At 38.7% G+C, this 72,089-nt stretch overlaps 1 pseudogene; it reads right to left on the reverse strand.

Moving 5' to 3' along the window:
* Window positions 1-17,883: 17,883 nt before the first annotated feature.
* LOC138076326 (hsc70-interacting protein pseudogene) lies at window positions 17,884-43,879 on the reverse strand (annotated as a pseudogene).
* Between the last annotated feature and the right edge of the window lie 28,210 nt (window positions 43,880-72,089).

A 72,089-nucleotide genomic window follows, 5' to 3' on the forward strand; every position in this document is an offset into this window, starting at 1 on the left:
TGTTGAGCTTTAACCCAACTTTTTCACTCTCCTCTTTCACTTTCATCAAGATGCTTTTTAGTTCCTCTTCACTTTCTACCATAAGGGTGGTGTCATCTGCATATCTGAAGTTATTGATATTTCCCCCGGCAATCTTGATTTCAGCTTGTGCTTCTTCCAGTCCAGCGTTCCTCATGATGTACTCTGCATGTAAGTTAAATAAGCAGGGTGACAATAAACATCCTTGACGTACTCCTTTTCCTATTTGGAACCAGTCTGTTGTTCCATGTCCAGTTCCAACTGTTGCTTCCTGACCTGCATACAGATTTCTCAAGAGGCAAGTCAGGTGGTCTGGTATTCCCATCTCTCTCAGAATTTTCCACAGTTTCTTGTGATCCACACAGTCAAAGGCTTTGGCATAGTCAATAAAACAGAAATCGAGGTTTTTCTGGAACTCTCTTGCTTTTTCCATGATCTAGCAGATGTTGGCAATTTGATCTCTGGTTCCTCTGCCTTTTCTAAAACCAGCTTGAACATCAGGAAGTTCACGGTTCATGTATTGCTGAAGCCTGGCTTGGATAATTTTGGGCATTACTTTACTAGTGTGTGAGATGAGTGCAATTGTGCGGTAGTTTGAGGATTCTTTGGCATTCCCTTTCTTTGGGATTGGAATGAAAACTGACTTTTTCCAGTCCTGTGGCCACTGCTGAGTTTTCCAAATTTGCTGGCATATTAAGTGCATCACTTTCACAGCATCATCTTTTAGGATTTGAAATAGCTCAACTGGCATTCCATCACCTCCACTAGCTTTGTTCGTAGTGATGCTTCCTAAGGGCCACTTGACTTCACATTCCAGGATATCTGGCTCTAGATGAGTGATCACACCATCGTGATTATCTGGGTCATGAAGATCTCTTTTGTACAGTTCTTCTGTGTATTCTTGCCACCTCTTCTTAATATCTTCTGCTTCTGTTCGGTCCATATCATTTCTGTCCTTTATTGAGCCCATCTTTGCATGAAATGTTCCCTTGGCATCTCTAATTTTCTTAAAGAGATCTCTAGTCTTTCCCATTCTGTTCTTTTCCTCTATTTCTTTGCATTGATCGCTGAAGGCTTTTTTTAATCTCTTCTTGCTATTCTTTGGAACTCTGCATTCAGATGCTTTTATCTTTCCTTTTCTTCTTTACTTTTTGCCTCTTTTCTTTTCACAGCTACTTGTAAGCCCTCCCCAGACAGCCATGTTGCTTTTTTGGATTTCTTTTCCATGGGGATGGTCTTGATCCCTGTCTTGACACCCTTAATGCCAGAGATAGGGAATTTAGGCCCAGAAGCCTGTATAAACAAATATTATTACCTCTTTAATTTACCACCCAAGCCCCAGTTCTGTTTGGATTCTTCGCTAATTCATCACCATCCTGTCAATTGTTTATACGTTAAATGTGTTGTTGTTTTTTTTTTGTCAAAAAGTATAAAAGCTGCCTGCTTTAGCCACTTCTTAGGTTTCATAAATGCCTGAATTAAAATCTGGTTCTTTTTCTTCTATTAACCGTTTTTTTTGTCAATTTCATTGTTAGTCTGGCGGCAAGAACACAATATGGATAGAGGGGAAATTTCCCCCTCCCTAGCAGTTCCCAATTGTCCATCTAAAATCTAAATAACTTAGTAACAAAGAGACTTTATCTAATGTATTTCTCATAAAGTCCAGCATAATCACTCACATCTTTTTGTCACTTGTAAATTTGTATTGATTGCTTGACCTATAATTTTGGAATAACTATTAAGAGCGTGGAAAGACTGTTATTGAGACAAGCAAAATAAATTGATATGACATATCCCAACGTTAAGGGATTAATCAATTATACTTTAAATTTGATAGAAGGAATAATATCCCACTAATTACCAGAATTTAATGATCCATCATTGCCATCAATTTATTGCCGCTGCCACAAACTGGGAGATGCTGGATTGGATGTGGTTGGCTAGATACAGGCTTCTTACTGTGCCCATTTTGCCATGCTTGACAAGCACTATTTCTATTTAAAAGTCTAATTTAAGTTGTTTTCAAAATATTGTGATCATTTAAGGAACCTCAGTGCCTTAGGATAGTTTCTGCAATTTAGTTTTTTTGGTGGGGCCTACCTTAGATTGTTTTCAAAATATAAACAGATACACATCAATTAAGTGACATCTGGCACCAAATGACAAATGACTGCTGGGAGGGAGGAGTTAAAATGATTCATGGAAAGAAATGACCAATGACTGTACTGCTCCCTTTGAAAATGGACTTTCTGAATGACCATAATCATGTGAAAGGTATGTAAGGAAATGTGCAGAAGCTCATCTTTTCTGCTAAGTGCACGGAAGAAATACAGAAGTTCTACCCTCAAGTAGAAAAGGTAAACCAATGTTTTCCTTAATTAATGTGGACACAGATTTACAGTCTGTGGCTGTGGCAGAGAAGTTAAGAGACCCTTGGACACTCAAATACTGGGGATGGCTGAGAATAAATTTCTGGTGAGGTTTTTAAGCACAAACTGAGATGCGTGTTAAAAGAGAAATGTCTGAGGTCTTCCCCAACCCCCAACCCCTTTAAAGGAATTACTAAGAAATACACCCTAGGTTTTTATTTCTGAAAGAAATCTTTCTCTAAAAGAATTATGTTTCATTGACTAATATTCCTTATATTTATTTGCTTTAATAAAGGGTTATGTTTAATATCATAAGATATAGTCTAATCTCTTTTCTTAAATATAAATAGCTTTTTAAAAAAGCATAGATGTGGTGTGGTGACAAAAACTATGGGTTTAATATCATTGAGTGGTAAACAAGCCTAATTTTAAAAGCTGACTCTCCTAAACTCAAAGCACAGCATCGAAGCACGTTGTATACCTGAATACATAACTAATAATGAATTAGGCCAATCACTGATGTGGGAATGGAAGGAAAACTATGGATCTTATTTACTAAGCCTCAGGTCTTTAGAGGCAAATCTCACCTCACAGAGCAATACTGAATCTTTCAGTTCCTGGCCAGGGGTTCATCTACAGCAATATGTACTTTATTATTGGAAAAAAGAGCCTGTAAAGTAGTTTAAAAATGTCCCCTCTCTCCACCACATAACTATAGGAATACTCTAAAAATTTTGGGAAAAAGCACAAAATTTTAGGTAAAATCCTAATAGTGTATGTATGTTAGTTCATCAAGGAAGGTAACTGGTTGAATTGCTAGTTTTTTAAAAACTGCTGTGTTGAAATATAAATTACCTACCATCCAATTCACCCTTTTAAAATGTACAGTTCAGTTTTGCTTAGAAAATTCACAGTTGTGTAACCATTACCACAATCAACATGAGAAACTGTTAATAACCTCAAAAAGAAATTTCATAACTTTTAGCAATCCTTTTCCATTTCTTACCAACAGCCTCAGCTTTAGGCAACCACTCACCCTCTCTCTCTATGGACAAACTGTGGTCTTCATGAGTAGCTCATTTCATTAGCAAAATGTTTTCAAGGTTTATTCGTATTATAGCAGGTATCAGTATTTCATCATTCTTATTGCCAAATAATATTCCCATTATATGGATATATGGACCACATTTCATTTGTAAATTTACCAGTGTTAGATATTTGGATTTTTATACCATTTTTGATTATTATGAATAATGCTATGTCCATTTGTGTATGTTTTTGTGTGGAGACATGTTCTGTTAGGGCTTCCCAGCTGGCACAGTGGTAAAGAATCTGCCTGTAATGCAGGAGACCTGGGTTCTATCCCTGAGTCAGGAGGATCCTCTGGAAAAGGAAATGGCAACCTGCTCTAGTATTCTTGCCTGGGAAATTCCATGGACAGAGGAACCTGCAAGGCTACAGCCTATGGAGTTGCAAAGAGTTGGACATGACTTACTGAATAAACAACAACAACCTGTTCAATTAGGCTGCACCCCAAAGGCCTGCAAGCCTGATAGTTTTCCAGTCTTAAGACTGAACAAAGACCTTGAAGACAGCAGCAGAGAAATCAACAATTTATTGGACAGGGGACTTTACATGTCTGAACCAAAGGTTCTGGAGTAACACCCCACCATGGATCGCAGAAGTCAGGAAGAACACAGCAGCAACTTTCACCACTTAGGGGAGAAGGCTACCATTTATAAGGGGAGTTGATGTTAAGGTGGCTTATCAGTTATCACAGAAACCAGCAGCTGGGGCAGGGGACAGCTTGTGTGCAGTTACTAATTAAGGTCCATAATTAAGGGGATTGGATAGTCCTGTGAGTGAATCAGAGTTGGTCAAACATGGGATATACAGAGAGCCAGACAACAGTCATCTTGAATGGCCTACCCATACTTGTGGCAACAAGAAATGTTGTTCACAACCAGTCCATCCTAGAGGAAATCAGTCCTGAATATTCACTGGAAGAACTGATGCTGAAGCTGAAACTCCAATACTTTGGCCACCTGATGTGGAGAACTGACTCTGATGCTGGGAATGATTTGAAGGAAGGAGGAGAAGGGGACGACAAAGGATGAGATGGTTGGATGGCTGAGCGACTGAACTGAACTGAACCCACTTCTACAAGAATTGGGTCCTTGACCCAAGGACTGCAGTCCTTGACTGTGCCCTGAGCTATAATAGTCCTCAGGAAGTCACCAAATAAAACGGAAACTCATCACTTTCACATTGTGTACTTTTATTTCAGTTGATGTGTGCTTTCTTTTGTGGGGGAAGAGTGTACACCTAGGCGTGGAATTGTTAGATCATGTGGTGTGTGCATGTGTGCTCAGTACTTCAGTCGTGTCCACCTCTTTGTGACCCCATGGACTGTAGCTCACTGGGCTCCTCCGTCCATGTAATTCTCCAGGCAAGAATACTGGAGTCAGTTGCCCCCCTCCAGGGGATCTTCCCAACCCAGGGATTGAAACAGTTTTTTCTGTGTCTCCTACACTGGCAGGCGGATTCTTGACCACTGAGCCACCCAGGAAGCCCAGATCATATGGTAGCTGCCTGTTGAATCTTTGGAAGAACCATCAGACTCTTTGCCAAAGTGACTGCACCATTTTTTATTTCCGTCAGTCTTCTATGTGGGTTCTATCTCTGGATACTGATTTATCCCTCCAGGGCTCGCTGTGGTTGTTGATGTTTGTTTATACTTTTAGTTGCTTGGCTGGACATTTCAGTGAAATCTGTTTCCTTACAGCATGCAGTGTCAGAGAATGTAGCCTTTTGTAGTATACACAGGTACCCTGGGATGACAGTGGCTTTTGCTGATCTCTCTGTTTCCCTGATCTGTTAAACTCTCTGCCTCTGATGGTATCACACCCATTGCCAGCCTCCTCTAATTGCTGGCTGATTGTTCTATTGTTTTGGACAATGTCCTGGGGCATAAACCACTCCACAGTCCAATCCAATTGAAGTCCATTCTCTGCAGGATAGTCTTTGAAGCTTGCCTTTGAGGTTTGTTCTGACCTCAGAAGGGATCCTCTTAGCTGTCTGTCTCTTTCCTTGGTGCTCTTTGTTAAACGTCTCCTGGGTCTAAGGTTTAGCTGGTTGCTTATTTGAGGAGTTATGGGCCTCCTTTTAATTGCTTACCACTGAACCTCTGTACCACTGCTCCAGAGCTGAGGCCAAGGGCTTTAACCCATTTCTCAAGGGATGACATTCCCTTCTCACAAGTGGGCCATTGGGTATGCCATTAGCTTCTGGCCTTGGCTTGCCTCTTCACATGTGGAAACTTTATCTTATCTACAAGCCAATAGAGATGAACCAATCAGGAACCAGTATTTTTAATCTGATGCACAGAGAAGTCTGCTTCCACCATTTCAATGAGAGATGGGTGGAAGAAGGGATTATTGGACCACTCAGTCACACTTGCCTGGAATATGGCTTCTGTAGCACAGAGCTGGAGCATGAAATGCCCTGGCATCCTGCCCTGCCAGGGGAAGATGGTGTGACCCCAGGGGAAGAGATCCCTGGGTTCTTGGTTGAACCTGAGGTGGAGTTAAGGTCACAGTCATGGTGAGCTGGGGGGAGGAAAGTAGAGAGTTAAAATAACACAAACTTTGTGTTCTTACCAAGGCTGCATATATTTTAGGTGTTTCTCCATTTGCTTATGTCCTTAGGGCAATATCCAGAGACTTAATTTTTTTTTTTCAATGTCACTAATATTCACCGGTTATGGTTATTTCACCAGTGATAGGGTCAACAGAGCTCCTATTGTGCCATTTCAGAAACATCTGTACCTGTGCTTTCTTGAGATTGTGCCATCCATATAAATCCCAATTTTGTTAAGACAAAATGAAAATTCTAACAACTACAGTAGAACAAGGGGGGATCACCTACGAAAAACTCCAAATCAGTTTTAAGTCACAATTTTTGCAACAGAAAACTAGTTATAAGAAGATAATGAAATATTACTCAAGTATTAAAGGAAAATGGGGGTGGGGTGGGAAACACCCAGCTAATCATCTCACAGTGTCTGTCGGGAAGGAGCACAGGCTCAGCTTCGCTAGAAATGGTTCCTCTGGGATCTCACAGTCCGCTGTCTCAGTACCAGCCAAGCTGTAGGTTCATCAGAGCTTTGACTGGAGGAAGTCCTGCTTCTCAGCTCTCTGTGGTTGCTGTCAGTTTATCTCCTTGCAGTTGTGAAACTGAGGTCCCTGTTTTATTGCTTGCTATTGGCTGTTCTCAGCTACCAGAGGCTCCCCACTTCAATACAACGTGAGCTTCTTGATGGGCCATCTTACAATATGGCAGCCTTACGTTTAGGCCAACAGGAGAATTTCTCTCTCCAGTCTTCTAAGCCAGAATCTTATGTAATATTCATAGGGGTGACATTGCATCACATTTGCTATACAAACCAGCTTAATCAAAGGCTTGATATCTTATCATTTTTGCCATAATCTATCATTTAGAAGCTCTAGCAGGTTCCATCCCTGCTCCAAGGGAGGTAATTACATAAGGGCATGTCTCACTGGGGTCACCTTAGGATGTGTCCACTAAATTTCTATACTAGGAACATTTTGAAAGAATACTTAACACTTGCCAGTCTTCAAGGTTTTATTTAATTTTAGGAGAGTCAGTGGCGAGTACTAGTTGAACAGTCAGTTCACGGAGAAGAGCAGGATCAACATCTTCCTTCCAAGCCTCCCTGACGCAGAATCCAGGTAGTGCCCCGATCTTCCTGTATTTGTTCTGCAGGCTCTGATGAGAATCACAACATCAGACTACAACATAAATTGTTTATTTTCCATTTCTCCTTTACATTCTGTGGCTTCAGCCTCCGAGGAGTAGGGTTCATCCTTGCAAACTGTTAGTTCCAAACTCAATGTTGAAAGTGAGAACTTTGGGAGAGGAAAGGTGTGAAGAAGCAGGACTGGGTTAGCCAGGGGGAGGATTTTAGGAGACAAATGTATACATGAGATAAGAACAAGAACAGCAAGGGGACAAAAGGAAGGACTTTGTAATCTTGCTTTACAGTTCAGTAGCAAATCAAAAGAAAAAGGAATAAAATCAGCCCAGCTATTGACTCACACACCTTCTAAAATCTTCAGTTAATCAGCTAAATGAATTTTTTTTTAAAGTTTAGAAAGTGTGAGTAGCATTCAAGGCTAAGATATTAGTCAAGATGAACACAGTGAATTTCATTCTACAGTCAGCAGTGACTCTAACTAAAAACTAAGGTAGCCAGTGACTTATCAATGAGACACAGAAGGGCCATTTCTCTATACAGAGTTTTTTTGTTTGTTTGTTTTTAATTGCTCTGTCTCTCCTCATAGTTCTAGTACTTGGTAGACTGCAGGTATATGTTAGAGCAGAGGCTGTGGTTGGCTTTGATTGCCAGAGGCTGATTAATGATAGTCTTCCTAAGTAAGCAGAAGTTACCAATAAAATTGACTCTAACGGGTGCTTGGGGTGTCATTATTACACAGCTGCAGACAATAAGCCAAGAGAGAAACAGATGATGTACATCTTGAAATCAAGATAAGAGATGGTGCTTAGAGCTATAGTTTAGTAGAAATTGCAGTGTATTTATAGTATTTATTGTATTTGTGGTGCATCAGTTTAACTGGCAAGAGTACAGTATTGAGAGCCATGGATCTGATACTCAAACACACATTGGGCATAGTGTGTAGAATCTTCTATGCCAGTCACTGATGTGGGAGAGCCTTATAAATCAGAAAATCTGCACGTCTTTCATCTACTTAATCTCTATTGAATTTTTAATTTAAAGTATTATTATTATTTGATTTTAGGATGAATTCCCAGAACCTTACATAACCTGTAAGAAAGACTTCCCATTATTTTTTCTTTAGTCTCTTTTCAGCTCTTGCTTTCGATGCTCCAGCCTTCCTGGATATTGTTTTCCTTCAGTGTAGCTTGGGTGTTTTCATACACGCTGTTCCCTCCATTACCAATACGTTATTTCCCTATCCTTTACTGACCCTACTCACAGTTCATCTCTCAGGTTAAATGGCCCTTCCCTGAGGAGGCCTTTCCACATCCTCTCAGTAAAACTAGTCTCCATGATATATGCTCTTAGAACTCCTTATGTCTCCCATGGTCCACTTGTAACGCTGCTCAGAATGTATTCATTGTCTGGCTTTCCTGCTAGACTGAAAGGTCCCGGAGGACAAGTTGGGGCTGTGTCCTCAGCTGCTAGTAATGTTGGGCACCCAGCAGGCTGCTGTGTATCTACTGCTCAGGTCAAGTGATGAAGAACAGGATTTGGGGCCAGAAACAATCAGCCAAGGGCTGACTGCAGAGTGCCACCCTAGGCAGGCTACTTAATCTCTCTAAACTTATTTTCCTTCCCTGTGAAAAAGACTATCTTCTTTGCACGGTTTTCTGAGAATTAAAGTAAATGAAATCATGCATATCAATCTATAGGAACAGTATAAAAACTATGGTTGATGAAGCACAGATAACTTGGTTGTGGCTTTTCCATGGTATGCATCTCAGTATCTTCTTTTGTTGTTATTTTTTGATGAAAAATGTACATATCTCAGAGTGATGAGAAACATACTCCATAAGACACATAACTAATTTTTTAAATAATGTGGTTCGTGTCTGAGTTTGTTTTTTTCTCTAGGCTCTTTTTCTCTAGGCCATCACCCTTTATGTTGGGTAATTGCGGGTCATAAGATCTACAGCTCTTTCCTCCTGTGGTCATGTATGGATATCCCTGCCACGTCTCTTTAAACCTGGATCTCTCATGTTATCCTTGTGTCTTAGAAAGTTTCCTTGTCTGTTGCTTTATTTTCTTTCAAGAGATTCATAGTGTTAGGGATAACAGTAAAAGACAAAAAAGAAGGTCCAACAACCATAAAAATTAGCTTTTAATAAAGAGTGTCTAGAATAGTGCAGGAACTGAACGTGCAAGAGTAAAACAGGATCACTTCATGGAATCATTGAGACTCTTTATTTGTTTGGCCTACCATTTTTACCCAGGTAACCTACTTTTTAATAAAAACAGTGAGAGCCAAGGCAATGTACTAAACACTTGCCATGTGCTAATCTTTGCCATAATACTTTGGGATAAGGACTCTTAATATTTTCATTTTAGGAACAAGGTACAAGGTAGTAACATGACTTACTTAAGGTAAATTATGCCACTTATAGTATGATGGAGCTGGCACCCTTTACTACTTTGCTACTCAGCCCGGCATTTCTTATCTCATAATCAGGAAGTACATTTCTCAGGTTTTAGAGTGAATCATAGCCACCTGGAAGCACTGGAAAACAAACGAACAAAAAGAACATTTCCCTGAAACTAATATAAGAAACTCTGATTTGGTACCCTGGGTTAGGGCTTAGAAATTTATATTTTTAAGCCATATTTCTAATGAGTTAAGTGCAGGAGTTCCATGGGTCAGTTTGAGAAGCATGGATCTATATAACCTTAAATAAAACATTGAATCCTTGGAGTTCTTCTATAAGGTAAGACTGAAATTCCAAAGTGGTTTTCTAAGTGCAAAAATCATTTTTATATGCTGAAACATTTTTATCTTGATGTAATCAAAATCAATATTAATTAACCAGAGTAATACTACATTCAAAAGAAGAGGTTCCAAGTAAATAATTATCATAAGCATATATACTGGTGGGACAAGATTGTACTCAAATTCTAGGAATTGACATTCCTACTGTATAGTGGTCTGGGTTCCTCAGACAAATATGACCATCATTAATGGTCATTCTACACGGCTTTCTTTAGTTCCTCTTCTGGGTTGCCAGCAAGAAAGCATTTGCAAAAGAAAAAATAAAAGCCCCAACAAAATATCAACAGATAAAACCTGATAAAATGTATTTGATTAATTCAGGTAAAAGAAATCCAGGGCCTATGATATAAGCCTGTGACCTTATTATAATAATTCCCTCTGCTTCACTCTGAAAAATTAGGATGGGCCTGAAATGACTTGCTTATAGTTGATTGTGCCTTCCCCCAATACCCTGTTTCCTCTTTAACCTCTTTTACGTTTTTCTCACTAAAAATTACATCTCCAGTCAGACAGAAATATAGCACCTGTCCTGATTTCAAGCTTTCCTTTGCCAAGTTTCTCTTGGTGAATCCACGATCAGATTCTCCCGAGGCCAATCAGACTAATCAGTCTGCCCAGACTGACCCAATTAAGTTTAATTAGTTGTTTTTTTAGCTTTAAATTTCCTAGCCAGGTGGATTTTATGATTTTTATTAAACAATGCAGAAGAGCTGAATCTTTGGAATTAGTTGGCCTCTCAGGTACTTTTTGCTGATAATAAAACTCCAGGAAATCTTAGGTCTCCATAAGGAAGTCAAATGATACTAAAAACAATTTGACTCTGCTTCTCTCTGGCTCTAAATGGAAAGTGTTCCTGTCTCCATGTGGACAAACATTAATCTTATCTATGGTTCTTTGCCAAGATGTTACAGCAGTGGACTTTACATGGCCGTCTAAGTCTCACCACTCCCCAGATGGCATCTTTCTCAACTTTTTTATTAGTTGAAAATCAGCTGGATGAGTTTGAACATAGGCAGTAAAGGGGGTTTCAAGAAAGTAATGAAGGATTTAGAATGAAAGCAAAATTAAAGTAAGCCAAGAGGCAAGTTAGATGGAGAATAGGCCTCCTAAGACAGATGTGCCTTGGAGAAAATAAATAATAGTTAATAAAGGAGGAAAATTAGGATTTTGAAGGGGCTGTGAGCTAATAGTAAGCTGTTTGGGGATTAGTAATTTTATACAGATATTACCCATATTAGGTGCCAGAAATGCATTTTACTTTAATTTTCTCAGATGAATTCTTATAATATTGTGAGGTAATTATTATTAACTTCAAAATACCACCTCAAAGGTGGCTCAGTGGTAAAGAATACACCTGCCAATGCAGGAGATGTGGGTTTGATTCCTGAGTCAGGAAGATTCCCTAGAGGAGGAAGTGATAACCCACTCCAGTATTCTAGTCTGGGAAATCCCATGGACAGAGGAGCTTGGCAGGCCACAGTCTTTGGGGGTCACAAAAGAGTTCAACATGGTTTAGTGACTAAACAAGAACAAAATTGTTGATCATATACGCGTAAGTACTCATGTGAAACTGAAAAGTGTTAGTTGTTCAGGTGTGTCTGACTGTTAGTGACTCCATGGACTGTAGCCCACCAGGCTCCTCTGTGCATGGAATTCTACAGGCAAGACTACTGAAGTGGTTAGCCATTTCTTTCTCCAGGGCATCTTCCTGACCCAGGGATAGAACCCTGGTCTCCTGCACTGCAGGCAGATTCTTTACCATCTAAGCTACCAGGAAAGCCCTAGATATCCATCAAAGGATACCTGTGGTTCTCCCTTCCTCTCACACTCCTACGTCCCTCCCATCTTTCTTCTCAGCCTTCCACTCAGTTTTCCTAGCCCTCGTCCCCTTGTTGTGCCCTCACCTTTTCTTTCTCTCCCACCTCTCTTCTTTTTTTCCTTTGTCTCTCTCCTCCCTACTCTTTTCTTCCTGGTCTTCCTTTTCTCTATTCCTTGCTGTCTCCCTTTCTCATCCTTTAACCCAGCGTTTATCAAACTCTATTAGTTGGAATCACCTGGGGAGATTGTTAAAGCACTACTGCTGGTCTCTACCCCCAGAGTATCTAATTCAGTATATTTGCATTGGGACCTGAGAATGTGTATTTCCAGCAATTTCCAGGGGCTGCTGCTGCTTCTGGTCCAGGAACGATACATTAAAAGCCACTTCTTTAACTGACATGATGACCTGGTCTTTGCTTTCAAGTTAAATCAACAAAACTTTAGATCCATCTTAGGATTTATTTGTGAAATTGCCAGTACTGTCCTACGTGATCTCTGCTATCATTCTAGGTAATGAAAATTGGTGTTACAATTACTTAAAAATGAATATTTGATAGCTTTTCTGATGCAGTACTATAATATTAATACTATCCATCAGAATCACTTTCCAAATGGAAAGAACTGAAGCTCTCAAATTGGGGTAATCCCTGAGCTGTATGTAATGCTGCCTCAGTGAATTGTTGAAGCAAGAAAATTAGAAAAGCATAAAGGATTGCAACATTTTTCACCCAATTTAAAAAACTTCTAATTTTATGTCCAAGGTAATTGCTTTTTGAGTCTGTTTTTCTTGGCTTCTGCTGTCTTATGCACTATTAAACTATTGCCCCCTGATACATATTAAATATGATTAGGTTACCCTATCTTTGGGAAGAGATGCTAAAACTTAGAAGGGCCACTTTCCTAGCTGCTAGGCCAGAACTAGTTGTCAGGTGGCAGGACTACAATGGAGACAGAATAAGGGTTAAGGCTGGAGTTGGGGGATGCACAGAATGGTGACAGAATGATATTGCTGAAAATGTTTTCTAACCCTAAATTTGAAAATGAAGTGCTCAGTAGCATTTGGTTACTTCTTCCTCCTAGAAACATTCTCATATATTCCTTTCTGATACCTTTGAATCTCATTGGTAGTTCTTTCCTCTCTTTCCTTTGTTGAATCCTCATCTTGTAAAGGCCCCTGAATATTGAAACATCTTAGAGTTTTCAGATTCCTTCTGGTTATAGTCTGTGTTCTGAGTCGTCTTACATAGCCTCCTATCTTGAGATAATGTATATGTACTCAGTTCAGTTCAGTTCAGTTACTCAGTCGCGTCCGACTCTTTGCAACCCCATGAATCGCAGCACGCCTGGCCTCCCTGTCCATCATCAACTCCCGGAGTTCACTCAGACTCACGTCCATTGAGTCCATGATGCCATCCAGCCATCTCATCCTTTGTCGTCCCCTTCTCCTCCTGCCCCCAATCCCTCCCAGCATCAGAGTCTTTTCCAATGAGTCAACTCTTCGCATGAGGTGGCCAAAGTACTGGAGTTTCAGCTTTAGCATAATACTACTTCATTCTAAATTTATCTTCAATCCTAATTAATCCTCTTAGCCCAGCCTTCTATATGAATGTTTAATTTTCATCTCTATCATTCTGTGATCATAAATAATGTCCTTATTTTCTTCTAGAAACTGTTTCTCTTCCAATCTTTTTCATCCTGATACTCTGCATTTCTATTTCCTCAGTTGCTCAGGCCAAAACTATTGGTACCATTCTAGTTTCCTCTCTTGTCCATTTCTAACTCCTTGATAAAATCCTGTTAGCTCCATCTTTGAAATATTTCTTACCACTTTCACCCTTTTGCAAGCCACATTGTTCATCCCTTGGATTCCAGAAATATTCTCTTAGCTAATTTCTCTGTCTCATCTCATACCCCTCTACAATCTTTGTGAGCATCCAGAGTAAGCTTATAAAACAGAAATTTTATAATGTCACTCATTTGCTTAAAATGTTCCAATAATTCCACTTTCCAGGCTGGACCCTCTGTTAAACCTTTTACAATGACCATAAGGACTCTATTTCTTGGCTTTCTCATTTGACTTTACTTTGTCACCAACTCAGAACTGTGGCTTACTGCACATACCATGCTGCTGTTAATCTCTGTGTCCTCTATGGTGGGTTCCTCTGACTGGAGTATTTTCTCCCTATTTGCCTGACTCCTACCAACTCTTATAATTAGAGCGTCTCTCTTCTCTTAGATTTTCCCAGATATTATTTCTCATTCCTTCTTCCTTTGCTTGCATGCTTGGTTAGAGAATTGTTTTCCTTCCTTCCCCAAAGCTCTATGCATGTTTTTACTCATTTAATACAATAACAATCAACTGTCCATTTATATGTCCGTGTACTCTTCTAGGTTGTGAGTTTCTTAAGAGGTGACTTAGACAGTGAAAAATCCACTTGCAATGTGGGAGACATGGGTTCAATGCCTGGGTTGGAAGATCCACTGGAGGAAGACATGGCAACCCACTCCAGTATTCTTGTCTGGAGAGTCCCCATGGATGGAGGTGCCTGGAAGACTACAGTCCGTAGAGTCACAGAGTCCGACACAACTGAGCGACTAAGCACAGAATAGCACAAGGGCTGAGTATTAGTCACCCACATGTTTCCAGAGTCAAACTTGGTGCCCAGTGCATAGTAACAAATGCTCAGTGCTTGTTGAGAGAAGAAATTAATGAAAGATGAGGCTGAATATTAGTTTGGGAAAGAAAGTTGGGCAGATTTCCCAATCATAGTACCAAAGGAGAGAAGGATAATAGTGGATAGAACAGGTTTTATCACACACTATTATTAGGGTGGTCTGAAAAGTTACAGGAAATTTCACATGATGGATTCTCTTTTTTTTCCCCACTGTAACTTAGGTAGTAAAAACATCTACAAAAACCAAGAGGATTGAAAGTGTGTACGACACCTGAAACAATTAATCTTCTGGAATGGCCATTTTATAAAAAGTGACTTGTTAAGTCAGATTTCTTATAGGATTAAGTAACAGAAACTCAACTCAAGGACCTTAATTCTGTCAACTTCTCCCTCACCACCAAATGAGTACTGTAAGAAACTGGTAAATCTATGGGCACAGTTGGTATCATAAAGTTACATAATGTCAAATATTTTTCTGTCTCTTCTACTCCTTTTTTCTATCTTTGTTTTCCTCTGTGTTCCTTCCACATTCTCTTTTACTGTGGAAACGGTCTCCATGTAGTAGGAGACATTAAGAGGTTGCAACCATTGCTATACTTACATCATTCAGACTAGCAGCCCAAAGGAAAGACTTTTATATTGATTAAGTCTCTGTGAAGCCCCCAGATTGATCCAACTTAGAGTCTGTGCTTGTTGCTAAGCCAGCCGCCACTGTGTTGATCAGTTCAGTTGCTCAGTTTTGTACCACTCTTTGTGACCCCATGGACTGCAGCATGCCAGGCTTCCCTGTCCATCACCAAATCCTAGAGCTGAATCAAACTCATGTCCATTGAGTCAGTGATGCCAACCAACCATCTCAACCTCTGTCATTCCCTTCTCATCCCTCCTTCAATCTTTCCCAGAATCAAGGTCTTTTCTAGTGAGTCAGTTCTTCACATCAGGTGGCCAAAATATTGGAGCTTCAGCATTAGTCTTTCCAAGGAATATTCAGGACTGGTTTCCTTGGATCTCCTTGTAGTCCAAGGGACTCTCAAGAGTCTTCTCCAACACCACAGTTCAAAAGCATCAATTCTTCGGCCCTCAGCTTTCTTCACAGTCCAACTCTCACATCCATACATGACTACAGGAAAAACCATAGCCTTGACTAGATGGTCCTTTGTTGGCAAAATAATGTGTCTGCTTTTTAATATGCAGTCTAGGTTGATCAAAGCTTTTCTTCCAAGGAGCAAGTGTCTTTTAATTTCATGGCTGCAGTCACCATCTACAGTGATTTTGGAGCTCAAAAAAATAAAGTCTCTCTCTGTTTCCATTGTTTACCCATTTATTTGTCATGAAGTGATTGGACTAGATGTCATATCTTAGTTTTTGAATGTTAAATTTTAAGCCAACTTTTTCACTCTGTTCTTTTACTTTCATCAAGAGGCTCTTTAGTTCTTCGTCACTTTCTGCCATAAGGGTGGCATCATCTGCATATCTGGAGGTTATTGATATTTCTCCCGGCAATCTTGATTCCAGCTTGTGCTTCATCCAGTCTGGCATTTCTCATGATACACTCCACATATAAGTTAAATATGCAGGGTGACAATATGCAGCCTTGATGTACTGCCTTCCCAATTTGGAACCAGTCTGTTGTTCCATGCCCAGTTTTAACCATTGCTTCTTGACCTGCATACAGATCTCTTGGGGGGCAGATCAGGTGGTCTGGTATTCCCATCTCTTGAAGAATTTTCCACAGCTTGTTGTGATCCACACAGTCAAAGGCTTTGGTGTAGTCAATAAAGCAGAAGGAGATGTTCTTCTGGAACTCTCTCGCTTTTTCAATGATCCAATGGATGCTAGCAATTTGATCTCTGGTTCCTCTGCCTTTTCTAAATCCAACTTTAACATCTGGAAGTTCACAGTTCATGTACTGTTGAAGCCTGGCTTGGAGAATTCTAAGCACTGTGGGGATAGGGAACACTATAAAGGGCCAGTCTGAATCATGTGTTCACATACAATGATGGGGTGGTTGTTATTTGCTTAGTATCTCTGTTACTTATAGGTAATCCTAACAACAACAACACTGACTTAAACAAGATAGAAATACATTAAGATTTCTGCTTCATAGAATTTTTAGAGGCTCAGGTTTATTCTCTCATGATGCTTTTTTTCTACCCATGTGGAAATATGAAACATTTATTTTAGGTATCAGACAAGGACAGAGCTAAGTAATTCAGTTTTACTGCAGCATTATAAAAGCCATCCCTTCACCACAGTGTAAGATTTAACTGCGTGTGCACAAAGGGACATGTGATACGAAATGTATTAAGATGGCTGCTGTCCTGCCAAGGACTTCCAGTCCCTACCCGGGTCTTACTGCAATATTGGTGGTGCCAAGAGTTTATAGAAGCAAATCATTTAAAATAGTAATAACAAAGCAATTAAAAAGACAAATCAAAATGCCTCAGTAACCATATGTCCAATTCAAATTTTATCTATTTAAATGTTGTATTTGCCTCCCACTAACAAATCTTTCAGTTCAGTTCAGTCGCTCAGTCGTGTCCGACTCTTTGCGACCCCATGAATCGCAGCACGCCAGGCCTCCCTGTCCATCACCAACTCCCAGAGTTCACTCAGAGTCGCGTCCATCGAGTCAGTGATGCCATCCAGCCATCTCATCCTCGGTTGTCCCCTTCTCCTCCTGCCCTCAATCCCTCCCAGCATCAAAGTCTTTTCCAATGAGTCAACTCTTCGCATGAGGTGGCCAAAGTACTGGAGTTTCAGCTTTAGCATCATTCCTTTCAAAGAAATCCCAGGGTTGATCTTCAGAATGGACTGGTTGGATCTCCTTGCAGTCCAAGGGACTCTCAAGAATCTTCTCCAACACCACAGTTCAAAAGCATCAATTCTTTGGCGCTCAGCCTTCTTCACAGTCCAACTCTCACATCCATACATGACTACTGGAAAAACCATAGGCTTGACTAGACGGACCTTAGTCGGCAAAGTAATATCTCTGCTTTTGAATATGCTATCTAGGTTGGTCATAACTTTCCTTCCAAGGAGTAAGCGTCTTTTAATTTCATGGCTGCAGTCACCATCTGCAGTGGTTTTGGAGCCCCCCAAAATAAAGTCTGACACTGTTTCCACTGTTTCCCCATTTATTTCCCATGAATTTATTTCACTCACACTTGGAACAGTAAATCTTCCACACTAATGAATCTTCCTTGCCTAATTAATTCAAAGGAAAAAATCAAAATGATTAGTAAAGAAAAATGTAGGGGTTAATACATCTTTTTAATTTTAAGTATTTGTAAGGTTTTAAAATTGCTTAAAGTTTTTAATTTCTAGTAGGAAAACATTATCTGAATGAATACCCTAATGGCAAACCACTATAAAATGTGTTCAGCTGAATTTGGGGGAAAGGGGTAGGGATTATCTTCAAAGCACCCCAGCTTTCTTCATGAGAAGATCAGAGATACATTGGTTTGTATTATTGCAACATCCATTAGGTGATCTAAGTTGCTTTTCCTCCATCAGGGGCTTTATGTCAGAAGGGCATTGTGCTTGACCTCCAAATTTGGCTGACAATTCATAAACTTTGGGTTGCTCTGTTATTTTGACATATTTGCCAGGTTCTGGACCGCATCTTGGAAGGCCACCATAACTTCTGAATCCTTTATGGCTGCAAGGACATTTGGATCACTAAGAATTTCATTGAGCCTAGCCATTCCTAGCATTCCAGGCATTCCCATTCCCATTCCAGGCATTCCTCCAGGAAAATTACCAGGCATTCCCCCAGGAAAGCCACCTGGAAAAGAGCCAGACTGAGATCCTGATTGTCTTCTGGCTTCTTCCTCCCTCTGGGCTCTCTCATGTTCTTCCCAACCCCTCTTAACCCTTTCTATTCTTTCTTTGATCTCTTGCTCTTCACGTTTTTGCTTATACTTTTTCTGTTTTTCAGCAATTTTCTGGACACTTCGTTGAACTTCCTTCAGCATTGCACTAGCATCTTTCTCATAATCCAGCTTAAAGGCAAGGGCAAGATCATGGGCAACTTCCACCCAGTAGCCCAGAAGTCTGTGTGCTTTCCCTCCCCACTTGTATATGGCTGAGCTGAATCAGGATTTATTTCAATAGCGCTGTCAGTCTCGGATGGCAGCATTTGGCTTCTGTAACTTGATGAAGACACTGGCTCTCTTGGCATACAGAATAGCTAAACGAGGATTTAGCTTGATGGCATCTGTGAACATGTCAATGGCTTTCTGTAGTTCACCATCATTTAGGGCATTAATGACAGCCACATATTTATCATTTGCCTGATCCATCATCTCCTCAGTTATCTCTACATTTTCTTCTCCCATTTCTTGAGGTGCATCAGTGTCTGGTTCAATCATACCTTCATTGTCAATTTCTAGATCACTTTCCTCACTTGGTTCCTCTGTCTTTATGTTTTCCTCCAGCTTCTTACCATCTGTTTTCTCTTCTTTGGTATTTTCTTCCGATTTAGATTTAGGAGCAGCAGGTGCTATTTTACTCCCCATGCTCTCCACCCACTCCCTCAGGAAGCACATTTCCTTGGTGTACAGGACGCTCTGGTCCTGCATACACATTTCCACGAAGGCTGGAAGCTCGCTCACTTTGCAGGGGGCCACAGCAGCAGCAGCAGCATAGTCTAGAAGCGGCGGGAGGCAGCAGGCGAGGAAGAGGCTTCAGTCTGATTTCAGGCCCGGGCACTATTTCAGTATGACCTCGTAAAGGGGCTCTCATGATGCTCTTGAACTACGGTGTTGGAGAAGACCCTTGAGAGTCCTTTGGACTGCAAGGAGATATAACCAGTCAATCCTAAAGGAAATCAGTCCTGAATATTCACTGGAAGGATTGATGCTGAAGCTCAGATACTTTGGCCCCCTGATGTGAAGATCTGATCACTGGAAAAAACCCTGATGCTGGGAAAGGTTGAAGGAGGGAGGAGAAGGGAATGGCAGAGGATGAGATGGTTGGAGGGCATCACTGACTCAACGGGCATGAGTTTGAGCAAGCTCTGGGAGATGGTGAAGGACAGGGAAGCCTGGCGTGCTGCAGTCCATGGGGTCTCAAAGAGTCGGACATGACTGAGCAACTGAACAACAACAACATGAAAGGCTTCATTCTCAAAATTACCTCATAGTCCAACGTTGATGTTCCAGCTTCGACCTTCAAATTCATCTTCCATCTAGCAGGAAAGAAGTGTCATGGAAAAAAAGATAAAGAGAATTTGCTAAAGTCTTTCAAGAGGGTTTGAGAAAAGCACTTGAGAAAGTGCTTTTTCTCATTTGCCGAAACTTAGATACATGACCTTTACAAAGAAGACTGAGAATCATAGTCTATTCCAGTTGACTGTTGCTTTGCTGTATTACTACAGAGGTAAAGGGAAACATTATCTTGGAAGACAATTAACTGTTCCTGCTACTGTATCATACAGCATTGCTGGTTCTACCACCTCCTGGGAAGAAAACAGCTACCTACTAAATGCAGGTAAAGGCCTAACTGCTAAGTCACTTCAGTCGTGTCCGACTCTGTGCAACGCCATAGATGGCAGCCCACCAGGCTCCCCCATCCCTGGGATTCTCCAGGCAAGAACACTGGAGTGGGTTGCCATTTCCTTCTCCAATGCATGAAAGTGAAAAGGGAAAGTGAAGTCACTCAGTCATGTCTAACCCTCAGCGATCCCATGGACCGCAGCTTTCCAGGCTCCTCTGTCCATGGGATTTTCCAGGCAAGAGTACTGAAGTGGGGTGCCATTGCCTTCTCCATAAAGGCCTAAAGAAAGCTAGAAAAGTTTCTTCAATGATTTCTGTCATATTACTAGCCTTTCATTTTATAATTTCATAGTGAATCTCATCATTTTTCTATTATAAAGTCTAAGCACTTACCACCTAACTCACAGTGGTCTATATAAGAAAAGTTTGTAAATGAGACCTGTGTCCCTAATGGTTAGAAATTCAAGATAAAAGATTAGTGTAAGATTGTCTCATTTCTTGAGCTGGTAACTACTTTTTCCTAGATAGCACCCTAATGCTAGGTTCTCGGGCAATCATTAACTTATTCACATATAAAGATACATGAATCTTTCTTTGAATGATTAATAGGTACTTTTATCTTCAACAAAGATTAAGAACAAATTCGATATTTCTTAAACAAGGTGAATGGTAAAATGAATATTGCTCGTATTGACTAAAACCTGGTTTAGACTTTAGTAGTTGTAGTGGATTTTGTCATTTTACAATGAACCAATGTTCATTCATTCAGTCATAGAATCCAAAGTCTCGGAGAGAGGAATTACTTGTCTTCTCATGGTATACAGTTTAACATAATTGACTCAGGTTGTCTTAACCCTTCTAACCATGGGACTAAGCTAGATTCATGGGACTTTTCTCCCTGGAATTTGAGGGACATAAAGACAGAAAACACTTGGGGTTCATCCTTTTGAGACACTGCAGAGAACTACCTGCTCTCTAAACCAATGTTTTTTTCTGGTTCCTGCCGATTTCTAAGTGTGATTTTTTTTCTAGCGTTTTATTTGATTTCTGAAATCTTCTGATACACTTTCAACTGTTTCTACATTTTACTTATTGTAGCCAGTGTATTTTTTGTTGTTGTTGTTTGTACGCAAACAATGATATATACACAGTGACGGAAATGACTGGGTTACATAGCTATGTTTGACCTCTTTACCCAACTCTAGAGAAGAAACTTCATGCCAAATTTATAAACCTAGCCTGAGGGGGAAAAAGCTCCATATCTTAGTCTCTTCTATTGTAACTTTCTCCTACTGCTAACTATAAAATACTCTAGATGTTAAACAGGGGAAGAGTATGTCACTCCAAGTTCATTATGGTTATCTGTAAGTGAAATTTTATCTCTTTTGTTAATCTCCATAAATTGATTTTGTTTGGAGTTTCACTACCAGTTCTATCTCAGATTATTTTTTTTTAATTTTGGTATTAATCATGATATGGAGAGAATAGTATCTGTTGGCATGATAGAAGTATGATGAGAACTGTTTAATGAGCCTCCATTTCCTTGGGATCAAATAATTCAGTACATGAAGCAAGATGATCAATTTACTCCACACAACCTAATTAAATTTAATTAGTACTTTTGTTTTTCATTTTTCTCATTCATGTATATTTTTGAATTGTTAAATACTGGTTTTCTATTGGATACATCGCTATTACACAAATTACTGAAGAGTGGAAAAAAAGGTAAAATAAGTCTTTGAGTGGTCATTATGACATAAGAAACATTTGGTCTTTGATTTTCTGAGCTGCAATATATTATGCATATTTATTTATATAAACTGAGTCACTTTGCTCTACACCTGAAATTAACACAACATTGTAAATCAGTTATACTTCAATGAACAAACAAAAATCAAGTAATTTTGACATGAGGACTATGGAAGCTCAGAACTGCAGAAAGTTTGGAAGCAGGTCAATAAAACTGTGATCTTTATTCTTATTGAAATTTACAGTCTCATTAAAGAGTAGAAACTAAGTGTTGCAGGGCATTGACCACACTCTCATTTTACTTGAAATAAAACATAGTTTAGTCAAGTTGAGCCAGATATTTTTGCTTGGCCTTCCACCTTCCCCACTTTCTGACACAATTTTCTGTGTTGTTTTAGTTTTTTGTTTAATTTTACCCCAATTGAATTTGTTGCCTTGAAAATCTATTCATTTTATCCTTTCTCCACACCTCAGGTAGTAGACATGTTCTCCTTGGAAATTTTAGAGGGATCTGTGGACTTCAAAATGCATGTTGGCATCAAGAGAATATATGAAAATATTTTAAAACATAACTCAAAGGAATCAAATTTGACAAGTTTATTTAGATTGTATCTCTCAATATATTATATATGATCATTCATAATAACCTTTTCATGGTTTGTTCTAATCATTTTAATAGCACCCTTTCCATGATAAGCAATGAGGTCATTGGTATAAAAGATAAGAGAAGTTAAAAAGCAAGTCAATGATTGAAAATTTGTCCTCATGTTAGAGCTATTTGTCTTGAGGTCTTTCCCAGGCATCTTATCCTCCCTTGATAAGCCCATCAAATACTTAGGCATACGAACCAGCCAGGACTTGGCAGTCTGATATTAATGAAGGTATCCCTGCCAAGGTGCTGCTCAGACGCATACTGTCCTTCTCAGTTTCCAGAAGCAACTGACAGCGACCCATCCTATGGGGAGTACTGTGAGTTTGTCACAATTTAATCTTGTTTATGTTGGTTTCAAGTTCTCCCAGTTTTAGTTTTTGTGCTTTTGAATCTCTCAGCTACCATAACTGCTCTTACTGTTTCCAATTTAGTCAGACATTTTTCTTCTTAAGTTTTCAGGCCTTCACTGAAAGTCACTGAGAAGAAATATGGTAGAGCACAAGGGAAAACACCTACAGAATCTGCTTGAAGATTTAGAACTCACTCTCCCAGTTGGCACTAGAAGCTGTTAAAAGGAAAACTGTTCACTTGGCATGACTTTTTCCAGTGAACCCATGATGGCCATTAGTAACTTCACTTTCTTTTCTATGTACTCATCATCCATTTGTTTAATAACTTATTCTAAACACTGGCCAGGGAACAATGCTAATGTAAACCATTGGCATGTACAGAATTTAATATTCTCTTCTTTCTGAAAAGCAAGGTATTTAACAGTGTTTGATGTTATAATACCTCTTTTAAAAGTTTTCATAATTTGAAGATTCAAAAAATGATGAATCTCATCTATAAGTTCTTTCTGTCTCCTGGATTTTATTTTTCTAAAAAGAAGCTAATTATCTTCTTATCCATATTATGCTTAATTTCAGTTATCAGTTAATAATATACCTACTTTTTCCATTTCGAGTTTTTTTATTTTTAAAAGATAAAAACACAGTAAAATTTTAATACGTTTACTTTCTTTCTCATATGTGTTCTATACTATTTTTATAAGCAGTTTTAAAACCCAGGAAGTTTTTCAGTGCTAAGGGTTATTATCCACTTATACAGAAGAATCTTACATGAATATTTCACAAGGAAACCTTTGATTTTAGAGTAATTTAGGTCACTATACACCAGTGAAATGAAAAGGGAGCAGAATATGTGAAATATTTACTCCTTACTTACTAAATTATTTAATCTATTATATTTTTAATATAAACCAGTGAAATTTGAGGGACAGTTGCTTACCTCTGTGTCACCACAGTTTTGTCTTTTCTGATGCCATGTCTGATATCTGCTTATAAACTTGTAAAATAGTTTTCTCTTCCCTTCAAATTTCAATTTAAATACATTTTGATTAGTTGGCAGATATCCTACCTAACAATTCTCCCCAGTTTTCTTTGACAGTCTTCCTGTCCCTTGCTAAAATTATTTATTCTGATGTAAAATTGATAAGAATTATAGGATTATTCATATTAAAAATAAATACCAGGATGTTGGATTCTGTTTTACCTTTCTCAAGTATACACAGACACACATACACATGTTCCATGAAACAAGCCCTCTTCTTGGGTTAGCTAACTAAATGGATAGTCACTACTATTTCCGTTTTAGTACCCTTCTATCTACTACTGGCCTTATGCTGCTGCTGCTGCTGTTACTAAGTTGCTTCAGTCGTGTCTGACTCTGTGTGACCCCATAGATGGCAGCCCACTAAGTGCCTCCATCCCTGGGACTCTCCAGGCAAGAAAACTGGAGTGGGTTGCCGTTTCCTTCTCCACCGGCCTTATGGGTAGGGTATTATATAAGTAATTATTAATCCTTTAAGAACCACTTGAGAATTTGCTGGAAGCTCTCAGATACTCAGAGTAATGAACATAGGTTCATTGATATAATCTGTGTGTGGTGGGGGAGTGGGAGGTAGTGAAATTTGATTTTTGACTTCTAAATAGTGTTTGTGGAGACCAGATGAAGTACCTTTGCATTAAAGACCAATCCTAGTTGCTACTGGAGGTATTTTTCGCTCTTCTGAGATGAACACACAGGCTGTGTGCTGGTAAGCGTTAACACAGTCTTTGCTCTGTCTGGGCAGAACAGCAGCCTTTACTATTAGTCATGGTCATTAGGACCAATAATAGTGGTTAATAACAACTGGTGTGTACATAGTCATCTTTCTTTTCCTCAAAAAGACTTCACTTATGGGTATGAAACAGATTCTTGCCTGTTGGGACCTAAGCAATCCATCTTTATATTCAATAGAGAGTATGATTCTGTTGCTTTTTTATTAATGTTTCTGCCAAACTATGTGTGTGTGCTCAGTCATGTCTGACTTTCTGCAGTCCCATGGACTGTATCCTGCCAAGCTCTTCTTCCCGCCAGGCTCCTCTGTCCAAGGAATTTTCCTAGGCAAGAATACTGGAGTGAGTTGCCATTTCCTACCCCAGGGAATCTTCCCAATCTAGGGAATCGAACCCGCATCTCTTGCATCTCCTGCATTGCCAGGCAGGTGCTTTAACTATGAATCTTTGATAAACAAAGATCCAGATTTTCTTATATTCTTCACTCTATTTTATGAGGGTTCATATTCTGTTTTTCTGTTTCTACTTCTGAGATTCCTCCCATTCCTGCTCCCCTCATCTTTCCCTGAATATTTACTTTGTGCACTTGAAGATCTGTTCATCTGCTCCAATAAACTAAAGTAGAGAGAAGGTGTTCTCAAGATGCCATCTCACTTCCTCTAAGAAGATCAGCAGGCATGTGAGGACAGATGCTTCTGTGTGTGTCCAGTGGGTCTGCAGACAGCTCTTCCCAGTAGGTCTGTGGAAGAGTTTCCATTGCTCTTATTTGCAGTCACAGTACTTTGTGACTTTCTCTGGGAAAATTCTTCATAAGCATCTCAACAGATTACCTATTTGCCCGGCCTTTTGACATCTGGACCACTTGACCCTGTGTTGATTTACTCCCCTTCCTGTTAGTTTCTGTTGATTCATTAATCATTTGCAACTGACACTTGCAAGAACTAGATGTCCCTTCTTTCCTTCAGCAAACCCAAAGAGGCCCTTGACTTCTTTTGTATTAGTGTCAAACCAGACGTCGAATGATTTATTTTGGTTTGGGAAAAGATAAGCTTTGTTTCTCAGCTTTGAGCATGATAAAGAAACACTTCTCAACCTGGTCAGTGAGAGTGATGGTTCTCTCACTGAATTTGAAACCTTATTCTGGAAGTACCCATTTAAAGGGAAGGGTTTCATCCTCAATCTCTTATCAGATGTAGTGGGTAAAACAAGAGGCTTTGAAAACAACTGCTGTGTGTGTGTGTTTTTTAAGCCCTTAATCCCTCTCTTGGACCTCTAAGACATCAGTTAGACAAAGAATAGTCAAATTTAAAATTTACTAGTTTTCCTTAACTCTGATATTAAATGCTAATTTTTGTACCCCAGAAAGTAAGGACAGATGATTGTGTGTATATTAGCAGGTTTGCAGATAATTCTTCAAATCCAATGGACACAGGAAGGTGATAGTAAAAAAAAAATCTCATAAAGATGAATCAATAGAAGTGTGACATTTGAAACTGGAATATTTTTTAATATTTGGAAAATAACAGTCTTCTTAATATTTATCTCCCTTTATTGATTATCTCTCTAAAAGTGACTTTGGCCAAAGAGAATATGGAATTTGAGATAGTGATGAGATTTCCACTTAGAAGTGCTTCTCACTTTAGAACTGCCCATTGGATTATTTCACTTTATTTCTGGGCTTCAGAGATCCATAGCTTTTGATATATGTATGCCAGATATGAAAAACAAATTTGCTGAGAAAGAAATTACAATTGATTACAATAATGTTTGCAGGCTCAGTATGTAGTTTTCCTTATTGATTTCAGTTCATGTAAAATTAATTTATTCAGAATTATTGTTGCAATTACTAATAATTGTCAGCATAATTATAAGACCTTTCATTCCATCAATCCAAGCATTCTACTCATTTCCCCTATCAATTAAATACATGAGCATTTAAATAATTAGTGTAAATTCAGAGGATCACAAACAAAAGTAGCAACAAGCAAAATTAGTGTTACCTTTTGTTAAAAAAATCATTGTCTGAAGACTCTTCAAATTGATAACATCTAGAAAATTATTTGGATGTGTGCTTTTTGGAAATGATAAAGTTTATACAGTCTTTGAATTATATTAATAACATTAAAAAGTGTAGAAGACAAGATAAAGCTTTTATAAAATTTTCATTATTATAGCAATGAATGCTAAATTGCAAATTTCCAATGAACTTGGATAAATGAGAACCTTTTTTTTCCTCCTCCTCCTTTTTAATGAAATCCGTTTTATTTCTTTTTCTTTGTATTTTGAGAATCTGGGAAGAACTGAAACCAAACTACTGAATATCCTAACAAGAATCCAATCCAGACTCAGATACTATTACAGATCTTCTAATGAGGCAATCTGCTGGGAAGCAGCCCCATTTCTTAGTCTTAGCAGACCTGTCTTGTCTTGCAGTGTGCATGTGTCCTAGCTGAATCACTGAGCTTAATGGGGGTGATATCACACATGAACGTTTTGATGAAGTTGTTTTATCAGGAATCACCTAGTTAATAGGTCCATAAAAAAAAAAATCTTCTGTATGCCCAGTGCTGTGGGCAAATAAGGCTCCTGATTTCCTTATCTACCCTTCTGAAATCCCAAATCTCAGAAAACTAAAAGTTTTCCTTTCAGTCATTTGGCTGCAAAATCTGCTTCAACTGAGCTGAGGTAACATAATTGTTTTTTGAAAAACTTTGCTCAATTTGAATGATTATACATTTCACCACAGAATATTAATGTGTTTGATTAAGGGGTACTGCCTCACACCTCACTGGAGGTGTCATACACGAGGGCTTCACTGTGTATTATCTTTCTAAGGTCTGAGTAATTCTGAATTCTGAAATTTGGCCTGAAAATTCTAGTTAGGGGAACATAGGCCTGTTCTACCACCATTGTAAATCATTTGGAAAGTGTTTGATAATCAGTTTTCAGTACTTTTTTTTTTTTTAATCATATATTGACTTCATATCATACTAGACTACTTGTTTAGGAGAAAAAGTTTCTAAGAGTAAAATATATTAAAAAAATATCCAGCTTTTGACTATATCTGTGGTTCCCACCGAGTTTTTATATATATGTATTGCATCATTTTTAACATATATAAACAAATATGTGTATCATAAGACAATTTTCAGTCCAAAGATTAGCATATTATTCATATCTCTGTATAAACACTGATGCACTATCTACTTCTGTAGATTAGAGTTCTCTTTTATCTGTCTTTTGATTCTTTCAAGCAGCCTGATGTTTTTGACATTCATCCATATTGTTGCAAATAAAACAACCTATTTTTAAATTATATTTTATATGCATAGACCCTTGAAAGTTCCAGTGATCAGTATTACTTTTATTCATTAATTTTTTACTGTATTGTTTTAATTGGGGAATTCAATTCATCCAATTCATTTTTTCTGTTTTAATTCGTGAGTTTCTGCTTGTAAATTTTCATCTGATAACTGCTTTCAGTGTTGTTGTGAAGTTATGATGATGCATAGAAGTTCTCAAAAGTGATGCTGAATCTTATCATTTTAGTTGTATTGGCTTTCATGCAAGAGTTGTTTGATATGTTCTTTCAAATTTCTATATAGAAAGGCTCTTAATATTGTTAATTTTTATTTTATTTTGTTTTGTAATATTTCTAGTTTATAGAAGTCAGTAGTGTTTTCTTCATGACAATATTTGGGATTATAATAAAATATGTGTAATTTTATGACTATTTCCTGTATTAAAAATTTTTTCTCTGCTAAGGTATAAAGTTTATACATACACACATAGTCTACATTATTAATGTTGTTTAAGTATTCTATACTCAGGCTTATTTTTGTGCACTTTGTTCTTGTATTAAAAGTAATATGTTCAAATCTTACTAGTGTATGTTTCCTTGTGTCTTCAATAGTTTCTATTTTTTAAAGTTGTTTTTATGCTATTTGATGTATAGTCACAACTTTTCCAACTTAATTGTGAATTGTGACTTTAGATGATAACACTTAAAATTTTGTTTTGAGTTGTACTTTGATATGAAGATTTTAACCTATTTGAAAAAAATGATATTTTTGCATTTAAGAAAGTTATATGTTTTCCCTAGCAATTGCCTTTATAATTATATATTTTATGCCCTGTTTCTCTGTTTTAAATTTAACCTTTTAATCTCTTTTTAGTCAGATTTAAAAATATATTTTGGCATCTATTTGTTGCTTATACAGCAATCATATTTTGGATGTAATAACTCTGGAAATCAGATTCTTCCCCCTTTTCACAAGGTTTGTTTATGTTTCTTGCTGTGGGCTACATATGTTTACTTGTTTAGTGGTTTTTCTAAACTATTTTTGTAAAGTATGTAGTTTTTGGCACATATGAGCTCTAAAGTCTGTTTTTCTGTTATTTTAGCTTGTGTTCAGCTAGTGTTTTCACAGATTTCCTTGAAGTTCAGGAGGAATCTTCTCCAGTTTTTGCAAAGCACCTTTCCTTCAGTGCTTGGTGATCATTCATGACTCTGACTTAGCCTTAACTTCCTGCTCACCCTGAGCATCAGCAATAGCTGAAGGTGAAAGCTTAGAGTCTTCTCAAGTCTTTTCTGAGTGTGTATCTTTCCCTGCACACGTACATGCTTTTCTAAATTTCTCAGTAAACACGTGTGCTTTTGAATGCTCTCATTTCTGAATGGAAGTCTTTCCTTAGAACTCTCTCCCCATTTTTTCCTCCTAGGCTTTCCACTTGTCTATCTTTTGCCTCAATTATTAATTTCCTTTATAATGTTTTTAGGAATGGCTTCCCTGGTGGCTCAGAGGTTAAAGCGTCTGCTGGGAATGCGGGACACCCAGGTTCGATCCCTGGGTCGGGAAGATCCCCTGGAAAAGAAAATGGCATCCCACTCCAGTACTCTTACCTGGAGAATCCCATGGAGGGAGGAGCCTGGTAGGCTACAGTCCATGGGGTCGCAAAGAGTCGGACACGACTGAGCGACTTTACTTTCACTTTCTGCACACCAGCTTTTCTTCCCTAAGTTTATTTTGATTTAAACAAAACAAAAATAAATGCCGTGGGCTAGCTCCTCCTGTAGCTTAGAACATACAAACACAATTCCCTGAAAGTAAGTTTTGCTCTGTTTTCTCCAGAATCCAGAAACAAGATCCTCCACTGAGAACATGGGCTGATTTTAAGACCACAACCGAACAGTGAAAGTAGGTAGGGCAAGAGTGGGTAAAAATGCTGCAATGTTTTCTTACAGTTGTTAAGTTGTATTTTTCTTGAGTAAGGGTTTGCTTGGTTTCTAAAAAGCAGAGACATTACTTTGCCAACAAAGGTCCATCTAGTCAAGGCTATGGTTTTTCCAGTAGTCATGTATGGATGTGAGTTGGACTGTGAAGAAAGCTGAGCGCTGAAGAATTGATGCTTTTGAACTGTGGTGTTGGAGAAGACTCTTGAGAGTCCCTTGGACTGCAAGGAGATCCAACCAGTCCATTCTGAAGGAGATCAGCCCTGGAATTTCTTTGGAAGGAACGATGCTGAAGCTGAAACTCCAGTACTTTGGCCACCTCATGTGAAGAGTTGACTCACTGGAAAAGACTTTGATGCTGGGAGGGATTGAGGGCAAGAGAACAAGGGGACGACAGAGGATGAGATGGCTGGATGGCATCACCGACTTGATGGACATGAGTTTGAGTGAACTCCAAGAGGTGATGATGGATAGGGAGGTCTGGTGTGCTGTGATTCATGGGGTCGCAAAGAGTCGGACACACTGAGTGACTGAAATGAACTGAACTGAACTGAAAATCTTTAACTTTTTCCAGAGTTCTTTCAAAGCTAATGATTATAGTTACACTTAATTTTTAAAATAATTTTGTGTCTGGATGGGCCTCTGGAGCTACATACTTTGACATTTTTACTGTCACTCTTTATGTGATTTTTTTTTCTTTTTGTCATTGCTCTGATGTAATAGGCTCTTCAGTTTTGTTTGGATTTTTTCTTCTTCTGTGGGACTATATTTTATCTCAAACCCCTTTTCTCTCTTTTGGACCATTTTTCCACATGTCACTAACTCCCTGAAAACATTGTGGCAGGAGCCCAAGAAATAGTTCTGATGGGAATTGGCATTTATTTTTCCATTTTTAGGTAATCTGAAATTTACTATGTCCTGTCTTCTAGTTTTGCTGAAATCATAGAATTTGTATGTTTTTATTTGTTCTTTTTGTTGATCTGTATAATTTTGATGGGATGCATGAAGAGATATGGATATGCAGCCACCATTCTCTTGGCTACCTGGAAGTCCTTTTACCATATATTTTATTGAAAATGATCATGAAGGTGATGGCATCATTATTATTCAAACTGGCTTATCATTGATTGTTATTATATTAACAGTTATGAGTATATCTTAGGGGTCAAATTTTATATTTAATATTTAACATTGAAAGTGTGAAGATACTGTGGCATGATCATATTCTAAGAAGTTTGTGTTCTAGGGAAGAGACAAATAGTAATTTTCATATAATGTGATAATTGCTCTTATCACTCTCCATATTGTAGTTAAAGGGGTAATGTATGTGTATGTCTTATCCTCATATTCTTAAGAGATATCTTCCATGGCAAATGGGAAACTCAAGAGCTCTTTTATATAATTTAACAGTACAATGATGCATACCTTATGCAATTATTGGGTGACACCTGCAGTCAGTTTTGGGTACCAATCAGAAAACATAAACTACCATGGAAAGGATGGTTTGCATCCATATCTCTGAATCTCCAGATTTTCATATTTTGATTAATTTGTACACATATACTGAGTATTTGTACACATCTACATAAGGATTTATGATGGGTTGGTCTTCTATGCGTAAACAATAAATGATAAAAAAGACCGAATCAACACTTTTCAGGTACCTGGTACAAATCAGTGGAGAGGAGCACATACACAAGTTATCTGAAACAAAGCAAGATGTATGTTAAGTGCTGTAATATGAAGGTTAGGTTTGGCGATGTTCTGGAGTTTTAGAAGTAGGGAGGCATTTTCAGAAGCTTTGGGAAATGTTAATTCCTTTGCATATTAACACTTTGATTTAAAAACTGTCAACAGTCATATCAACCTCTCTATGCGAGTAGACTTCTCAGTCCAAAGTAAAAGAATAAATACCAGGGACCTCTACAGGCAGGTTACCAGCACTGGACAATACAGTGGGCTTCACTAGCCAAGCTTCTGAGTGTTTTTTGAGCTATGAAGCTGACAGGAATTCTGACTGTGTTGCACCCACCCTGTAATTGTTGTATTTGTGAAATAATTAATTGATGTTATCGTTGCCCTTATAAAAGGGAGGCGGGTATATAATAGAAGCCTATAAGCTATAACTTATGTATATGTCAACTCAAGATTTATTTCTAGATAAAAAATAGCTGGTTTGGCAGTAAGAATTTTAACTGTTGAATCTGTTATGATTCTGGATTTAATTAGTTGTTTATTGCTTATTTAAAACAGATTGATGATGTTGATTTGAAACAGTTTGTGATCATAACAGAATTGCTTATACAGGCTTTTTCCTGGTATTTTTCTTCTGAGAATATGTTCTGCCTGTCAGAGCACTGTGTGTTTGCCTAATTGAAATAAGTCCACCCCAAACCTACTGCATGTGTAAGGTAATATTGCTCAATTAGTTTGCATAATTTTATAACAGGAATAAGATTTATATTCTGAATTAGTTTTGTGATTCATAGCTCACACTGTATCTGAGCATCTGAGATGTGTAGCACTCTGATTCAGTTAAAGAACATTGTATGACATGAACTTTATTTTATGCTTTATTTTAAGCATTTTAAGTCTCATTTGAATAAATTGGTTGGTTGGCCAAGAAGTTCATTTGAGTTTTCCTGTAACATGTTATGGAAAAACCCAAATTAACTTTTTGGGTAACCCAATATAGGTTAGTGGGCAAAGATCTGATGATGGGTCATTTCCAGGTTCCCATTTTGTCATCCCACATAGTTTTGAATGCTAAAAAGTTCATTATTGACATTTAAAAATTATATGAATTTAGATTTCTGACTTTTTTGAAAATTCAAAGTATTGGTAATGCTGGGGTTAAGCTACCACATGGCAAATCTCAACTGCAATACAGAGATTTTATTCCTGTTCACACGGACAGTATTTCCAATTTAATAGTCTCTGCTTTCTGTTTTTTTTTCGTACTTACCCACTTCACTGCCTAGTCACTGTAGGTATTTGGGCTCAAATGAAAGCATTTTTTAAAGTAAGTCACATTTCAAATACTACCAAAGTTGCTAAACTTAAGTGTCTTTTTTCTTTATTTTATGGAACATATATACAACAAATTTTCAAATATAGAACATGTTCCAACAAATATATAAGTAATAGTGCTAACATGAAATATCCAGGTCAGATATAAATTTTAAGAAGTCATTTGGATTTTTTAGCAAGACCCTAGGAGTGGACATAAGGGTTCCTATCTGGAAAATACTAGAAAGCAATGAAGAAATGAGGCCCCTCAAAAGATGCATTTAAATCTATTAACTGTTCTGAGAATTACTCTTTACCATATGAGATTCTTAATTTTATTACATAAACATTTAATATGGAAAGCTACCACATTAATTTCTTTTTATCTTGAATTTAAATATATGTCATCTCCATATTATGGTACATTGTGGTTTACCTCTGTATCTTACATACTGGCAATTATGTGTTTTGATATCTGGTGCCTCTGCCTTATCTAAATCCAGCTTGAACACTTGCAAGTTCTCACTTCACATACTGTTGAAACCTAGCTTATAGAATTTTGACCATTACTTTGCTAGCATGTGAAATGAGTACAGTTGTGTGGTAGTTTTGGCATTGCCCTTCTTTGGGATTGGAATGAAAACTGACCTTATCTAGTCTTGTGGCCAATGCTGAGTTTTCTAAATTTGCTGGCATATTGCGTGCAGCACTTTCACAGCATCATCTTTTAGGATTTGAAATAGCTCAGCTGGAATTCCATCACCTCCACTCAGTTCAGTTCAGTTCAGTCGCTCAGTCGTGTCTGACTCTTTGCGACCCTATGAATCACAGCATGCCAGGCCTCCCTGTCCATCACCATCTCCCGGAATTCACTCAAACTCACGTCCATTGAGTCCGTGATGCCATCCAGCCATCTCATCCTCTGTCGTCCCCCTTTCCTCCTGCCCCCAATCCCTCCCAGCATCAGAGTTTTTTCCAATGAGTCAACTTACCTCCACAAGCTTTGTTTGTATTGATGCTTCCTGAGGCCCACTGGATTTTGTACTCCAAGATGTCTGGCTCTAGGTGAGTGATTATACTGTTGTGGTTATTTGGGTCATTAAGATCTTTTTTGTACAGTTCTTAGTTTTGTAGTCAGTAAAATATTGATTACATATCTATTTAATCTTTACTTGGTAGAGATCAAGATATCACCAGTAACTTAATGTGGCCCAATTATTCTTCATTGTCATTATTGTTACAAAAGAAGAAAAACAAATAAAAGAATTTAATGATATAATATCTTGATAGAATTCTGGCGAAGAAAAAGTATTGCCTACATCTTAGTTTCACAGAGATAAAGACAGGTTGGTTTTTCTCAAAAAAATTTTTAAGTGGAGCACTGAAAGATTTATGATTTTTAACTTTTTAGCAAGAAATGTTTATATTCTTCAAAATATCTGTAGGTCAAAAGCAAGAAGAGTAAATGGAGAGAAAAACTACAAGAAACTGATCATTTTTTAAAATTGTGATTCCCCCCCCGCCCATTTTACTTTACTATATTTCAGTTCAGTTCAGTTGCTCAGTCAGGTCTGACTCTTTGCAACCCCTGAACTGCAGCATGCCAGGCCTCCCTGTCCATCACCAACTCCCAGAGTCCACCCAAACCCATGTCCATTTAGCAAGACCAAAAAGGTAAACCACAACTTCTTTCACATCACACATCCACATCACAGATCTACATTAAACACTAGCCCTAAAATTGTTCTGTGGTTATCAAGCAATTTTTCTCTCTCCTTCTGTCTCCAACTGTTTACCAAATCAGTTGTTTTAGTACCTTGAAGACTATGATTGTATTAGTTTCTATCTACTAGACTATTATCAATAATTCCCTGGTGGCTCAGTGGTAAAGAATCTGCCTGCCAATGCACGAGATATGGATTTGATCCCTGGTACAGGAAGATCCCCTGGGGAACAAAATTGCAACTCATTCCAGTATTCTTCCCTGGGAAATCCCATGGACCAAGGAACCTGGCAGGCTATATTCCACGGGGTCTCAAAGAGTCAGACATGACTTAGCAACTAAACAATAGCAACAACAAATGAAAGTTTAATATACTTTAGACAGTATTTTGGATTCTCCCTGGACATTTTTTTTAAACAAATACTTATTGAAAACCTCTTAAATCAGGTATTCTGCTTGGAGGGTGAGTTGAGTGATTATGAATCTAGATTTGTTTCTAGATCACGTTTAAAATTCCACAAAAACTCCAGAATAACAGAATGAGAAATTTGAAGTAACTCATTTTGTTTTTTTTTTTAACAGTTACTGTGTTTTCACAGCTTATTTCAAATGTACTGCTTAGATGGAGAAATACATGGTATCATGTAAGTTGAAAAAGCACTGCGCCCAATACAAACTCGAACACTAATGGCTCATTACAAATATATCAGAAGTTATTCAAATTAACATCTATGTAAATATGGTGTTTGTTAAATGTGTTTATTGCTACAAAACAGCTAATTTGAAGCTCATTACTGAACTTAATTTTGTCATAACAAGGAGAGGTGTGTTAAAAATGATTTGTTTCAGATGTCAATTCTAGATATAGCACTATTAATTACCTATTTGGTATTCATCAAATATTATTTAATATTGTAATAGATTTTAAGGACCCCAAGGACAGAAAGGAGGCTTATGTTTATTGTCATCCTTTCGGTGGTTGAGTACATAAGGAAGACCTTGTAAGTAGCTGTATTTGTTGAGTGCATGCATGTATGAAACTGATGGAGGGCATGTTTGTTGAAAGCACTAATATTTAGTGAATCCCAGTGATATCCTAGGTGCTTCATATGTTCAAGCTAAAAAAAGATAATTGATTGGTTTACACACTTAGTTATAACCACTGAGATAGATAGGAGGGTTTGGCTGTCAGCCCATACTATGTAACCATTTCTGAATATGCTTACTTGCCCTCCTTGAAGGAGGGGCCAGTGACCAGGTTTCTATCAGATGATTTTATGCCATGTTTGTCCAGAGATGGATTCAGAATCCAAGAAGAGAATATCAAATTCCCTTTCTCCAGAGAATTAATACAGTCTTAAGAAAAATGGAGACCTGAATCAGGTTTTGTTACCTGATTAGTAACAAAATTCTAGGTATCCTACTTGATACCTAAAATCTTGGCAAATGGGGAATTCAGCATGAGTGTTGGCTTTTGCAAAGCCAATAGTAAGCAGTGTTTGGAGGAAGCCTGTTAGAGATATCTGCAGACAAAAACGTGAATCAGATAAATTGCAGAGTAGAAGAGAGATTGAGGGAGAGCAAGCCAGAACATCTCAGTTCCTATCATACCTGGGCATACTTATGCTGTGTATATGCTGTGCTTAGTTGCTCAGTCGTGTCTGGCTCTGCGAACACATGGACTGTAGCCCACGAGGCTCCTCTGTCCGTGGGGATTCTCCAGGCAAGAATACTGGAGTGGGTTGCCATGACCTCCTCCAAGGGAACTTCTCAACCCAGGGATCGAACCCAGGTCTCCCACCCATGCCGGTGGATTCTTTACTGCCTAAGCCACCAGGTGCATACTTGGGGTCTAGTTAAGTCTTCCGATTCCTTATAATACATTCTGTTTTACTCAATTCATTGTGATTGGGTTTCTAATCCTTGGTCAGATCATGTCCTTGCCTTTTCCTTGAATTGTTTTCTGTAGATTTTCTTTATCTTTTAAAGAAGAACGTAAGTTTGAGGACAGTTAGATCTTGCTTTAGTCTCTCTGTGAGATCTCCAGTACTCTGAAGTGATGTTGTTCAGTCACTAAGTATTGCCTAACTTTGCAACCCCATGGACTGCAGCACACCAGGCTTCCCTGTCCTTCACTATCTCCCAGAGTTTGCTCAGGTTCATGTCCATTGAGTCAGTGATGCTATCTAACTCTCTCATACTCTGCTGACTTCTTCTCCTTTTTTTACCTTCACTCTTTCTCAGAATTAGGGTCTTTTCCACTGAGTCAGCTCTTTGCATCAGGTGGACCAAGTATTTGAATACGCTTCTAACTCTGAAGTTAGAAGACCCTGGAAAAAGACTTTTAGAATAAATACTAAAATACATATTTAAACTCTTTTCTTGTGACTACAATCATTTCCTCATAGTGACTGTACCATAGTTCTTGTAGAGTAAATATTCTCTTTGAAACTCTGGTAAAATCTATGACCACTCTTAAGAAACATTCATATTACATACACACAGACAAAGTTGCACATAATTTCAGAGGTTTTACAGACTTTAGGAAATGTAGTAATAAACCCCAGTAGCCCAGGTTGGAAGTCTCAATTTTTCAAGAATAATTATATTTCTGTAAATATATTGATATCAGCATATCAATAATTTACTATGGGAATTTCTGTTTAGTGGAATCCTATAAAGATTTATTTTCTGGATTAAAGAAACTCTTCTGAAACACAAAAATGTTTTAAAATTTCTCCTTGTATATTTCTGAATTTTTTGTATGCAACTTATTTAATACCAATATTATAGAATTCTAAGCATATATCAGATTTAAATTGCTTATATTTACTTGGCTATGAGGCTACCTCACCATGTGACTAGTCCAGGGACTGTAGTTATATCAATTTTTCATATGAGAAAAATTCCACTTACAGAGGAGAGTTTTAAAATTTAATATTAAATAATTAAAATCCATCCTCACATAGACATCTCAAATTAAGATTGTTTACATGCTTTTTTAATTAGGTGCAATTAAGAAGCTCTCTCAAAGCATTTAAGCCCAGAGGGAGCTTTGGTTGTGTTGATAGAATGACTCTTCACATACAAGAAGTTGCCTTGGTATTTGTGGAGGAGTTTCTTAATCAAAGACATGATGGGTACACTTTTGTTTTTACCACATGAGAAAACAGATGCTGAGAATTTTTATTAGAGAAGGATGGATGAAAATTTCTGCATGACAGTTAAGGACAGTAAGAAGGTTTCTTTGCTCTCTCATTGTCTTTCCAAACTCTTTTCTCATTATAATAATCATAGTGATACCTAAGCCAGATCATGTCATTCCTTTGTTCAAAACACTTCAATGCCATTGGCCTCCTGAGAGTAAATGCCAAGCACGTCTCATGTTGGTCAGGCCCTAGTGACCTGCATGGTCAGCCTCCTGACCCTCAGTCAAAATTTCATCTTTATGGTTCTTTCTTATCTCTATCTTCTAATCCTCTTGCTCCAGTTCATTTGGCTCCAAACACACTTGCTGTCTCCGCCTGGAATGTTCCCTGGATATTCACATGGCTTGTTACTTCACTTCATTTCTTTTCAATATTTGTTCACATACTCCTTTCCAGTTGGTCTTTCCCACATTATCTTCCTTATCCTTTCCAGTCCCTTCTCCTTGATTCTGCTTTCCATACCCCACTTTCCTGCTTATTTTTTTTTGCTCTGGCACTGGTGACCATCTGACATACTACATGTTTTATCTGGTTAGTTTATTCCATCTTTTTCTGCTAAAATATAAATTTCAAGAAGGCATGGTTTTGACTGTTTGACTTTTAAAAAAAAAAAAAATCTGTCTGCACAACCTATAAGATTATCCAAAGTAGGGACTCTGTACGGATTTGTTGAGTGATTTATGGATGAATAAATGAATGAAAAAGGTATAATGGGATTTTCTGATTAAATTACACATTTTTGTTTGTTAAATTTTTTTTTTCCCTAAATGATTATTGTACTTCTTGAGTACTAGATGTTGTCTGTGCCTAAAAACTGCAAGAGAAACTTACTTTTAGCACAAACACTGGCCAATTCATTGGTTTATTTAGTTGTGGCTGAAACTCCTCTGGCTAAAGTAAAAACTGCATGAAATTTGGTAACAATAGTTGCTATAAACACTGTTTATGTATAAAGAAGAAGATAATTCAGTATGACCCCACTGTTTATAACTGAGCAAATAAACTTCCTAGATAAATCAATACATGTGAAAAAGTGATTAAGAATCTTAAGATAAAATGTAGAGTTTATGAATGATCTTAGTAAAGAAGATAGGTTTACTTTTTTTCTTTTTTTTTTGATCTGATTATTGTTTTGTTGCTAAGTCCTGTTCAACTCTTTGGGACCCCATGGACCATAGCCCACCAGGTTCCTCTGTCCATGGGCTTTTCCTGGCAAGAATACTGGAGTGGGTTGTCATTTCCTCCTCTAGGGGTTCTTCCAACTCAGGGATTGAACCCATGTCTCCTGCATTGGCAGGGAGATTCCTTACCACTGAGTAACCTGGGAAGCTGATCTAATCATTAAAAGCACAAACTGAAAATGCATGAGCTAGAAAGTGAAAGTAACTAAAAGACTGATTTCATGTTTAACAAAATTTTTAAGAGACTTAGATAAGGAAAGGTTGCAATATGTTTTGATTTCTGGGTGCTCGTTTTTCAGTGGAGAGAAGAGAGGCTCTGCTTTGTTGTTAGGAATTTTCTGCTGTTGGAGCAGTGTAGGGCTTCCAAGGTGGTGCTAGTGATAGCTTATGGTGAACAGTGTCAGATTTGTGATCTCCAAAGGAGAGAATTTCTCTTCCTCGAGGGCCCCGGACCCCTTTCTCCTCCTCAAGGGCCCCAGACTCCTTATCAACCCACCTAAGAATTAATTCTCTCACTAGTGGTAAAGAATCTGCCTGCCAATGCAGGAAACACAAGAGATGCAAAAGAAGCAAGTTCAATCCCTAGGTTGGGAAGATCCCCTGGAGGAGGAAATGGCAATCCACTATAGTATTCTTGCCTGAAAAATTCCATGGACAGAGGAGCCTGGCAGGCTATTGTTCATGAGGTCATGAAGAGTCAGACTCAACTGGGCACACACATGGAGCAACGTAAAAAGCAAATGATGATCAAGTTTCAAAAAGAGTCCTCTTTGATATACAGATTCCCTTTGGCTGGTCTTCCTTAACAACAGAATGCCATAAGTGATGGGAGAGGCCAAAGGCATCAAAGCTCTAACTTTGAACCATAACATGTTGTACATAAAACACATTTATCTCTTTCTTAATGTATTTGCAGGGATTCCTTGGGTTGTAGTGATTCTCTTTCTGTAACCAGAAACTTAGAACATGAAGTCTGGCAAGAACATTGGAGGCTGACTGTGTGCCATGTGTGACACAAAAGCCACTCCTGCAGTGGGAATGGTCAGTGGGCTGTCTTTCCTCTACCAGTGGGTCTGTCAGACCCCAATCATTCTGCAGTTTTGTTGAGGGACTCAACTCGAAGTAACATGGATGTCTCAAAAAAAAGTGGCAACTTTAACTAATTTTGTTAGAAAAAAAAAAAGGCAGGGAATTTAATAGTACATGGGTAATCCTGGCAACCTCAGGGTAAGTCAAATGACCTTGTGGAATTTAATGTAAAATCCAGTGAGAAGAGAGATTTGCTTAGTTTGATTGGGGCTATTGTGATTTATTTAATTTCCATGTTCAGTTTTACACTCCGGGGATTTGCGAAGCTGTATCACAGCCATAATCTGTTGGTGATTATTCATATAAATGAGTTTATAGATCCTGCAAGGACAAGCTTCATATTTGTTTTCTGTGAGCAAATATTATCAAAATTACTGGCATATGAAAGACTCTAGATCAGTGGTTAAACTGGTGAGACATTGAATTAAATTTTCTTTCTGTTTTGTAAAATACAAATGACAGATTATTAGGTCATTTAAATAAAGTAAGTGTGCTGATTTGTCAACACATTTCACTGCTCAGAATACTTAACAATAAATACATGATGTTTTAAATTTTAAGTGAATGTAGAAGAGAAATAGCTCTTTCAACAAATAAAAATTCCCCTCACACCTAACATGGAATATTCAGCCTCTGAGTCTGTTTTCCAAAGTAGCGATGCATTTCCTTTGAATACATAGCTTTGAAGTTTAGCCATTCCTCCAAACTTACACCGCACTGGCTGTCCTCTTGGCATTTCAGGTTATCCTTATTTATTATTAAATAAGTCAACTGATATTCATTGATATTCATTTTGGAACTTTGTTGTTGTTCAGTTCCTCAGTCATGTCCAGCTCTTTGTGACCCCATGGACTGCAGCATGCCAGGCTTCCCTGGCCTTCACCATCTCTCAGAGCTTGCTCAAACTCATGTCCATTGAGTCGGTGATGCTATCCTACCATCTCATCCTCTATCATCCCCTTCTCCTTCTGCCTTCAATCTTTCCCAGCATCAGGGTTTTTTCCAATGAGTTGGCTCTTCACATCAGGTGGCCAAAGTATTGGAGTTTCAGCTTCAGCATCAGTCCTTCCAATGAACACATAGGACTGATCTCCTTTAGAATGGACTGGTTGGATCTCCTTGCAGTCCAAGGGACTCTCAAGAGTCTTCTCCATCGCCACAGTTCAAAAGCATCAATTCTTCGGCACTCAGCTTTATTTACAGTCCAGCTTTCACATCCATACATGACCACTGGAAAAACCATAGCCTTGACTAGACGGACCTTTGTTGGCAAAGTAATGTCTCTGCTTTTCAATATGCTATCTAGGTTGATCATAACTTTCCTTCCAGGAGTAAGCATCTTTTAATTTCATGGCTGCAGTCACCATCTGCAGTGATTGTGGAGCCCCCAAAAATTAAGTCTGCCACTGTTTCCACTGTTTCCCCATCTATTTCCCATGAAGTGATGGGACCAGATGCCATGATCTTAGTTTTCTGAATGTTGAGTTTTAAGCCAACTTTTTCACTTTCTTCTTCACTTCCATCAAGAGGCTTTTTAGTTCCTCTTTACTTTCTGCCATAAGGGTGGTATCATTTTCATATCTGCGGTTATTGATATTTCTCCTGGCAATCTTGATTGCAGCTTGTGCTTCATCCAGCCCAGCAATTTTCATGATGTACTCTGCATATAAGTTAAATAAGCAGGGTAACAATATACAGCCTTGACGTACTCCTTTTCCTATCTGGAACCAGTCTGTTGTTCCATGTCCAGTTCTGTTTCTCAGGAGACAGGTCAGGTGGTCTGGTATTCCCATCTCTTTCAGAATTTTCCACAGTTTATTGTGATCCACACAGTCAAAGGCTTTGGCATAGTCAATAAAGCAGAAATAGATGTTTTTCTGGAACTCTTTTGCTTTTTTGATGATCCAGTGGATATTGGTAATTTGATCTCTGGTTCCTCTGCCTTTTCTAAAACCAGCTTGAACAGCTGGAAGTTCATGGTTCTCCTATTGTTGAAGCCTGACTTGGAGAATTTTGAGCATTGCTTTACTAGCATGGGAGATGAATGCACTGTGCAGTATTTGGAGCATTCTTTGGCATTGCCTTTCTTAGGGATTGAGATGAAATCTGAACTTTTCCAGTCCTGTGGCCACTGCTGAGTTTTACAGATTTGCTGGCATATTGAGTGCAGCACTTTCACAACATCATCTTTAGGATTTGAAATAGCTCCACTAGCTTTTTTCATAGTGATGCTTCCTAAGCCCACTTGACTTTGCATTCCAGGATGTCTGGTTCTAGGTTAGTGATCACACCATCGTGATTATCTCTGGGTCATGAAGATCTTTTTTTGTACAGTTCTTCTTTGTATTTTTACCCCCTCTTCTTAAATTCTTCTGCTTCCGTTATGTCCATATCATTTCTGTCCTTTATTGAGCCCATCTTTGCATGAAATGTTCCCTTGCTATTTCTGATTATCTTGAAGAGATCTCTAGTTTTTCCCATTCTATTGCTTTCCTCTATCTCTTTGCACTGATCACTGAGGAAGGCTTTCTTATCTCTCTTTGTTATTCTTTGGAACTCTGCATTCAAATGGGAATATGTTTCCTTGTCTCCTTTGCTTTTGTCTTCTCTTCTTTTCACACCTATTTGTAAGGCCTACTCAGACTTTGCTTTTTTGCGTTTCTTTTTCTTGGGGATGGTCTTGCTCCTGTCTCCTGTACAATGTCATGAGCCTCTGTCCGTAGTTCATCAGGCAGTCTGTCATTCAGATAGTCCCTTAAATCTATTTCTCACTTCCCCTGTATAATTGTAAGGGATTTGATTTAGGTCATACCTGAATGGTCTAGTGGTTTTTCCCTACTTTCTTCAATTTAAGTCTGAATTTGGCAATAAGAAGTTCATGATCTGAGTCACAGTAGGCTCCTGGTCTTGTTTTTGCTGACTGTATAGAGCTTCTATATTCTTTGGCTGCAAAGAATATAATCAGTCTGGTTTTGGCATTGACCATCTGCTGATATCCATGTGTAGAGTCTTCTCTTGTGTTGTTGGAAGAGGGTGTTTGCTATGACCACTGTGTCCTCTTGGAAAAATTTATTAGCCTTTGCCCTGCTTCACTTTGTACTACAAGGCCAAATTTGCCTGTTATTCCAGGTTTTTCTTGACTTCCTACTTTTACATTCCAGTCCCCTATAATGAAAAGGACATCTTTTGGGGGAATTAGTTCTAAAAGGTCTTGTAGGTCTTCATAGAACCACTCAATTTTAGCTTATTCATCATTACTGGTCGGGACATAGGTTTGGATTACTGTGAGACTGAATGGTTTGCCTTGGAAATGAGCAGAGGTCATTTGTCGTTTTTGAGATTGCGTCCAAGTACTGCATTTGGGACTCTTTTGTTGACTATGATGGCTACTCCATTTCTTCCAAGAGATTCTTTTCCACAGTAGTAAATATAATGTCCGTCTGAGTTAAATTCACCCATTCTAGTCCATTTTAGTTCGCTGATTCCTAAAATGTCAGTGTTCACTCTTGCCATCTCCTGTTTGACCACTTCCAATTTGCCTTGATTCATGGACCTAACATTCCAGGTTCCTATGCAATATTGCTCTTTACAGCATCAGAGCTTGCTTCCATCACCAGTCACATCCACAGCTGGGTGTCCTGGTGTACAAGCTTCTGTTTGTGCCCTCCAAGAGTCTATTTCCCAGTCCTGTGTAAGTTCTGGCAGCTCTGTGGTGGGGTTAATGGTGACCTCCGAGAGAGCTTTGCCATACCCAAGTCTGCTGTACCCAGACCCCCTATCCCTGAGGCAGTCCACTGCTGACCAGCACCTCCACAAGAGACACTCAGACACAGTTCTGTCTCATTCTCCGTGGGGTCCCTGGGTCCTGGTGTGCACAAGGTTTGTTTGAGTCCTCTTAGCATCTCTGGTGGGAATGGGCTTCGATTGTAAATGTGAATCCCCCCTTCTACCATCTTGCTGGGGCTTCTCCTTTGCCCTTGGACAAGGGGTATCTCCTCACAGCCACTCCAGTGCCTACCATCTTACTGGGGTTTCTGTCTTTGGACGTGGGTTATTTCCTCATGGCCAGACCAGTGAAGCTCAGCTGCCACTCCTGACCTTTGACGTGGGGTATCTCTTTATGACTGTTCCAGCAAAGTGCTGCCACCACTCCTGACCTTGGCATGGGGTATCTCCTTTCAGCTACTCCAGCACCGCACAGCCATCTACTCAGAAGGGTAGAGGCAAAATATTTTTTCCTCTCCTACAGAACTGAGATCAAAGACCGAGTCAGGAAAACCAGTGATTATTATACAATATAGTGTGATCCAAGATATAATAAAGGGAAACTTCTGGGAGACATTTGATCCCTACCACATTTGTTGGAAAAGGGTAGAATCAGGGAAGGCTTCTTAAGAAAGTGCTTCTGAAAGTGCTTTAGAAATACTTTGGAAGGATTGTATACATTTGCCTTGTGATTTAAATAAAGGAAGTTTAAGACATGGGTGTAAAAGGAAAATTGGAAATAATTTTGATGTGATTTATTGTGAATGGGAAAAATGCAGTCAAAATTGAAAAGAAATAACCCCCAAAGAGGACAAACCGGATTAAAAGGAAAGGAAACATGAATAGTTTGAAGATAAATGCAGTGAAAATTTATGTTGCTACCCTATAGGGTAGGAAAATGAAACTCACTGGGGCCTTTCATCATTAAGCTAGAAAGTGAAATGAGTAATTGCCAGAATAAGTATGGTTCATCTTCTGCAAGTAAGGAGAGGGTGAAATGGTGATTTGAAAAGAACATCCTAAAGTAGTAGTTGATGGGACAGAAGGAAGGGATCATCTGTCTCTAATTGGTAGAGTGGTTTGTCTTGCCTCAAGTGCCCAACATGATAAGAAAAGGCATGCTATGTTAAGTGCAATCAATCTGAGACATTTTCAGAAATTAAACCTGCTTTTAAAAATGGGGAAATGGCCTTTGCTTCTTACTAATGAATTGATATTAATTACACCATAGTGTGTTAATATTTCCCAGTTTATTTTTTAAGAAATAAAGTATTTTTTAAATGTGCGTCTTAAGCATGTTTAAAAGACATTACATCTGGGATTGTTTCGTGCTGCAATGAAAAGAGCTGGCAGCTGGATCCTTCTAGCAGATATTCAGCTGCCTTTTCTTCTCTGTAAGTGTAGAACCAAAGATAGGGATTACTTTTATAAATATGTAATTATGATTTTTTTTCAGATTCTGATTAATAATTCATCCCCAACTCCTATAATATTATGTTCTGAATGTTAAACAACTGGATGAATCAAAATTTGATATTTAAGGAGATTAAGGAGAATATTGTGCATATATTTTAGTTTCCATAGCTGCCTTGTAGAATACTAGGAGAGTATAATTTGAAATAAATTTGCTTCTCATACTGAAGCCACATATCTATGATTTTCACTCAAGAAAATTCATTGTTATCTATGGCTTTAATACTCATAGAGACTGTATGACATGGTTCTGATCCAAAACAAGGTTGCTTATTTGAACCAGAAAGCAGAGCTAGGCAGAGTGTGTTCTTCCCTCTCCTCTTTTATTAACATGGAATCTGAAGTCTACTTTAAATTTATATGATATTGCAGAGTGATTAAAAGGGAATTCCTTAATTCAAATCAGAGTCCAGTCTCTTGAAAGTTGGAAAAAATTTGGGTAAAAATGTACAGGATCTCCCCTTGTCTCTACTGTAAATAGAAAAAGTAAACATCCTTCCCTCACAGGGTTATTATAAATGTTAAATGAAATATTATTTCTAAAGCATTAAGTATAGTGTCTTGTGTGTAACATGAATGAATCTATTGAACCTTAGCTCTTTTAGTTATTATTCAAGAAGGCCTGTAATGGAGTAAAGTGTGTGTGTCTGTGTGTCTGTGTGTGTGTGTGTGTTTTGTTAAAGGAAAATTATTCTGACACTTGTTCATGGTAAGAAAGAGTTATTCAAACTACTATAATAAGGGCATTGCAGTGGGAGAGATTGGGCTCAACTCCAAATACAGCAAATATAGCTGGGGATTGATAGCCGATGTGCAATGTGGGGTTCAATGGATAAAAACTACTGTGTGGAGACATCATGGGTAGGAGAATTCTTGCAAAATTGTCCTAAAAGGATTCTTGCTAAATTGTCCTAACAGGATTCTTGCTAAAGACAGGCCAAGGATTCAGACATCAAAGATGGGAGAGGGAAAAATTGATGAGGAATCAACAATGAAGGATTCTCTGAACTGACTTCTTGGGATTCTTTGTGAAGACTGGGCTGATGGGCAGGCCAAAGACAATAGGGGTGGGGGAGTAGAGCGCTAGTCAAAAGGAGGGCTCAGAGAGTCCGTGAAGTTTGGTCCAGAAGTCTTTGTCGGTGTGTGTGTGAATGTGTATGTACAATGGTGGTGAAGACCAAGGCAAAGAAAAACATGGATCCTTTTGTCCAAAATGATTTGAAGATAGCAAAAAAATGGCATTAAACCCAAACTGGGCCCCACTGAGCCTGTAACCTGAGTGACTCTATAGGTTGTGATCCATAGAGCTGAACCAAGGCAGGAGCAGTAGACAGCATGAAGACCCATTTTAAGGAAAAAGCCAGAGAAATACAATTATTTGGATAAAGTTATAGAAATGGAAGTTTCCTAAAGTTTCCTTGGTTGTGTTTCTGAATCAATTAGCTGCCTGGGAAAAAACTAAAAGAAATCAACGCAGGGGAGACCCAAGTACATAATGAAGGCTATAATCACTTTATGTGAATTCAGCATTTTAAGAAATGTTTCTCTGTATTAGGCCCAGTTTTCAGTCAGAATCTGTGTTTTGAGACTTCAAATTTTTAGAGTATCTAAGAAAATTTAGAAAAATATCACTTACTTGTTTTTATGGTTTACTTTAATCTTGTTATGGCTTCCCCCGGTGCATGAAGAATAGAATTCAAGCTTCTTACTAGTGTTTACAAGGTTGTACTAGTTAGGCTTGGGTTACTAGGTGGCTCACTGGTAAAGGATTTATCTGTCAATGCAGGAGACAGGAGATATGGATTTGATCCCTGGGTTAGGAAAATCCCCTGGAGATGGAAATGGCAACCCACTCCAGTATTCTTGCTTGGAGAATCCCTTGGACAGAGGAGCCTCAAGGGCTATAGTCCAGGAGATCATAAAGAGTCAGACACAACTGAGAAACTGAGTGTGCGTGTGCACGCACACACACACACACACACACACACACACACACACACTACTTAGGATAGTGTCAGCTCTATAAGATAAAACCCCTTGTGGTTAACACAGTTAATCTGTTCAGGTGATCATAAGTTTTCAAAGAGCATAAAACTGAAAAAAATGTCATTTCTGTTTCTTACTAAATTTACCAACCCCGATTCAAAGAACAGATGAGCCTCTTCCAAAAATTTACTTGTATGTCTTTAGCATATCAAAGTTATGGTTTTGTTGTTGTTTTTCAGTTGCTAAGTCATGTCCAACTCTTTGTGACCCCATGGACTACAGCAAACAAGGCTCCCCTGTCCTTCACTATCTCCCAGAATTTGCTCAAGCTTATGTCCATTGAGTCAGTGATACCTTCTAACTATCTCATCCTGCATGGACCCCTTCTTCTCCTACCCTCAATCTTTCCCAGCATCAAGTGGGCTTTTCCAATGAGCTGGCTTTTCACAATAGGTGACCAAAGTATTGGAGCTTCAGCTTTTGCATCAGTCCATTCAATGAGCATTTGACTATATGAACCTTTGTTGGCAAAGTAATGTTTCTGCTTTTTAATATGCTATCTAGGTTTGTCATAGCTTTTCTTCCAAGGAGCAAGTGTCTTTTAATTTCATGGCTGAAGTTACCATCTTCAGTGATTTTTGGAGCCCAAGAAAACTTACTCTGCCACTGTTTTCATTTTCCCCCGTCTCTTTGCCATGAAGTGATGAGAACAGATGCCATGATCTTAGCTTTTTCAGTGTTGAGCATTGAGTCAGCTTTTTACTCTCCCCTTTCACCTTTATCAAGAGGCTCTTTAGTTCCTCTTTACCTTCTGCCATTAGAGTGGTATCATCTGCATATCTGAGGTTGTTGATATTTCTTCTGGCAATCTTGATTCCAACTTGTGATTCATCCAACCTGGGTATTTCACATGATATACTCACACTTATGGCAGAAAGTGAAGAGGAACTAAAAAGCCTCTTGTTGAAAGTGAAAGAGGAGAGTGAAAAAGTTGGCTTAAAGCTCAACATTCAGAAAACGAAGATCATGGCATCTGGTCACATCACTTCATAGGAAATAGATGGGGAAACAGTGGAAACAGTGGCAGACTTTATTTTTTGGGGCTCCAGAATCATTGCAGATGGTGATTGCAGCCATGAAATTAAAAGATGCTTACTCCTTGGAAGGAAAGTTATGACCAACCTAGATAGCATATTCAAAAGCATTACTTTGCCAACAAATGTCCATCTAGTCAAGGCTACGGTTTTTCCAGTAGTCATGTATGGATGTGAGATTGGACTGTGAAGAAAGCTGAGCACCAAAGAATTGATGCTTTTGAATTGTGGTATTGGAGAAGACTCTTGAGAGTCCCTTGGACTGCAAGGAGATCCAACCAGTCCATTCTAAAGGAGATCAGTCCTGGGTATTCTTTGGAAGGAATGATGCTAAAGCTGAAACTCTAGACTTTGGCCACCTCATGTGAAGAGTTGACTCATTGGAAAAGACTCTGATGCTGGGAGGGATTGGGGGCAAGAGGAGAAGGGGACGACCGAGGATGAGATGGCTGGATGGCATCACCGACTGGATGGACATGAGTCTGAGTGAACTCTGGGAGTTGGTGATGGACAGGGAGGCCTGGCGTGCTGCAATTCATGGGGTTGCAAAGAGTCAGACACGACTGAGTGATTGAACTGAACTGAACTGAACTGAACTCTGCATATAAGTTAAATCAGTAGGGTGACAATATATGACCTTGAAGTACTTCTTTCTCAATTTGGAACCAGTTCATTGTTCCATGTCTGGTTCTAACTGTTGTTTCTTGACCAGCATACAAATTTCTCATGAGGCAGGTAAGGTGGTCTGGTATTTCCATCTCTTTAAGAATTTTCCAGTTTGTTGTGTTCCACAGAGTCAAAGGCTTTAGCATAGTCAGTGAAGGAGAAGTGAATATTTTTCTGAATTCTCTTGCTTTTTCTATGACCCACTGGATGTTGGCAATTTGATGTCTGGTTCCTCTGCCTTTTCTAAGTCCAGCTTGTACATCTGGAATTTCTCAGTTCACGTACTGCTGAAGCCTAGCTTACTGATAAAGTGAAAGTGAAAGTCACTCAGTTGTGTCTGTCTCTTTTTGTCCCCATGAGCTATACAGTCCATGGAATGCTCCAGGGCACTGATGTGTCTTCAGCAAATCTAGCTTTTGGTTACTTACTTAATTTAGCATTGTTGGTCTCTGCTTCACCTAGCCCCCTCCTTGGCTTAGTGCATCAGTACGATAGAGAATAGGGTTTATTTGCTCACCTAACTTCAGGTATAGTGTCATAGCTGAACTAGTTGCAGCAGTTCCAGACGACAAATCTTTATGCCACCTTGTTCAGAAAAAGAGTAAGAACTTCTTCAGGTAGTTATCTCAGGTCATCAAGAAATATGCTCCCTACAAACATCTCCTCACCTTTGTTGAGGTATGCAGATCACATTCCCATTTCTGAACCAATCACTGTGGCTAGAGGCATGCAGTTACCCTCAAAAAATCAAGACTTTCCCTTGATTTCCCACCACAGCAGCATCTTCTGAAACACAGGAGCTACTTGGAGGTGAAGCAGATGCTCAACAACTTGCCAGGATAGTTGGGAGTAGGGAAAAAAAGGAGTCAAAAGTGACTTCTAGTTGTATTTATAGGAGCAAGTGGAAGATGCTATCAGTGTAAGCAGATCAAGGAACAAATCAAATAATTAAAAAGCCAGCATATTGGAAGCTTCTCTATGTAACTATGTGGAAATTGAAATATCAGTTATGACACAGGTAGTTATTTCTGGGTGCATCAGTGAAGCAGGGTCTTAAGTTTCATGAAATAAAAAGTTCATATCCACCACCTTCTCAAGTCTGTGAATTATTCTGATAAGGGAGTGGAAGTGGGTGGTACAGATATGGAGTGGGTTTTAAGAAAATTGAAGGAGCAAGAAGAATACCTACCCCACCTCCAAAGACAGTAATGTGAAGAGTAGGAAAGAAAAGCCACTGCCAATTACAGGCAATGTCTTCAAGGCAGAGCTAGGATTCAGTTAGAGCAGCTAATGGGAGATTTAGAGAAAAATCTGTAAATATAAGATATTTGCATATGAAAAGCCATGGGTTTCATAGGCCTCTACTGATGCCTTGTTTTTATTCCAGGCCAACTCTAGTCTATCAGGCCTCTCAGTACATATGAGCCCAGTGTATACTTTCTCCCAAAAATGGACACATGGATCCTTCACTGTTTCTCTGCATATTTATCTGCAATATGCACAGTACAAGAGACTGCACTCAGGTACCTGCTCAGCCATAGCTGATTTATGGAGAGAATGCCATGCCATGTTGGATTCAGGACTGTACCAAAGCCAAGGCTTCCCTAAGACAATTTTTCCATAGGCTGTATGCAGAGCAGTGGGGCCCTAATTTTTATATTCTTGAATATCTCCTGAATTATTCTTGGATATCTGCTGAAGCTGAAACTCCAATACGTTGGCCACCTGATGTGAAGAACTGACTCATTTGAAAAGATCCTGATGCTGGGAAAGATTGAAGGTGGGAGCAGAAGGGGATGACAGAGGATAAGATGGTTGAACGGCATCACCAACTTGATGGACATGAGACTGAGGAAACTCTGGGAGTTGGTGATGGACAGGAAAGCCTGGTTTGCTGCCGTCTATGGGGTCACAAAGAGTCAGACACAACTGAGTGACTGAATTGAACTAGATATCTTCAAGGGGTATATATACTATATCTAATCTACCCCTCCAGCTTGTCCTCCTCTATCAGCCCCTCTCTTCATGTCTTGACCTTAAGCAAAACAGTGAAAACAGTTACATCTCACTCTTAATCTGTCAGTTCTTTTCTGCTCCAGGCTCCACCATCCCTTCCCCCAAAACACATACAGCAGCTGACTGCAACGGAAGGTTTTTTTCCCCCATAGTTTCTATTCTTTTGAAGTGGATTGCTTTCTATAATACATGTTACTTCTTCCCTCTTTTAGGCCAAAAGTCTCTTATCCCATCCCTACTGGTACAAAGGGAAGGGAACAATAAGGGAAAATACAGAAGGGAAAATCTGTATGAAAACAAAGATAAAATAACCTGGAAGATTTTCAAGATATCATCGCCATCACATACCTTTCTAGAAAGCACATCCACATATAAAGCAAAATATACTCATTTTCATAAAAGTTGATCTAAAAGTAGCCCTGTAAGACAATGTTTTGTTGCTGCATTTTTGCCTTTACCTAAAAGTATATAAAATATATAAAATTTTTCACTGAAATGGAGCAATTCTCCCTGCCTATCATCCCCGTAGTTTGAATTACTTAGATTTTATGGTATCCATTTATTGTTTCCCTTTCTTTGTTTTTCATCATCTGTGGATAAATATTTCTTACTCTTACAGTGATTTCCTGGCATTTTATCTGCATAAATGGGCTGAATAACATATATAAAAATAGGGAAAGAAAACACATGTGCTTGGGAGTCCAATGATGTTTTAATTGTTTGCTGCTGACTTTCTGGTTAATTGGGAGACAGTCAATTTGTTTGTTGAAGAAACAGCCACTCAGTGTTTACACAGAAATGTGTGAGCTCTCTCAGTCACTTACTTCCCAGAAATATTGTTTCCCTTGTCAGCAAATGGAAAAGGTTAATCCAGATAATCTCTAGGGTCCACTTTGGCTCTTTGGTCTATGAGCTGAATGTTTACCTTTTTTCTCTAAATGTTTATAAACCACGAGTTTGTAAAATTAATTTATTGCTGACCTAAAAGCCATAGACTTCATTATATATAAATATGCAAACAAGAATGCTTTTACCTCTGTTTCTTCTCCCCTCTTTTTTAATTTTGTGGGAAGGATTACTTTGTAACTCCCTTCCCCCCTCTTCTATGGATACCTCACCTCCAGCAAACACTCAGGACATATTTGTTAATTACACCCCATTTATCTACTTCTGTGCATCTCTGAGATGAAGAGAAACAACAAAACTAAGGTTTTATTCCTGTCATTACCTCTTGAAGGGTCTACTGAGGGAAGCTGGAGGCAGTTGCCCTTTCTGAGTTAGGCCAGGAGTCTTTGAATGCTGCCCTCGAGCTGCACACCTACCAACAGTTCATACAAGATTCATTTACCTGCAAGACTGGAACATACTGATATTTAAAGGTTAATAGACTGATGTGACTTATGAAAACTAGGCTTGCCCCTCACAAAGTGTGGCAGAAGGAGAGCACTGAGCGGAATATACTGATATGAGATTGGGGTGGGGGGTGTCTCCAAACCAGGTTCTCAGAGCAGGTGGTACCCAGAGACAAGAAAGACTGACAAGTTTGGAATTTGCCACAGGACATTCATGACGGTCTCAGGTGACCGGATAGCGTCTTGCAGTTCGCCATGGGTCTTTCTTTAATGATATGTAAATGACAGTAACACTCCTATTCCCTCAAGTTTCCCATGAGTTCACATTAAGAACTCCCATTGGGAGCAGTTAGATATTGTGGGAAATAGACTAGGCAGGCAGCTGCTTTCCCTTCTGGAAGTCTCAGAAGACTTTGTTCCAGTAACAACTGATCATTTTAAAAAGTTGGGAGTCCGGATTCCCTGAGAATTGGTAGGATTCCAGAGAGAGAGCTAGAGCATTTTCAGAGCTCCGGGCTGAAAGCTACTCACTGCTCTTGCCAGAAGCTCTGAGCCACCTTGATGGTGATTATCTGGTGACAGTTCAACAAGCTGTCAGTGACCGTTGTGCCTGAGTGGTCCTGCTGAAGGTTAATGGGGTTTAATTGCTCTTTGTGGGGGGAAGTTGTGGGGATGCTTGAGGGTGAAGTATGGTTGAAGAGGTATTGGGTGGATGGGGAGGAATCAAATTATAAATTCATTTACAGAGTGGGATGGTTCTATTTAAAATAACCCTAAACATTTCAAATGTCCCCTAAAACATTTTAAACTAAAAATTGTACCAGGTTTTGCTTTGTATTTGGTGAATTTTTGAGGATTTCTTGCTGCTAGGAGCTGGGGAAGATGCCTGCATCAGCCGTGCTTCCATGATTTAGCCAAGAAACAAGGCTGAGTGGTCCAGCATGTACTTCTTCATGAACCCTACTACACCACTTTTGGCATTTCAGTCTATTTTAGCACCCAAGTGGAATGAGTGTGGCAGTCCCATTGGTGTCCCTAGGGAATTTCTATCTCTGTCAGGAGAACAGATCATGCCCACTAAAGCACAAAGTGAATTTAGCATGTGACATTGTCAGCAATCTCTATGTGATCCTGTGTTAGAGGGAAATAGAGTGAAGCAAGGGATATTTTTGTAGAAGTCATTCACTGTTGCATTCCTTGCAATTCCTTGCTTTCTGCATGACTTAGAACTGCAATATCAGTCTCCATGTTGGGTAAATGGAGGCAAAGAGGTTTTTCCTAAACTGCACGTGTTAACATTGCTTAAAATGGGACAAAGACACATAAGCTTTTTCTCTTTGTTCTCCTTCTCTGCTTTTCTGACTGGCAATACAAGCTCTGGCAAGTCCAATTTGTTTATTCATTTTTCATTCTTAACTGTGTAGTTGAAACCTTAAATATTGTGGCAAATGAGCCATACTTTCTGAGCACTAGTCCCTTTAGGACTAAGCTCTATTCTAAGGTATAGGGGGATGTGAAATCTAGATGGAAACCCTGGGCTGTATTTTTTAAATGGCTAAAAATATCCCTGAGCACACACCATGGAAATTGCCTAAATGTTGTTAAAAACTAGATAATAGGCCCAAAATGAAGTTCCTTAAACTAAACCCCATATCACCAAACCAAGACTTTCAGCTCTTTCAGAAATGGAATTTTAAACTGGTTGATCACGAATTGCCTGATTAGCACTAGTTAGGTAATCTGCTTGATATACCCCAGTAATCCCCAAAGGGAAATAATTTTGCAATAATCAGTCCACCTTTTGGCCTAGTACTACTTCCTTTTATTCTACTTTCTTCTGCCTATTAAACTCTTTTGGAACTCCTTTTTATCTGGTGGATTGAATGATTCCTAATGTATGTCACTTTTTGCTCAAATAAACTCTTAAAATTATAATATATCCCAGGCTATCCGTTAACAATATAAACCAGAATCACTACTTGGTTTAAAATTTAGAAATACCAGTTTAGCAAATATAAGAAACCCATTTACTATTTATTTCATGTCTGAGAAAAATGACACATATTCTTTAGAAAACTGTCTTTATAAAATATATCCTGATGTTAAAAAAGAAACTTGATATTTATGTAATAGTCTGTTTACCACACATTCTCTGAATTTTTATTTTAACTGCAACAAGTATCATTATAGTTTTTGAACTAGTTTTAGCATAATAATTTTGTTATTTGTCAAAAACCTTTATGAATAAGATGTCTTGAAAGGAAGCAGTGACAATAATATGAGTAATTAAGCTTCTACTTTAAGACATAAAATGCTACATGTAGCAACTCTGAGCATTCCCCCATGACTCCATGCTGTATACCTGCCAGACGATGTCAAGATTAAGTTGGAATGTGCTGTTCTGGGATATAATAAGAATATTGTCTAGAGGCTGCTTCTAGAGCACTATAAACATTTCTTTAAATTTAGAGTAGAATTTTATGAGGAAAGTGAAATCATATCTGAGATATGACCTTAGGACTATCTGACTATAATGTTCCTGTTCTGCCTTATAAATTATAATTTTCATATTCATCCCCTTCATCATTTTTGCTATGAGGGTCATGGATTTGGAATCAATGAATTTGGAAGTCAACCTCCTACTTTGAATCTATTTTCAAAGAATTGCTGCAGCGTGAGTGACATGAAAGCCATATATATTATATCTCTTGATGCAAATCCTTTTTAAAATGTCCTGGATGAGCAAGATTCAGATTTTTTAAAGTTGGATTCCAAGGGCCTTTGTCTGATTCAGTTCTAGCCATTTGTTAAACTCATTTGATTCCTGTATATATGTACATATAAAACCATATACTTGTAATAAATTCTATCCTCTAATTCTAGAAAAAGCTCATCTTCCTATAATAATTTCTTTTTATTTTGCAACCTTTAAAACTTGAATATATTTCTACATGCAGTCACATATGAAGTATAATAAACATCTCTGATCTCACTGTAAGAACTACAAGTTCTTCCCAATAATGTATCTTAATATGTTAGTCACTCAGTTGTGTCTGATTCTTTGCAACACTGTGGCTTTTAGCTCTCCAGGCTCCTCTGTCCATGGAATTCTCCAGGCAAGAATACTGGAGAGGGTAGCCATTCCCTTCTCCAGGGGATCTTTCCAACCCAGGGTTTGAAACTGTGTGCCCTGCACAGCAGGCAGATTATTTACCATTTGAGCCACCAGGGAAGCCCCACAAGTTCCTCCAACTCTCATCTAACTTCAACCATTCTTCAAGTTTCAGGTGAAATGTCACTTCCCCAGCAAGACATTCCCTCACCTCTCAATGGAAATCAACTCCTTCTCTTACAATAGCATATTTTCCCCATACTATTTCTCACACTTTGTAATTATGGATCTCTAATACTTCTCAAATGTAAGCTCCTTGAGGATAGAGACTGTGTCCTCACAGATCATTCACAGTAAATATGGTGAGAAATGTTCCCACCTAACAAGTGGTATGAGGTAGAAGAGAGAGATCACCTTTATAATGACAAAGAGAAGACTATCATATGTGGAAGGTGTAATTGATAAATATTGAGACTATTTTAGTGCAATGGCAATAGTTGGGATAAAGGCCAGATTTAATAGATATGGCACTGAGCATTGGTTAAAAAAAAAAAAAAGTAGACACAAGTACTATAAACTGCTTGTTCCAATCAAAGGGAAGGACGATTGTGTCTATTAGAACAATATATTGGTAGCAGTGGACTAAGAAGACAATAAGGTCATGGGTAGTTTCTCATCAATTTCCTCTTCTATCTAAGCAGATTCAAGATTTTACCAAAACAAGACCTTTTAATGGCCTATTGGCTTTTGTCAGATCCCACTTGTTCTCTGCTATAGTATATGGTTATCTTATCAGAGAGACAGCTTTTAAAAATAGCCACACATGGAACTTATATTTTTTTCTATGAGTATATCTTCTTAGCAAAACAGCTAATTAAAAGAAAACATGCAAAAAGATACATATCATTAATTTTTACATTAAATATGGATTTCCTTATTTTAAAACATGTTTAGTGTGAATGACAGAGAAAGCAGTGGCACCCCACTCCAGTACTCTTGCCTGGAAAATCCCATGGATGGAGGAGCCTGGTGGGCTGCCGTCCATGGGGTCGCTAAGAGTCGGACACCACTGAGCGACTTCACTTTCACTTTTCACTTTCATGCATTGGAGAAGGAAATGGCAACCCACTCACTCCAGTGTTATTACCTGGAGAATCCCAGGGACAGAGGAGGCTGGTGGGCTGCTGTCTATGGGGTCGTGCAGAGTCAGACATGACTGAAATGACTTAGCAGCAGCAGTGTGAATGATCTGCTTTTCTTCATGTAGGCAGTGTACACATCTCTAAAGAAACAGATTCTGTAAATTAATCCTGAAGTGATGGAACTGTATGAATGGTCTGTGCCTTCACTTTTAATTCCAGTTTAACCACTTTAGTCTGGTACAGTGGTGCCAGTGCCTAATAAATCTACTTGGCACATGGAGGAATTCATTTAGCAGCGCTGGCCTCATTCACAGTTATTTAAGTACTTAGAATCAAGATTTCAACTAGCTAAGTTGCTGTAGTTGCTTCTTGTTAAAATTAAAGAAAAATCTGATTTGCTTTCATCCTTTATTGGTTAGGCCTGAGCTATATTCTTTGAAATCTATATTTCTTATGTAGAGACTGACTGTTCAGAGCTTCATGTTAAGTGCACAAGTGGACTGAAAAGAAATGCTATGAATAGACATAGATTTGCAGGCAGGGCCGCGTATAGTCTCTTCCAAACAGACTGAGGGCCCTTTAAATCAATAGACCCATTGGTTTCCTCCAGTTGGTATGGAAAACACATATAGGTAGGGCTGCTTCTATTGTTAAATTCTATTCTTGCTAACAAAACCCATGCCTGTTAGTTTCTTGAATAAGCTCTGGTATTTTACAAAGAAATGCATTCTTTGGCTTGGGTCATAAAAGACTTTCTTGGTGTGTAGTGAAAGATACATTTACCAAGGTGTTTTATTACTCCATGGTTGGAATTAATCTCTCCCAGCTTTATGCTTCCTTAGCACATTGTAAGTACCTCTATTACAGCAGTTATCACCATCTGCCTCCATTCAGAGTTGTTAATGTGTATTTTTAGATTATGAGCTCTTGAAGGGCAAGGACCATGCCTTTCTCATTTTATGTCTCCCCTAAGGCTATATTCAATGACTTGTATTTAGTTGGTGCTAAATAAATGTTTATTAAATTGACTGAGTGGGTGGCATATACTTAGAAATAGATGGCTGTTCTTTGAAAAGAATATTTCATTTCAAAATTTTGGTTGCCAGGAAAACTTGAAAAAAAACAAGCAGGCTGAAGTATTATGGGGTCATTTTTAGAGTAAGTGCACTCTCTTGGCCAGTTTTCTTTAATGTAATATTTTAATATGTGTTAATCTGCCATCATCCACAAGCTAAAGACCCAGGAAACCTGATGGTGTAACTCCCATTCAAACCTAAAGTCCTGAGAACCATTAGAGCCAATGGTGGAGATTTCACTCCAAGTCCAAAGGTCTGGGAACCAGAAATGCTGGTGTCCAAGAACGAGAGAAGATGAACATCCCAGGTCAAACAAGGAAGGATGTCCCACCTTTTCACTTTATTCAGGATTTCAGTGGATTGAATGATGCCCAACTATATCTGTGAGGGAGATCTTCTTACTTAATCTGCTGATTCAGATGCTAATCTTTTCTGGAGACATCCTTGCAGACACACCCAGAAATTCAGTTGTGTCACGTATTAGGGCATCCCTTTTATCCCAGTCAATTTGACACAGAAAATTAACTATCACATGTGTAGAATGGCATAAAGACTTAGACTTTGAGTCAGGCAACCCTGAAATCAAATCCTTTCACTCTCTTCCTAGATACCAAATCCCATAAGATTTATCTAACTTCTGTGAGCCACAATTTCCTAACTGTAGAAGGAGAACGATGGTATCAGTGTCAGATCTTGTAAGACTCATATACGCTGTGTATAGAAGCCAGCTAGCACCTTCTGGAATCTAAAACAAATAATTTTATTCTATTCTAGTTCCTTTTCTCCTCTTCTTCCTTTGGTCTAATTTTTTTTTTTTTTGATGAATTAAGATCTTTATATGAGGAAGTGTTTTATTCAACACTGATTTATCAAACACTGTGTCAGTGCCTATGCTAAGCCCTAGAGGCGCAAGAATGATGAAGACACATCTTTTGACTATTCATGGTCGAATATGAAACAGCCGGTTGAAAAGATAATATCAGTGCAATGTGTTACAGTAGAGATGTATTTGGGGGTACCACACAAGTGGAAAGAATGAAAACTTACTTTTCTTGTGTTTCCATAAAAGGCTTCCTTGGAGACAATGATGTCTCAGTTTATTTTTGACACAGGTGTATTTAGTCAGGAGGTGGGAGGGACATTCCAGGCAGAGGGACTAGTGGGAAGCAAGGCAGAAAACGAGGGTGCTCTATGTTGTGAACTATTAGAATATAAATAGAGGAGATGGCAGGAGAAGAATTTGCAGTTAGGCCACATAGTTCATGGAATCTTGACCAGCTCTGCAAAGGAACTTTGACATTATTCTGTAGGCTAGTGTTTTTCAGCTTTTCTTAAATAAAGGACATCTTTCTTTTACCAAAAAGATATCTACATGGAAATTTCATGTAGTGAGATTAGAGAATAAAATAACACCTCATATTCTTCCATTTAGGATATAACAACTCCTTCTCTTCTACATGGTCAATTGAAGCAATTCCAGGAAATCTCAGGATTTCAAGACCTACTTTGAAAACCACTGCAGCAGAGGATGAGCTATACCTAGAAAGTTTTAAGGAGGTTGTTAAAATGAAATGGAATAGCAGCCCTTTGGGCATTGAACTTGAGTTTTGAATTCTGAAAAAATGTCTCTATTTGCTATCAAAGGTCCTATCTCATATCATGGTTTCTTTTGAGGTCAAGGTCTTCGTTAAGTAAAGAATTTTGTCCCATATATCGTGATTCCAGGTGATTTGGTTGGGTGGAGTTTTTTTCTTACCTGGGTACTACTTCAGATCTCACTTATGTTTTGTACCAGGTTTTGAAGGTACAGGATAAACATTGTGTTGGCTTTCAGAGGTCTCATACTCTAGGGCTAACCTAGATAAACTATATAGTTTAGTAACTAGAAAAATTATATAAATTTTAAATATTATGTGTTATAGTAACTGATATATTAATGCCAGTTATTATGTGGCTGCATTGTGGGGAAATCCTTCCAACAGGAAGTGATAATGTAGTGAAGGCTGAGATTGACAGAAATTAGTCAAGGAAATGTGGGGAGAAGACTAGTATAGGCAAATGAATAGCAGGCCAAGGGACCCACATGGGCACATGTACTTAAGAGCAGGGTGTATATGTAGAACCTCAAGTACATCAATATAGTGCAAGAAGACTGTGCATCAGAAGTGTCAGTGAGGGTTTAGTCAGGTGGGGTTACAGATTAAGGAATCTGTCATATGAACTGGACCCAACACAAGTATGTGCGTGCTAAGTTGCTTCAGTCCTGTCCAACTCTTTGCGCCCCTATGGACTGTAGCCTGCCAGACTCCTCTGTCAGTGGGATTTTCCAGGCAAGAACACTGGAGTAGGTTGCCATGCCCTCCTCCAGGGAATCTTCCCGACCCAGGGACTAAATTAGCAAAGGTCCAAAATTGAGCTGAAGGACAGGAAAAAAATATCATTCACCAACCTTAGTATGGAGCTGGCAAGAAAAATCTGTGAAGAGAAACTGCTTCTGGAGTAAAGCTTCTAAGGAAACTGGGATAGACAAGTCCATTCACATTTGTTAATCTTTGTGGCTACTGCTTTTGTGTATTTATAATAAAGTACATTTTTGTCAGCCTGAAGCTTCTATCACTTAGCATAATCAGCAATCAAGAATGAAAGCTGGAAGTACAAAGGAAAGAGACCAAGCTGAGACTTTCTAGCACGTCTGCATCTCTCTCCCTTGGCCTCTGAACACCAGTGGCCTTCACAGTGTATTGGTGGTTGCTTTCCTTCTGCTTCTCAAGTCTCCTTTGGTCTTACTTTTGGTCAATTCTAACCTGGTATTCTATAGAAAAGGGAATTGTAGAAAACCATTCCCAGTGAAATCAAGTAGACAAATGATCATTTAGCACATCAGAGTTGGTGGCATATAATTCTTGAAAAAGTTGATACAGGTCTGATACAAAAAGATCAGATTTCTTCCTACATGAAAGAATTTGGCTTTTACTGTGAAGACATTTTAGATTGTTCTCAGGAGACTGACAGGATCAGCTTTGCATCTAGACTGTGACATACAGATTGTCAAGGCCTGGGGTCGAAGGTGGTAAGGCCAAAGCAAGGAGTTGATATGAGGCTTTTTAATTATCCAAATGAGAGATGTCTAAAGCAGTAGTTTCAGAAGACAGAGAAGATTGGGATGATACTCATGCTTCTGGTCTGGGAAATTGTGTAGATGATGACTGGGGATTCAGCAGAAGGAGCTAGTTCTTACAGAGCAGTGTTGAGTAGGTTCATTTTGAACACAGTGAGTTTGAGATATCTAGAGAACCAATCATTATCAGGCTGCGTAAATAGTGGAACGTTTGAAATATAGGTCTGGAACTTAAAAATAAGCTATGGCCTCAAGATATAGATTCTTTAGCTGTCAGCATAGAGGTGGTTGAAGTCATAAAAGGGATGGGCCATAGAGACTGCACAGCATGAGGACATCCAAGGCAATACTAACATTCGAAGAGAACACAGAGGAAGGGGAGCCAGCAGACAGGAAAGGTATGGGTGGGGAGCTGAGGACAGAAGCAAGTTTGTCGAAAACCAACACTGTAGAATATTTTCAAGTAGAGGGAAGTTTCATTGTATTCAACTCAGCATAGAGATAATGCAAGAAAAGCATTGAGAAATTCCTGTCTTTCAATAAAGGGATGAAAGGAGGGCATCGTTTGGGGAAAGAGAGTAGAGGAGAAAAATTAAAGAATCAATGTAAATTGCTCCGTCTAGAATTTTGACCACAAGTTCAGTTCAGTTCACTTCAGTCGCTCAGTCGTGTCTGACTCTTTGCGACCCCATGAACTGCAGCACGCCAGGCCTCTCTGTCCATCACCAACTCCCGGAGTCTACCCAAATCCATGTCCATTGAGTCGGTGATGCCATCCAACCATCTCATCCTCTGTCGTCCCCTTCTCCTCCTACTGTCAATATTTCCCAGCATCAGGGTCTTTTCAAATGAGTCAGCTCTTCACATCAGGTGGCCAAAATATTGGAGTTTCAGCTTCAACATCAGTCCTTCCAATGAACACCCAGGACTGATCTCCTTTAGAATGGACTGGTTGGATCTCCTTGCAGTCCAAGGGACTCTCAAGAGTCTTCACCACCACCACAGTTCAAAAGCATCAAATCTTTGACACTCAGCTTTCTTTATAGTCCAACTCTCACATCCATAGATGACCACTGGAAAAATCATAGCCTTGACTAGACGGACCTTTGTTAACAAATTAATGTCTCTGCTTTTTAATATGCTCTCCAAGTTGGTCATAACTTTCCTTCCAAGGAGTAAGCATCTTTTAATTTCACAAGTTAGAAAGAAATAAATAGTATTAGGGAAATGTGTCTATAGTGCACATTCGTGCACATGTGTATGGGGGTGTGTGTGTTTTCCTTTTTAAAAGGGAAAATTTAGTATGCATGAATGCAAAAGTAAGAGGTAAATTTGAAGTTGCTTTTTAGTTGCTTAACAATATATCTTGTCATTATTGTATATATTCCTTAGTTCTGTGTGCTATTTATTTCATGTGTATGATCTATATACCTAAGCCAGGCTGTGAGGAATATGGCAGTGATTGTAGTAGAATGACTGAAATTTGTCCCCAAGGACAATCTCCTTCTTCACATAGAACAGGTAAAATAAGAAAGGTTTTTTACAAAGTCAAATGTGACCTCTGGAATTAATTTCTTTCTGTGGTTACAGAAGGGTAGAATGTCAAAGTGCATTACAAACCTGTATTTGTAGAAGACTTCAGGCTACATTAGCGTCAATTCTTTTTTCAACCGCATGTGTTTAAACATGCTTTTTGATTTGAGTGTTTTGTATGAATGATGATTAAAGGTAGTTTTATCTAAATATTACAAATATGGAAATGAACAAGAAACCAAATATTTTTCCACTTAGGTCTTACAGGACTTGAATTCTTGGCCATTTTCTAGTTACAGATTGAAACTTGCTCTCTGTGTAGACAATTGACAGGTTTACATTCTCTAAAGTCTCAAATATGAATAGAAGTGTATGTGCTGATGGCTCCAAAACTCATGTATAGAAAAAGCTCTCTTGAATAAAGTGTGACTTTTATCCCCATTAAGCCTGGTGGTCTTAGTTCGGCCTCTACACTCAGCACATCAACTTAGAGATTTATCATTTATATTGTCGTGTACAGCTCCCATGTAAAGAATCACTTTTGACTATCACAAAGCCAAATTCTTCCCTCAAACATATTATTACATGGAAGAGCCACTCAAATCCTATTACAGACAATTCCAAAGGGATGCTTATTTTGTCATGCTGAAAATAGATTTTAAAATTTCCTTAAAATAGGGAGATTTCAGATGACTTTGAATTTTCTGGGATAGGATTTGACTTGGTACTATGCAAACAGATTTGTTTCATGCAATTATGAAAAGTGAAAGAAAGTGTTGGTCACTCAATCATCTCCAACTCTTTGCAACCCCATGGACTATAACGCACCAGGCTCCTCTGTTCATTGAATTCTCCCTTCTCCAGGGTTCTTTCTGACTCAGGGATCAAACCTGGGTCTCCTCCATTGCAGGTAGATTCTTACTGTCTGAGCCACTAGGGAAACCATGCAACTATATTGAAGGTAAATCCAGAAACCTAGACATGGAGAAAATCATCAGGAATACATTTTAAAAGCCACTTCTAATAAGCTAGTTCTTTTTCAATGACATAAATAGAATTTTTTAAACTATTCAGACTGTTCAGTAAACAAGCTTGCTCTGTAGAAATGTACTTTCTTTTACCTGAATCCCAAATAGAATGTTTATGTTTGGCCAGATGTTAGTTAATTGAAACTAATTACATTTCCCGAATAATCCTAGCATCTGGAGTCAGTCAAGCTATAAAGTAAAGCTGAACTGAAGCGTGGTGTTTTGCCTGCATTTCCCCAGCTGCTACTGGAAAGGAGAGATCAGCGATGTAAGTACTTGAAGTCAAATAATCCAATTCAGTTTATTTATTTTATTTTAATTTTATGTAAGTAGCAAGCAATGTCCTGCTTGGTTATTGTTAAGCAGGGTTACCATGTTGAGACTAAAGAAAAAAAAATCTTGAAAACACATAAGTGAAAAATGACATTGAGATCACGTGTTGCTTTTTACTGAGTTGACTATTTTCTTCAAGCCCTTGTTGTACACATTAGTGCCAAAGATGTGGTCTCTTGTGGTTGTATTTCAAGGCTACAACTACTACAGTTTACATTCAAGAAAGAAGGTTTAGGATTTCAGGATGTGAATTCTGCTTAACAATGTCTTCATGAAAGAGACTCAGAAAAGATTTTTTAAATTGCCCAATTTTTACATCACAGGTGTTTTCATTAACTTCCAAAAAGCTGAAGAGAATTTTTAGCAGCTCTTAATTTTTGATGAGTTTCATGTGAAATTCTTGCACAGAAAAAGAACTTTATCAGAGACCCAATGTTATTTTTGCCATTTTGGCAGCAGGCTGCCAAGTGATGGAAAATAGTTGGTCTCATGATGGGACTGTGTTCATTCTGAGACTAGCTGATAGGATATTGAATGTCAAATCACTTTCTACACCTAAAGCAAAAGGTAGCTATTCATTCAACAGTAAATGAATGAATGAATGAAGTAATTATTATTATGGCATTCTACAGTATATCTGAATATAATAATGCTGAGAAACTTCTGAGCTCTCTAGAGATACGACTTCTAGTAAGTCTTTTCTATATACCCATACCTATCATTGAAACTGCTGGTCTTTATGGACAGGAGCAGACCACCAGTAAGAAGGAAGCCAAAAACTGGCAAGAGAAGCCTTGAAAAATAGAATTGATTTTGAGGTTTGTTCCAACAGAAGTTGTTGTTCAGTCACTCAGTCATGTCCAACTCTTTGCAACCCCGTGGACTGCAGCATGCCAGGCTTCCTGTCCTTCACTATCTCCTAGAGTTTGCTCACACTCATGTGAATAGTGTTGATGATGCCATCTCTTTGCAGCAGGTGGCCAAACTATTGGAGCTTTGGCTTAGCATCAGTCCTTCCAATGAATATTCAGGGTTGATTTCCTTTAGGACTGATTGGTTTGATCCTCTTGCAGTTCAAGAGACCCTCAAGAGTCTTTTCCAATACCACAGTTTGAAAGCATCAATTCAAAGTACCAACAGGGGCACAAATGAGATATAAAAAAAGAACTTGGATGAGACATTATCTGGGATATAGGCTCATTTATAATGCCAGTAGGAAGTTTAAGATGACCACATAGTATATTGTTACCAAACCAAACTTGGGCCTGTTCACCTGAAAATGAAAGTCGCTCAGTCATGTCCAGGTCTTTGTGACCCCATGGATATACCATCCATGGAATTCTCTAGGCCAGAATACTAGAGTGGGTATCTTTCTCTTCTCCAGGGGATGTTCCCAACCCAGGGATTACACCCAGGTCTCCCACATTATAGGTAGATTCTTTACCAGCTGAGCCACCAGGAAAGCCCAAGAATACTGGAGTGGGTAGACTATCCCTTCTCCAGTGGATCTTCCCAACCCAGGAATTGAACCAGGGTCTCCTGCTTTGCAGGTGAATTCCTTACCAACCAAGTAAGCTATCAGGGAAGCCCACTGACCTGATGTGCAGTAAAGCCAATCTACTGACACTGGATTGTAGTGAAGAAAAGTGTTTACTGACGGTCAAGCAGGGAGAAGAGGCAACTCATGTTCAGAAGACTCCCAGGTGGCTTTTATGGAAGGAGTTTTGAAGGGAAGTTTAGGGGTGTGGATTGCAGGCTGCCTTATCAGCACAATGTTTTAATTGGTTGATAGTAAAGTAACAGGTGGAGAAGGCGATGGCACCCCACTCAAGTACTCTTGCCTGGAAAATTCCATGGACAGAGGAACCTGGTAGACTGTGGTCCATGGGGTCACAAAGAGTCGGACACGACTGAGCGACTTCCCTTTCACTTTTCACTTTCATGCATTGGAGAAGGAAATGGCAACCCATTCTAGTATTCTTGCCTGGAGAATCCCAGGGACAGAGGAAGCAGGTGGGCTGCCATCTATGCGGTCACAAAGAGTTGGACACGACTGAAGCGACTTAGCAGCAGCAGCAAAGTAACAGGTGATGTGTAGGAAGTCTCAGTGGCCAGTTTTCTGGCTCCAACTGCTCTGGAGTCTAAGTGCTGGTGGTCAGCATGCAGTTAGCTGCTTCCACCAGGAGGGGGTTTTAGTATCTGGGAAACAACTCAAGGATATGGCTCAGGATATTATTTATAGCCTTGAGGAGGAACTAAAGGGCCTTGGTTTTGTTTTATGAGTAAACAATTATTATCTTGTCTTGCTTGACTATTTTTTTTGTTTCTGCATTTTCTCACTTCTCTAATTAAATTTGTTCTTTGGAACTTAGAAAAGGCCTAGGACTGAACTGAAGAGGTTGGGAACCTAAGAGGGAGGTCTGTCTCTGGGAAGGTGCCACAGGGTCCTTGTCAGTTTCAATGATTAAGAGAGGGTTTTAGATGGTAGGTTAGATGGTTCAAATTGATGACTATATGTAGGAAAAGCACCAAAATCTTTACTAACACTTATTTTGTTATCTAGTTATATATAAAATGTGTGTTACTTGTATGAATACTACCATTTTACAACTTAAGGAGGAAGTTCAAGCTCTGTTTAAAACACTTGGTCTTGACCTGTCCAAATTAGAAAGGGAGAATAAGAAATATGGATGTGCCTTTCTACCAGGTACTTTTTGTGTGGAAATGAGCTACAGAAGGAGAAGGAGATGGCACCCTACTCCAGTCCTCTTGCCTGGAATATCCCAGGGATGGAGGAGCCCAGTAGGCTGCAGTTCATGGGGTCATGAAGAGTCGGACATGACTAAGCAACTTCACTTTCACCCATTTGAGAAGGAAATGGCAACACACTCCAGTGTTCTTGCCTGGAGAATCCCAGGGATGGGGGAGCCTGGCGGGCTGCCGTCTATGGGGTCGCACAGAGTCGGACACGATGGAAGCAACTTAGCAGCAGCAGCAGAGCTACAGAAGCTGCTTGGAGTGAAGGAATGATGAGATGACGGGAGTCACTTGGGGGTAGGAGTGACCTAAAATATGCTACCTGTGGATTGGAAACCCTATGTATCAGTTTGATTTACTCTCCTGGTAAAGACTCTGATACTGGGAAAGATTGAAGGCAAAAGAAGAAGGGGATGGCAGAGGATGAGATGGTTAGAGAGTATCACCAACTCAACGGATATGAGTTTGAGCAAACTCTGGGAGCAAGTGAAGGACAGAAGAACCTGGCATGCAAATGTCCATGGGGTCATAAAGAGTTAGACATGACTTAGCAACTGAGAAACAGCAATGTCTATCTCATTTTTGAAAGAGATAGACTACAGATTTCAAGTTTCCCACCAAGAGATTTCTCTGCAACATTTGTGTTGCTATTGACAAATCATGTGTTCATGGGGAATAGCAATTCCATCTATACATGTGGGCCTGTCCATTCATTCATTCATTCTAGGGTATTTAGTGAAGACTGTTACAGTATGTGTTCATGGTGCTGCTGGATATTCTCTGGGATTATGCTCTGGGAGTGGATGGAAGCAGCCGGGATGATGGCTGTTCTGCTTCTTTGTCCTTCGTGGCCAGTTTTAAAGCCCAACTCTAGTTGAGCAATTTCTGTTTGTGGTAGTTGCCTGCTGGAATGAAACAAGAGCCTTTTATACTGCTATCTTTTTCAGCACTTCAGTCCCTAGAGCTGGTGTACTCCAAGTGCAGGCTTGTTTTAGGTGCAAGACTTCTCACCTGAAGGGAATTTTGAAAAACCCCAGCCCAGCAGCTGAGATAGTGTATGAACATCATCAGCTTTGCTGTTGGCAGCCTCTGACCTGCTTCTTGCATCAACCTGCTTCCTGCTTTTACTCTTCCTTCTAACCAGTTTTGTATTTTATACCTCAGTTTCTGAGAACGGATGGTGGTCTCATTTCCCTGAACTTCTGTCTCTACTTTTATTTCTCACTGCCAGTTCCTCTGAGATCCATGCCTGGGCTTGTTCCTGTTAGTGTTCAGCCCTGGAGTTTTACATCAGAACCCAGTACTCAGTAGGGACCCAGGTACTGACTCTCAGGCTTCTTTCATGTTATATTCCTCCCCTCAGCACCACTATCTGCCTTGGGGCTTCTTGGTTTTCAGGAACCAAATTGCCATCTGCGTTTGCCATTCCTGGCTCAGACCACCTCTGCTTATTTGATTGGAACTCATTACCAAATCCTCTCACTAGATCTTTTCTCATTGTTAGATACTTCACTGGCTCCCATTGTTCTATGTATTTGTTAATTCTTGATATTCTTAGAACTTTACATCTTTACCAATCTAGTTGCTTTAAAAAATATCTCACTTTGGTTTGCATCTGTATTTCTATAATTATATGAGTTTGGATTTTTTTTAATGTAATGAGCATTCATGTTTGCTCATCTGTGACACTCCTTTCAGGAATTTGTTCTTTTTCTTTCCCCAGAATTTTTTCTGTCATGGCCTTACTGAAATTTTGAACTTAGTTAAAATTGGGATTTAAATGCTTTGTTGGTTGTGTGCTTTGCAAATATCTCTTCTTGGTTTGTGACTTGTTTTTTCATATTCATAAAGATATACTTTCATAAGCAAAATTCTCAATTTGACTGGAATTTTTCTATTAGTTATAAATAGGACTTGGCAAGATGAAATCCTAATCAATGCAGCAGAATGAATAGCCTTTTGAGAAGCATTTCAAGGATAATGGGTTTGTGGTTCTGGGACAAACATACTGTGGGTATTAATCTATTATTCTGGGAGGGAAATAAGAGTCTATGGATTAACATGTGTATATGTATACATTTATACACATGTACACACACACAGATGCATACACACATATGTATGACAGTCTCAAACTTTTGAGAAACATCATGATGCGATTGTTTTTAATGGAGTGAAATTCTGAGATGTATGTACTCTGATCTGTGAAACACCTGCTCTGAAATAATGCAATGTCCAGATTGATTTAGCTTTTTACTTTGTAAAGCCATAAACTTTTTGACTGCAAGCATATCTAACATGGCCTAGCTATTTTTGGTTATTAGGAGCAAAATTTACCTTTATTGATGATAGCAAATGAACCTGCTTATGTTTTTATGACTAGTAAAATTTTAAATTATTGATTAAAAAAAACCACTCAGTTGAGCTTCCTCAGGTGAAATCAAAAAGATTTTTAGGGAAAATTCTGAGTTTGTTTTACTTGTTTCTCTGCCTGCAATTTCTCTGAAACAGCCAACTTGTCAGATCACCTTTCTATTCAACAAATCACTTCCTTAAAATGAAAAAACCAAACTCTCTTTCCAAAGGCACATAGTATTAGTCACTCAGTCATATCCAACCCTTTGTGGCCCCATGGACTGTACCCTGCCAGGCTTCTCTGTCCATGGGATTTGGATTCTCTAGGCAAGAGTACTGGAGTGGGTTGCATTCCCTTCTCCAGAGAATCTGCCCAACCCAATATCAAACCTGGATCTCCTGCACTGAAGGTAGATTCTTTACCATCTGAGTCACCAGAAAAACCTAATTTCATTTTAAGTCCACCCATCCATGTGTTACACATGAATTGAACTACTCTGGACCCCTTTCTGCCTGTGGGAGACTCCTGTGATCAAGGGGTGAATCCTGATCTCTGAATGTGAACTTGTCCTACAGCTCATGCAGTGCTCTGGTCCTCAGCTGTGTCAGACTCAACTCTCCTTTTTTTGTAGTCCATATTTTTGTAAAGTTCATCTATTCTCCCAACACGAAAGTCATAGATAATGTAACCCATCTATTTACTTAACTCCTAAAAACTTAATATAATATCATTACAGCAATATAAAAGAGAAATAAAGTAATTTAAAATAAAATATTATGCATGCTTCCTCCTTGGAAGAAAGACTATGACAAACCTAGACAGCATATTAAAAAGCAGAGAAATTACTTTGCCAACAAAGGTTCATCAAGTCAAAGCTACGGTTTTTCCAGTAGTCATGTATGAATGTGAGAGTTGGACCATAAAGAAGGCTGAGCACCAAACAATTGATGCTTTTGAACTGTAGTGTTGGAGAAGACTCTTGAGAGTCCCTTGGACTGCAAGGAGATCCAGCCAGTCTATCCTAAAGATCAGTCCTGAATATTCATTGGAAGGACTGATGTTGAAGCTGAAACTCCAATATCTTGGCCACCTGATGCGAAGAGCTGTCTCATTTGAAAAGACCCTGATGCTGGGAAAGATTGAAGGCAGGAGAAGGAGATGACAGAGGGCCAGATAGTTGGATGGCATCACTGACTCAGTGGACATGAGTTTGAGCAAACTGTGGGAGATGGTGAAGGACAGGCAAGCCTGGCATGCTGCAGTCCATGGGGTCACAAAGAGTCAGACACAACTGAGCAACTGAACAACAATTTCAATATTTAAAAACTCGAATGAAGGATATAGTGCAAACCTAACTATGGGAACATAACATAGACAACCTGCCATGAATGCCTATGTCTGAGATTCTCAAGGCTTTTAGAGAATCTATAAATGACTGAAATTGTCTTCTTTTGTATATCCTGGTTATCCTATTCAAAATACTTCCATGTTAGTTTCCAGCTGATAGGCTTAGCTAAAAATTCGCACACATTACTCACTATTCCCAGACTACAGCCTTCCTTCCTTCTCTTGTAAATTTGATTTTTGCCTTTAGTACTTTATCAGCCTATAAGCTTACTGTTTCATATTTGAGAAACTAGTTTTTAGTGGACAACATAATGATGTGAACATCTCTGAATTATTTGTTGACACTATAAACATGTTGAAGAACCACAATAGAACAGAAAATGAAATATGTTCTTATATCTACTTATAGTGAATAGATTTTTATTTTTTAAAAAATTTATTGGATATAGTTGGTTTACAATATTTTGTTTTCCATATGATTTTTAAAAATTGGAATATAATTGCTTTACAATGTTGTGTTAGTTTCTGCTGTACAATGAAGTGAATCAACTATATGTATGCATATATCCCCTGCCTCTTTGATTTTCTTTCCCCTTCTACTTCCCAATCCCACCCCTCTAGGTCTTCACAGAGCACTGAGCGGAGCTCCCTGTGTTTTATCGAGGTTCCCACTAGGTAATCTGTTTTAGACACAGTAGTGTATATATGTGAAACCTAATCTCCCAATTCATCACATCCTTCCTTTCCCCTACTGTGTTCCTGTTCCTGCCCTGGAACTAGGTTCTTCTGTACCATTTTTCTAGATTCCACATATGTGTTAGTATATGATACCTATTTTTCTCTTTCTGACTTACTTCACTCTGTATGACACAGATTTTAAGACTTTTAAAAATCTTTTCCTTCCATTTGACAATTTAAATCAGTGAAATGTAAGGGTATTTCTATGTATATGTACAATTTCTATAAATGCAGCAGCTGCAAATAAAGGATGACTCAGGTACAGCATGTTAGTATTTAAAATGAAACATACTGCTTTGCCGGGAGGGCCATGATATTTGGGAAAGATGAACAAGCCTGGGGGAAGTTATAAACTAATTCCCATTATTTACATGGTATAAAATCCAGTTTATAAGAAAACCATGAAAAAGTACTTTGTGTTTATATAAAAGACACAATATTTATCAGGGTTATCACCCATTCTGTATCACTAGCCAGTAGAACATTCGAAATATGTGCATGGTACAGAATAGTCCTTAATTAGGCTTGACTGTTCTGCACATTGAGTACCATCTAGGGTCTCTACCCACTAAAGCCGGTAGTGCTCCACAATCATTGTGACAGCTAAAAACAGATCTAGAAACTTCCAAAACACCCTCTATGTGTGACATGGCTCCCACTGAGAATTGCTGTGCTGTACATTAGGTCTTATCCTGTACTAAGCATCCTATGGATCGATAGCTTCAGTGGAATGCTTCTTGGCCCCTTTGCCACCACTGACTTGCCACTGAGGGCCTCAGATATCCTGGTCACAGCAGTCCTTGGTGGTAATTCCCTGAGACTGTCCTATATGGCCTCCTCCCAGTTAGAAGCTGTGTAGAACCTGCTCCCCAAGGAGCTGTCCAGCATCAGAACCACTGAAATGCAAGTCCGTTGAGAGCAACTTTTCTAAGAATCCTCTCAGTATTGTTTATGATTGCCTAAAGAAACAAATCCATGGAACCATACAGAGTGTCACATTCCTGATTCCCCAGGGCTTCCTTTGCTGAATTCTTAAGTGAGGCAGAAGTCTATTAATATTCCATCATTTCCAAGTGACTTGCATCCTCTCTGTTTTGCCAGGGAGACTTCTTGTGCTGTCCTGAGATCATCTAAACTCAGATCTGTAGACACACCATTAATGTGTGTTTTCTTTTGAAGTCTTCCTTCAACAAAGTCATGTTTTGTGGTGCTTGAAGCTTGTAAAGTTTTTTAAGAAAAAGAAAGTGAAATTATGTAAGCAAAGTAAATAT

The sequence above is a fragment of the Capricornis sumatraensis genome, chromosome 3, assembly GCF_032405125.1.
Source record: "Capricornis sumatraensis isolate serow.1 chromosome 3, serow.2, whole genome shotgun sequence".
Taxonomy (NCBI): Eukaryota; Metazoa; Chordata; class Mammalia; order Artiodactyla; family Bovidae; genus Capricornis; species Capricornis sumatraensis.